General features: G+C 57.2%; 1 protein-coding gene across 1 annotated transcript; it reads left to right on the top strand.

Moving 5' to 3' along the window:
- Positions 1-14,373: 14,373 nt before the first annotated feature.
- On the top strand, positions 14,374-48,018 carry KCNJ12 (potassium inwardly rectifying channel subfamily J member 12; the record flags this gene model as incomplete). Its single annotated transcript, XM_079725647.1, has 2 exons — positions 14,374-14,463; positions 46,673-48,018. The coding sequence occupies exon 2, from the start codon at positions 46,735-46,737 to the stop codon at positions 48,016-48,018; it is 1,284 nt and encodes a 427-aa protein (XP_079581773.1). The 5' UTR covers positions 14,374-14,463; positions 46,673-46,734.
- Between the last annotated feature and the right edge of the window lie 21,957 nt (positions 48,019-69,975).

The following is a 69,975-nucleotide window of genomic DNA, read 5'->3' as shown; positions in this document are numbered from 1 at the left end:
GGTGAGGATTCCAGAGGCTGCCAGACCCTCTGTGCTTGATGGCGCTGGGTGGAAAGGGGGGCCCCCTGGGGAGGACAGACCCCAGTTTATCTCTGTCTGGGTCACTACCAGCTTACCACCTTCCATGGCCCCCCAGCGACCTCCTGATAAGGCCCCAGCCCCACCAGCCTGGGTGGTCCTTGGCAGCCTGCCCCACAGCCTCCCTCAGGCCCTGCCCGCTCCCTGCTCTGAGCCACTCTGATTCTTAACCAGGCCTGGGAGGTTCCCGCTGCCTGGACCTCCACCTTCCTTTTGTTCATAGCTGGAGAACTTTACGTCTTCTTTCCTGGCTTGGTTCAACTTTTCTCCTCAGTAAACCATCTTGTGTATTTCACCTACTGGCAGGAGTCCCTGGTATGTCCTTGGGTAAATGAACCCCTGCCAGGGCCTCACTTACCTCATCTGTTCAACTGGGGCGGGGGTTGGACTGAAGATTCGGAATACTGAAGTGCCTGTGCTGGGAAAGACAGGATCTCCAACCCACAGGCCCCGAACAGGTTTCCACAGCGGTTGGCCAGAGAGCAGGCACCTTCGGGGGCTCTGCCCCCAACAGAGCCTGGCCCGTGGCAGGATGAGTGAGGCAAAGCTCAACATTATGGTTTCCATTTTACAATTAAATTTTAAATTTCACACTAAGTTTTTAAAACATGATTTTGCCTTCGTAAATATGTCAGGGAATAGAATGGTGGCTGGGATATGGGAACCTGATGGAGAGTCATTGCTGGGGGCTCTCAGGAGCCAGCCCCAGGGAGCTCCACTTCTCCATCTGTGAAATGGGAACAGTGATTGTCTCCTTAGTCCTGGGGCCAAGATGAGGCCTCCAGGGGCCGCTGAGCTCTATTAAAAAGGTTCAGTGTTTCCGACAGCAGCTGTGACGGTCTGGGGGCAGAATGTGTGAACAGCCCTGTAGCTCAGAGGCAGGGGTGGGGCTTCTTGGAGTCTTTCCCAATATCCGTCTCTGGTTGACGGTCAGCAGCCTGGATGCAGCTGCTGGGGCCGCAGGAGAGGATTCTGCTGGAGAAACACACATGTCCCCAAAGGCCCATGAAAGCTAAAGGCTGCATCTTGAGGCTGCCTGGGTCCCTGAGACCTGCAGCCCTGGGTAGGGGCATTGTCCCATTTTACAGGTGAGCAGTGGGGACCTCAGCTGTCAGGGAAGACGAGGAGGGCAAGGAGGAAGAGCAGAGACCTTTATGCTGTCCCTGCCTTCCTTCCTTCCCTCCTTCCTTCCTTCCCTCCCTCCTTCCCTCCCTCCCTCCCTCCTTCCTTCCTTCCTTCCTTCCTTCCCTCCCTCCCTCCCTCCTTCCTTCCTTCCCTCCCTCCCTCCTTCCTTCCTTCCCTCCCTCCCTCCCTCCTTCCTTCCCTCCCTCCCTCCTTCCTTCCTTCCCTCCTTCCTTCCTTCCCTCCTGCCTTCCTTCCCTCCCTCCATCCCTCCTTCCCTCCCTCCCTCCCTCCCTCTTTCCTTCCTTCCTTTCTTGTCTTGTTCACATCACCCCTTCTTCCCTCCCTTCTTTATTTCAGTAAACATTCCCCAGCTCCTACTGTGCACCAGACAGCTTGCTGAGCATTGGGGACACCTGGACAGACACAGGCTCTGCCCTTAGGCCCCTGAAGCTGGGTGGGGGAGAATGGGGAGAGACAGATTCTCAAGCACCTTCCAGGAACTGTGGATGATAATCCACAATTACAGCCACCAGCCCCCTTGAGTGTCTTGGGGGGAGGAGCCAAGGGGCCTTGCCTGTCAGGCTCACTTGTTTGCTCCAGAGGCTTCTCCTGCCTCCCTTTTGGAACCTAAGTCAGCTCAGGTCACCCCTCAGCTCAAAACCTTCCCATAGCTCCGTCTCCCTCGGAGACAAAGGCAAAGATTTCTCAAGGCTCCAGAGGAGCCCCTCCTGAGCCCCCAGCCCTGTTGCCCCCTCTGCTCAGCCCCGTGGGCTTCTGGAGCTCACCTGGCAAGTGCCACCTCAGGGCCTTTGAACATGCTGCTCTCTCTGCAGGCTGCTCTTTCTCCAGTTACCCTCATGGCCCCTCCCTCACCTCCTTCTCAGTGAAACTTTTGTGGCCCAACCTAAAATTACACCCCCCTGGCCCCTGCTCTATTTTTCTCCATAACACTTGACATTCTGAGTCCTCACTCAGTTTGTTTATTCCCTGTCTCCTCCATTAGAGCCTCAGCTGCTCAAGGACAGGGACTCTGTTTGTTTTGTTATTGCCGTGTTCCCAGCAGGGGACACAGTGCCCGACACACAGTGGGTACCCAACAACTGTGACTTGAATGAATGGATGGTTGATTGATTGATGGATGGATTGCCTCCAGGGCACCCTGCCTGCTCTAGTTGCCAGTCTGGGCTTAGCTGGAGAAGAGTGTGAAGGGCTGAGGGTGGGCAGTGGCCCTCCCTCCTCCTCTGCCCTCTTCCACCATGTCAGCCCCAAGGCCTCCACTGGGTCCAGAAGGTGGAGACCCAGGTAAGTTTGAAGTGTGGGTCTGACTGTGTCTTCAGCTAGTGGCAGAGAAAGGGTTTGTACGAGGAAGGTTGCGGTCAGATGGGGGTGAGAGATGAATGAAAAAACTGATGCTCTAAATGACGGAGAAAGGAAACAGATGGAAAGGTAGGTGAATGAGGGGGTAGATAGATGGACAGATGGACAAATGAGTTGATGGATGGACGGACAAAGGAATGGATGGATGGGTCAATCGATGAGTGGTTGGGTGGGTGAACAGATGGCTCGGAGAAGGATGAGTGTGATGAGGATGAGAAGAAGCAGCTATTATGTCCTGAGCGATTCCTGTGTGCCCTGCCTGCATTTCACACAATCAATCGCATTTAATTCCCATTACAACCCTGTGAGGGAGGCATTTATGTCCCCATCTTACAGACGAAAATAACCGAGTCTCAGAGATGTGAAATGACTTACTAAGGCCTCACAGCTGAGGAGAAGTTGAGGCCAGATTGGTACCTGGGTTAGCTTAGCCTTAAGGGCTGCCTTGCTCTTGATGGGGTCACCACCACACAAGCAGGCACCCTCTGGGCACAGGCAACCCATCTGGGCATCTCTGAAGCTCCCTCCAGCTGGCCTCTGGGGGAGGAAGTCTCTGTGAAGACCTGTAGGCTCCAGTCTGATGTTTACAGCGTCGTTTGGCCCCATAGGAATGAGGTAGTGAGAGCAGCTCACCCACAGCCAGGTTGCCACCCAGCGCCCTGCCTACAGGAAAGGGGGTGTGGGTGGGAGGGCGACAGGCGTGATTCGCAGCAGAGAAAGGGAGCCTGTTCCATCTGGCCCCGCCGTGCCAGGGCCTGTGCTTCAGCCAGCCCCATAGCCTCAGAGCCCCGAGCCTCAGTGTCCAATGGGTACAACAGGAATCCTGCCGCCCAGCTCGCTCCCTGGGACATTGGGAACGTACTGTGAGATGATGAATGTCAAGTGTGTGGCACGCAGTCGGTGCTCAGCTTCTACTGACCGTGATTCCAACCAGTTGTGCCGTGTCCTTGCCGGGAACTCTGGCCAAGTCATTCTCCCTGAGCCTGTTTCCTTCTCTTTAAAACAGGGATGTGGATGCCTACTTTGCAGCTTTATTAAGAAGATTCTATTCGTTGAACAAAGCTTTATTTTCCCAGGTAAGTCTAGGTGCTGGGAATGCAGCAGAGAATAGAACAGACAAATGTTCTTGCCTTTGGGGTGAGATAACATAACAAATAAGTAAATTACACACCATATCATGTGGGGTTTAGTGGTATAGAGAAAAGTAAAGCTGGAAAAGGGGTGATGGAGCGCGGAGGGGTACAGTTTTAAGTAAACATCCAGAAAGGCATATCCCTGAGAAGAGACATGTGAATAGAGACCTGAGGCTGGTGAAAACGTGAGCCATGCGGAGATGGGGGGGAAGAACATTCTGGTAAAGGAAGCAGCAAGTGCAAAGGCCTGGGGTGGGCAGGACCTGGTGTGTTCTAGGAATAGCAAGGAGGTGTGAGAGGAGGGGATAGGAAATAAGATCCGAGAGGTAGTGGAGTTCTTGAGGCTGTGGCTGAGTTGGGGGATGTGGGAGGGTTTTGAACAGAGGGTTTCACAGGCTGCCAAGTCTGTGATGTGTGAGGAAAGGGCCATTTCTCCCCAGCAGAAAAGTCCCTCTCCTGGGCCTTTCAGAGGCTCAGCCCTGCCCTCCCGGCTCTCACCCCATCCTCTCACCCCTGGTGACCCCTGTGGAGGCTGCAGGAAGCTGGCGGCTGCCCCTGACCAGGGCTCAGGCAAGGGCTGGCATTCAGAGCCCATGAGCCCCAGGAGCCAGGTGGAGACAGCTCCTACATCAGCCCCTCACCTGATACCCCAAACCTGCAAGAAGGAGACTGCAGGTGGGCAGGAGGGCAGGTGCCTGGAAGTGGCTGCCCAGCTCCACGCCTAACCCACATAACCCACTGTCACCTTCAGGAACTTTATCTTTTCCATTTGGAAATGGTTCGTGGTCCAGGTTTTTCCCGAGGCAGAAACCCCTAAGGATGTGCATGACACAGCCAGGCATAAACCGAAACGGTTTCTAAAGCAAAACGACAGAAATCCTTTCTCAGTCTCCCTCTGCCCTCCTCAAATGATGCTGGGGGTAGGGGTGTGCCCAACCTTCAGAGCCCCTGAGACTGGCAAGGCTGAAAGGGCCCCCACCCAGGATGGAGGGCCCGGCTGGGGGGCAGTGCCTGCTTCACCCACTGTGAGCTATGTGCTGACACAAAAGCCTGAATTCCGCATCTTGCTTCCCTCAGTGCACCCATTTTGTGCCTAAGCCCTGGCTCCACTGAAGGCCCAGGAGGGATCCCAGGACAATGGTGCCCCAGCTCTGGGCACTGACCTCGTGGCCATGCATGGACACATTCCACTACACACACACACACACACACACACACAAGACAAATTGACCCGAGTCCCCGCCCAGACATCTGAAGCTTGCTGCTCAAGGACCGAAGGGTCCTGGCTACTTGCACACCTCTTGTAATAATGGTCCTCACTGCCCCTCACGGCAGCTGTGTCTGGCTTTGAGCTGCTAGGGTCGTAGGAAAGCTTGCTCCTTCTTCTGCAGAAAGAACTGAGCAGAAAGAGGCTGAGCTCTGGCCTCCAAAAGACCTTGATTCCACACACACTGCCTGGTCCCACCACCAACCCTTTGTCCTTACTGTTCTCTCTGCCCCCGATGCCCTCCCCGCTCCCATTCATGCAGTAATGCTGGACCTTTAGGTACCCGAGGACTGCGGGGAACTTGGACCCTGAAAGTTCATTCCTCGGGGAAGGGAGCAGTGCAGCTGTTATGAGCATCAAGTCTGGAGTCAGCTACTCCGTGGCTGTGACATTGGACTTCACATCTCTGTGCCTTGGTTTCCCTCAACGTAAGATGGCCAAGATGCTCTAACTGGGAGAATGGAGATGTGGGTGGAGAGGCTGCCTGGAGAATTCAGTGTATGGGACCCAAGGATGAGCTGAGACACCCTGAGGTCTTGGGGCCTCCCCAGGAGGCAGGGGTTTTGGGTCTCGATGTTCAGCTGAGCTGCCTGCTTTGGGAATTCGAGGAGGGGGCTGCTTTCTCCACGCAATCCACCTGCTCCATTCCAGAGCCCCTTATTGGGACAACTCATGGGTCTTCCCGGCCTCCTGATTGGGAGGGGCTCCCCTGCCCAGACCCTCTCGTCACTGTCCCTGCCTCATCTTCTGAGTGCCAGTGTCAGGTGCTGGAGGTGCTGGCTTTCCAGGGGCTTCTGGAGTAGCCAGAGGCTTCTGGAGTAGCCAGAGGCATCAGAAGCCTCGGCCCAGATGCCGGGGAGGGACTGAGACCTGCAGCTGGGGAGGAGGGCTCCCCGGCAGACTCGGAAATGGCGAGGCCAGGAGTGAATGTGCGAGGCCTCTTAGGGCACCCCCAATGACAACACCCCCGCCCGGCCCCCAGCCCCAGGGCTCAGACATCCCCTTCTTGGTCTGACCCCCTGAAGGGGCGTAGGGACACTGGAGCTTGTGCAGATAGATGTGCAAGGCCCAGATCAAGGAAGGGTGAGCTTGGGGCTCTGAGGCACGTGGCCACAGGCCTAGGACTGGAGTTGTGGAGTCTCGGCAGGAGTGTGGCCGGTGGGTCCAGCACCATCGTGGTGCCGTCCCTCTGGGGGCTTCTGGCCCATTCCTGTGCCTTTGACCCCTCCTTAGAATCTTGGTCTTAAATGCATCAAATAACACCCAGGATTCCAAAGGAGCCAGTTATCACAGTGGCTAAAAAGCACATTTGTGATATGGTAAGATGTGTGCTTTTCTGTGAACGCATCGATGACAATGTTGAGTGGCAGATTTAATCCCAACCATAATTTGGGGCCAGAGATGAATGTAAATGACATTCGCAGAGGTCTGTAACACCAAGAGCAGGATATGAATGCATCTGTGACTTTTCTTGGTGATGAAGTCCTAGGCGCTGCTGCTGATACCGGCATCTGCTGCCTCAATTTACAGTTGAAGGAAATGGTAAATTTCAGCTGTGCCTGGTAAAAATAGTGATCCTCTTCCCATTCAAACACACGGGCCCCGAGTTCCATCCCTGACATTTCGCCTGCTCCTGACCTCCCTGCCAGGAAGAGCAGCAGCACCAATAATGCCACATTCGGTGACGGACGGTGACAAGTGATGATCTCTGGTCTTTATGGGGGCTTTGCACTGCGCCAGACACCGGGTGAGTGCTTTTCCTGCATCTTATCCTTACCACAGCCCTGCAGGGCAGGCACTAGTATAATCCCCATTGTGCAGAGGAAGAAACGGAGGCACAGAGAAGTTAAATGGCTCGCCCAAGGTCACACAACTTGTAAGTGATGGTGTCAGGATTTTAACCCAAGCCTGTCTGACCCCAGGATCTGTGGTCGTTACTGAATCCCCTGTGTTCAGGGGGACATTCCCTGGGGCTGGGCTGGGCTCCGTGGATATGCAGCCGATTCTGTGTTTATCATCCCCATCCCTAGGCAGGCTAATGGATTTCAGACGGAGGCGATACGATCGTCCCCATGCTGTGGATGGGCCAGCCTGGTGGGAGGGATTCCTCCAGCTCTGAACAGAGACCTGCACTGAACCTACTGCTACGATGCCAGTAGGGGTGGCACCCCGGGCCAAGGGAACAGGGGGACAAAGGTGTGTCAGGACCCTATAGACCACCGGGGGGCCGTGCACGTCCCTCAGACCAGCGGGTCCTCCTGGCCCCTGGCACTAGGCGGGGCTGTCCCTGAGGAGCTTCTGTGAGATTCAGGTCATCACAGAGTGTTTATTAATCCCACAGACAGGATGGGGTCAGGCAGCTCCTCAGGCAATCTGGAGCGGAAGGAGCCGGTCATGGGGAGGAGTGAGGGGGCGGGTTCAGGGCAGCTTTCTGGACCAGCCTCCTGGGCAGCTGAGAGCCCCAGAGTGGGGAGTCTCCCTCTCCCCTCAGCTCTGGGCTATTTTTTAAATGAATCAATGTGGTGGGCGGGGGCGGCGCACAGAACCCTTGAAGGTGGTGTAAAGGCACAACGAACTCACAGAGAGCGGCTCACCTCCGTCCTGTCCCCTAACCTCCCAATTCTCTTCTTGGAAGCCAGTTTCTGGTGTCTTTCCAGAAGATTCTATCCAACATCCTAGGGTGTATGTGTGTGTGTGTGTGTGTGTGTGTGTACATATCCTGCTTAAATAAAATCCCAGTGATGGCATTCAATCCCCTCTCTTCTGCATTGTGCTTTTTCACTATATCTTAAAGAATTTGCCTCATTAGATCCATTCAACAAATATTTATTGAGCAGCTACTAAGTGCTGTCTTGTGGCTGACAGACCAGACCTCTGTCCTCATGGAGCCCAGTCCTCACTCCACACAGCTGTGTGCCCCCCACACCGGTGCCATGGTGTCCTCACCTCTCCAGGGAGCAGTGCAGAGTGCTGCTCCTACAGAGCGGAAACTTCTGAGGTATGTCTTGGTACGCGTGTGCAAGCACGTCGGTGGGATGAATTCCCAGCATCAAGGGAGGTGTCTTCTTAACTTGGCCAGCTGTGGCCAGATCGTGGTTGAAATGTCAGGGCCTGGGCTGAGGCAGGGAGGTGACCCAGGCTGGAGGTGACGCTGATTCCGGTGGAGAGCGAGATACGGAAGCTGGAAGTGGGACGTGTTGGGGGAGGGGAGAAGCCCCCTCTGGCCTCAAGGAGCCCCCAGTTTGAGGGGTAGGCAGGCTTGGAGAGGAACAGTGATGTGATGTGGGAAGGCTGGGAGGCTGTGGGTGCCCAGAGCAGGTGTGGGACCCGGCCTGGGAGGGCGGGGCACCAGGGAGGTCGCAGGAGCCCCCACTGTGCTGGGCGCGTCCGAGCACTGTCCCCGGGAGAGCTGCGTCCTCTGTCCACTCATCCAGTGAATTCCCTGAGGGCCTCCCAAGCCCCAGGCACTGTACTTGGGCAGCACTGTACCCATTCTACAGCAGAGGAAACGGAGGCTTGGATGGGGAAGGCAGGAGCCGAGGCCCCAGAAACCCAGTCTCCTCCTTCCCCCCACTCCGCCCCCCATCCCTGAGAAGAGCCCAGGCTGTGGGTGCTCCTTAAATAGGAGCTTCCACCCAGACTGATCCCTGGAACTGGACCTCATGACACCAGGGAGCTTCGTCCACCCCGTCATTTTATTACATTTACATGATAACTTGAGTTAAAAAATGCTGAAGTGATCAATGCTTTCTGCACAAAGTTAAAGAACAAAACAAAACCAGCCCAGAAGCCCACCTGTCCTAAGTGTGCAAACTACTCTTGTTACTCGGAGTGGAGGTTGAGCTCTGCTGAGGTGCCCAGCGGGGAGAGCACAGGGGCAGGGACCCACCAGGTGGGCCTGAACCAAGAACACTCAGGAAGCAGGTGTAGACATTTGCTTCCACACAGAAGTGAATGAGGGGAAAAGTCTCCGAACCTCCAGGTTTCTTGCTTCGCTGATGCAAATATATCTGTAGTTTTTCTTAACATAAATAGGATCATGTAATAGGCCCTATGCTGCCTCTTGATTCTTTGCGAGGGGCCGCGAGGAAGGGGAGACAGGGTGTCTTCGCCAATTCACTCTCCGTTGTCAGGCCTTACAGACCTACTTCTATTTCGGAGTCAGGCCCAATTCAGAGAAGAGACCGAGGCAGAGGGCTCCAGCCCTGCCCCCTTGTAGGATGGAGGGGTGAGGGGCTGGTCCTGGGGACAGAGGCCCCATCCGTGGGGACCTCGATGGGCAGGCGCAGGGAAGAGGTGGGCAGTGCCTACCTGGAGTGGAGGGGCTGGTAATTGGCTGGGTTATCCCAGCGGGGAGGCCTCCCTGGGGAAAGCTATTTTTAACTCTGAGAGCTGAAGCCACTTCCTTCTCTCCCTCTGTTGCCCTTTATTCCTGTCATCCTGGGGCCTGCAGGCCATCCCAGCCCCTCTGGAGGAAGGGTGAACGGGAAGGGCAGCAGGTGGCCTCACCTGCACCAAGTCCTTTACCCTCACGGTTCTGCCAAGGAAGAGGAAAGAGAGGTCCGGACAGTTTGCGGGGCTTTGTGGAGGCCTTGCTGGTCTTCTTAACATCCACCAGCAGCCCCTCGAGGGCGTGGAGAGGAGTCTTAGAACCCACCTCAAAAATCTCTCAAGTTACAAAAGGGATTATTGCCGTTGCAAAACTCGAAGTTCAGGGATGAATCTAAAGGGCCCCGTAGGCCATGTCTGGAGTCTGTTTCTTGCACCCTCACCTCTGCTTTCCTCTGGGTTGGGGGTTCTCTCAGGTGGGCTCAGCCCATGTTGGGGCAAAGGTGTCCCCAGCAGCCCCTGGGCATAGAGTTCCTTTCCCAGCTGATCCAGCCAAAGTCTTAGGGCCAGTTCTCCTTGGCTGGCTTTGATCACATGTCCACACCCCCAACCAATCACAGTAAAGCTCACAGCCAAGCCTGGGTCACCTGCATCCTGGGCCGGCTGTGGTCCCAGCCATCCCTCCAGCAAGCAGATGGTAGAGGGCATGGGTAGGTGTGGGTAAGGTTCTCAGGAGAGGGGCTTAAACAGCGGGAGAATGTGGACCACTGATGCTTCCAAAGTGGCCCAGCCAGGACAGCACCCGCCCAACGCACAGAAGGTATTGGATCGAGCGGCCTTCACCCGGGTGCTGCCCCCTGGCCTCCAGAGAGCTGCAGCTCCAGGGGCACGGGGAGGAGGCCACGTGCTGAGCCTGTGCAGGAGGGAAGCGTTAGCCGGCCAGCTCCAGGCTGAGATCGATGCCTGCTTCCTGACGGGGTGGGCGGGACTCAGTGTCCTGTTTCCAGGGCTGCCCTCCATTCCTGAAGTTCTGCTCTTCTCAGATCAATGCCAGTAGGGTCAGCCCGGGGCCTGCAGGTGCCTGGGGACGGGTGAGCGCAGGGCCGGGAGCTCGCAGGCTGTCACTTTCTTGACCTCTCCCTGCCATCATGTCTCCGCAGCACCCCTGACAAAGGGCCTCGGCCTGCACACCTGTCATGTCTTCCCCAGGCAATCCCTTCCCACTGTTTTTGGGTCCCTGGGCTGTGAGCCTGCTGGGCGGACGTTGCCCCTGCCCTCATACAGCTGACAGACCTTGGAGGAGACAGACAGTAAACGAGATGCCGCAGAAAGTGGCCAGCTGGGAAGAAAGTAAAACGGGGGATGGGAGACTGTGTGCAGGCCCCTCCAAGAGGGGCCCTGAGCTGGCCCCGAAGGAAGAACAGTCTGGGGAGAGAGCCCAGCAGCAGAACCAAGCTGGTGGTGTCTGAGGCCTGGCTGGCTGGCCGGTGTGTTGGGAAAGGGGGGCTGAGGAGGGGACGCACTGGAACTGTGGTTCTCAGTCGTGCCCTGGGAGGCCATGAGCCCATTTTATGTTGCGAGGTTCTCCTGCTGAGGAAGGAGAAACCCGGGCAGGCTCCTGGGAGGAGGCAGCCCTCGGGGCTGTGGAGCTCGGAGGGGTCTTGGGGGCATCGAGGCAGCAGCCTGACGGGTGGAGTGCCCAGTTTTCACATCTCAGTCAGTGGTTAACTTATGCTGGTGTCATCATATTAAGATACAAGTATTACAGGAGCTGGCACCTCCGAGCCTGTGGCCACTCAGACCAGTAAACCCCAGTCTGCGGGGGGCCCCCTACCCACCCCACCCTTGCTCCTCATGGCTTTGTGGCCTCGGGAGCAGCCTCCCATCTCTAGGCCTCACAATCCTCAAATGAAGGAGTGGTTCCAGATGGACCGGGGGCTCTTTGCCTCCTGGCCTGTGGCTCTGAGAATGCCCAGCTCAGCAAATGTTTCCTTGAACAGCTACTGTGTGCTCCGCCCAGGGCTGGGAGAGCCTGGGCCCCACCCTGGAGAGGAGGAGAGAATTTCAGGGTTCGGGAAAGCTGGGCACATTCAGAGGGTGCTGGGAAGGGCCGTCTGTAGCCAGAACTCCTGCTGTGTGCAGGATACCTACCTCCTCTGTCTCACTGGCTTCTCATGCCCTCCTGGGAGGGGGGGTATTTTACAGAGAAGGAAGTGGGACCTCACAGGGAACATGTCCAGGGTCCCTCTACCGGCCCTGCTTGGCCTTCCTCCACACCACAGGAAGGTGTGATGCCCCCCACTGCTCTGGGCAGTGCCCTGGGAGGGCCGAGAGCCCTCTGCCCACAGACCGGAAGCCCTGGGCCCCTCTGTGCTCCAGTTCCTGCACTGGGACGAGGGCGAGTCGCCCCCACCCCCACCCCAGGAAGCTGGTTCCCCTTGTTGTCCAGTCAAGGACTGTGTGTCCGGGGAACATAGCGACTGCTGGTGGGGTGCGTTTAGGGTTAGGAATTGAGTTCCCACCCAGCTGGTAGGTCCGGAGGGAGGGGTGCAGAGCCTGAAGGCCAGCAGCCTGAGGAGTTAGGCTCACCTCTGCGGGACATTCTTTGCTGGGTGACCTTGGGGAAGATACTCGCTGTCTCTGAAATGGGTCTGATAATGGCTCTGGGGGAGGCTTGGGGCCCAGGGGGATGACCAGCTTGCCTCACGCTGGCCCTCTTGGTGAGCAGCTGGGTGAGGGCTCTGTGTGGGGGGCTGTTCTGGGGCTGGGGATGCCCTGGGTACACCCCCTTGTCCCAAGAGCTACCAGAATCCTAGACCCACTGTTGCCCCAAGGTACTCCTGTCCATTCCCCAGCTGAGACCATTTGCTGGAAACGTCTCCCAGCTGAGGGGCATCCCGGCTCCTCTGGGGACCCTGGGTGGGGTCTCACAGGATGGGTGTCTTGGGGCCCCTTCCTCCTACGGTGCAACCGTGTCCTCTGTCTTCTGGGAAACTGGGCAGGGGAGGCTGGGGAGCTGAGCCACTCCCTCCTCGGTCACTGTGAGAGGGAGAGGGAGGAAAAGTTTCCTGAGAGCTTTTGGTCCCCTGGGAGCTGGCCTCTGAGGAGGAGAAAACCAGGACACTGCGTACCAGTTGGGCAGGACAGGTTGGGGGCATGGGGCTGGAATCTACTGGGATGCCCCTTCTCTCCGCCGCAGCCCCTCGCAGCCGTCAAGGCAAGGGGCAGGGGCTCTCATACTGGGGACAGATATGCTCCTGAACTTGTGAAACAGGGTCACTGTCGTGGTGACAATGAAGTGTCTTCGAGGGTGAGCACTTGGTCAGCGTTCAGCATCTACCCAGCCGTGAGCCTCCCGAGGGCATCAGGTGTGCTCCGTCCTCAGTTCGCACTGCAGCTGCAGGACGAAGGCGAGGAAAGTGAGGCACGGAGAGGCGAGGGCATCTGCCTCCACAGCTGGACAGAGGACCTGGCGTGGCTCCAATCCTGGACAGCCTGGGGTGAGTTTTCCGGGTGGCCTCGGCCAGGCCAAACCCACCAGCTGCCTGGGGCCGGGAGCCTGGGGCTGGTGGGGACTGCAGACCACTCTGCCTGAGCTGTCAGCGATCTGGGCGGTGGCCAGAAAGCCGTCCTCCTTGGTTAGAATCCTGCAGCCAGTCTCCCTGCTGTGCAGACACATAATTATATTTCACATTAAAGGGGAAGCTGGAGGCCGAGGGGGCCAGAGAGCCCTTTGAGGCTTGCGCGCTGAGCACGAACCTGCCTCCTTGGCCGAAATCTGTGGCCCCAGAGCTGAGCAAGGGGTCAGACTGGTGATAAAATGGGGTCTCCCTAGGCCAAGGCCCAGCTGGGCAGGTCTGTCTGCCAGGATGAAAGGCCTGGGCCCTGCCCAAGGCTGAGAGATCTGAGGCCCAGACAATAGGCCCCAGGAGGCTTGGAGGGCAGGGCTTGTGGGGACAGGCTGGGAAGAGGCAGAGGCAGGGGTGGCGAGAGAAGAGGGTCACATGGGGGTCAGGTCTGCAGAGAAAGAGGGCAGGGGGAGGAGCACAAAGAGAAAGCAGGAGAGGAAAAACCCAAGCAGAGCACAAGATGAGGAGAGAGATGCTATTAAAGAGGGGGAAACGCTTGTGTCCAAGTGTGCATGCCTGGGGTGCAACGGGAAAGGAGTCCATGGGAATGTTCAAGCTGGGACCTGTGTGCACATGTGCCCTCCTGCAGCTATCACCCTTGCACGTGCATGTATGAGTGTGTATTGTACCTGCAACCATCATGCATGTCACGGCATGCATTTTGTATGTGTGGATCCAGACGCCTGAGCTTGTGTACTCGGCTGTGTGCACACGTGTGTGTGCAAGATTTCCTTTCCTGTGTGTGCGCTCGCCATGCACCTGTGTGGGTCTCTGGGAGGACATGCCTCCGTGTGTGTGTGTGCGTGTGTGTGTGTGCACGCGCGCGCGCTCCAGTGCGCAAGTGGCTGGCCGTGTGTCTGTGTGTGGAGGGGGGCCGGGGCCGGGGCCGCCGGGCCAGGCCTGGGCTGGGTGGGCGGGGGCAGCGGCGGCGCGGCGCGGCGCGGGGCGGGCGTTCTCTCCGCGGAGAGTTAGAGTTGTTGCCGAGCTGGGTTCTGGTGACAGCCGGGCGCGGAGCTGGGTGCGCGCCGAGCCTCAGCTTCCCGCCGCCTCCTCGCCCTCCATTCCGCTCTCCCCGCCTTCTCCGGGCCTTGCCGCTGCCACCGCCTTCCCGGGAACGGCAGCCGAGGGCGAGGACGACGGGCCGGAGGGGCCGGAGCGGGCGTGGAGACGCGGGGCGCCTGGGCGTGGGGGAGCGCGCCCGGCCCAGCCCGGGATCAGATAACAGCCGGCGGGGGAGGGGGTGGGTCGGCCGCACGCGCCGCGGGACGGAGGGACGGACGCCAGCCGCGCAGACCGGAGCGTGCGCCCCGCGACCGGGGGCGCCGTCCAGGCGCGCGCCCCCGCCCCGCGACCGGACCGGGGCGATTGGCGCCCCGCACCGACGCTCCCCTCAGCATGGAGCGCCCCCGGGGGCTGCCCTGAGGCGGCGGCGGCGATGCAGGCAGCGCGGCGGCTGCCGGGGCCAGGAACGGCCGCCCGGAGCTCGGAGGAAGCGGAGCGCGCCGCGCCCGGGGCACTGACCGAGGTAAGCGCCGGGGGGCCCGGCTCCAGCTCCTCGCGGGCCCCCTTCCCGGCCGAGCGAGCGCGAGGAGGTGCAGCATTTGGGAAGGTGGGGTGGCGGGGTCTGGTCGACCTCTCGTTTTCTGCTTTTTTTTTTTTTCTTCTTCACCCTCCCTGGTGAGCGTTAGGAGGAAATGCTGACTGCGAGCTTTTCTCCTCTGCCATGTCTCCAGCCACCGCCGCCAGGGAACTTTGCTCCTTGCTAACCTTCGGCTTGGGGGCGCTCCGGGAAACTTTGAGGCGCCCTCGGCCCCCCTCTGGACGCCTCGCACGAGGGGGCTCGGGAGGGAGCGTGAGGAGGCGCTTCCGCAGGCGGCGTCAGTCTTACGAGTGACCTTCCCCGGAGACCCCCCGACCGGGGCGGGGGTGCCGAGCGGGGCGCGGACTACGGGCGGCCCGGAAAATGCCCCCAGGCCCAAAGGCTGCGGGTCCTTGGAGTCGTCCGTCTTTCCCACCTCCTGCGCTCTATTGGAGTAAAGATATTCTGGAAACGGTGTGGTCCTCTGGCGAGTGAGCCAGCCGAGGAGTCCAGCCGCACCTTTTTTCGCTCGTAGAAGTCGGCCTTGATCGCTCAGGGGTGGTCGCTTGGCTGAGAGGCCCCGCGGGTTTCAGGGCCGGGGTCCCCTCACAGTGCTGACGTCTGCTCTGGATGTCCTGGGGCGCGGGGAGGGGCGCGGGGCGGGGGAACCAGCGGCAACTGGGTGGGGAGTTCCTGTGGGGCTTCAGATGGGATTTGAGGCCCCAGTGGGTGTCTGTGCTGCCTGTTCCGATGGAGTGTGCACATGTCATGTGAACATTTTAAAACCTGTGTTCAGAACCGGAGGTCACAGGAAAGTGTCTCTTTGGAGGTGGTCTTTGGTTCTGGGAGGTTCTCCTGCCTCCCCGCGGCCTGGATCTGCTGGGACCGGGGCCACCCTGCTCCCCGTTTCCCCAGCAGCTCTTCATCCGGGAGCCCTACACTGCCTGGGACCTTTGCTCCTTTCTTCTCTGCTCCCCGTGCCCAGGACGGACCCTGGAATAAAGTACTGGGGACCTCCAGCCCCCCATATCCGCGTCGCGGAGCCCGGGTTCGCAGGCTCCGTCTCCGGGGAGCGCAGAGGCGCCCACACGCCGCTGAAATCAGCAGCCGCCTCCTCGAAGGTGCGAACCCAGAAGGCGGTAGCCTCCAGCCTACCCCTCGCCCGCTCCCTAGGTGCAGAGGACGGCCAGGCCCCAGCTGCCGCCCCATTCGGACCTCAGCCTTTGCTTGTGCTCCTCTGCAGCCCCTCATCGCAGGTCTCCGCCCTGGACCGCCACCACGTGGCTGGAGAGCGCCAGGGAGGGGAGAACCCGAGGAGCGGTGGGGGCGTGTGGTCTTTTTGCGGCCAGCTCCTTCCCCCATTGTGAGAAGAGCACCCTCACCGCGCTGGGACCCCCAAAGAAACTCCTCAGCATGATCCACCCCTCAGCCTTCTGGCGGCCCCTCCCCTCCAGCTAGGGGGCCGGGTGTGGGCAGCTCCAGGAGGGGGCCTCGGAAGGGCTCCAGTCATGTGGGCCTCAGACCCCTGAGGGAGAGCAGGGTGCAAGGGGGCAGGGGCTTGCTTGGGCACCCTTGGGGACAAGAAGGGGCCTCCAGCATGCTGGACAACAGGGGAGGTCCCTGCTCTCTACGGGTGTACCGCTGAGCGCATATATTGGGCGGTCTATAGATGTTGGGTGTTGGTACTCACCTGGCAGACCTGAATTCCCAGTCCTGTACTCCCTCCTTGTGCCCCCCTCTCCAGATGAGGGCACGGCAGAGCCCCCTCCCAGCCCTGAAGGGGATGGACCTTCCCTCGGGCAAAGGGGCAGAGCCTAAGTTTGTTGGTCTATCCCTGGACCCCCTCCCACGCCCAATTGCCATGTCAGACCCCCGTCAGGCTTCAGGTTGCTTAGGAGGAGACCCCCTCCTCGAGGTATGTGCCTGGTGGAAGGCTGTTCAGTGAACTGTGCTGTGCTGTGAGGAAAAGGTGCCCAGAGAGGGGCAGGATCTTACCCAAAGCCACACAGCAAGTCAGGTGTTTGAGCAGAAACCTCCACCTAGCTCTCTCCAGGCCAGAGGGCTGCCCTGCCAGGTTTCCTGCCCCAGGGCCATGGTGTCCCTCCTCTCAAGTCTGCCCAGAGCAGGACAAGGTAACACTGGGGGCCCTGAGGCAGTGAAATAATAGTGACAGCAGTGGTAACAGTAACAACACTAACAGTGACAGCAGCGCCCTGCAGTTATGCAGCATTGGGACCAGCTCTGCCTGTGGGCAGTTTCCTCTGGCCTGGCGAGGCCTCCGGTGCCCTGGGCCACGGCTGGCAGCACCAAGCTCGGCACCAGGAGGCCTTGGCACAGCGTCTAGGGTGGAAGCAACTGCATTGTCACTCCCAGCAACCACTGTGGCCCTTGTCTGGCTCCAGGCCGGAGGCTGCTGGAGCCCCCTCGGGGCCCACCTGCTGTCCACTCTCAGGCTCACTGCTCCCAGCTCGGGCTGGGCCGTCCCTCCGACAGGTGCAACTGGCTGTTGCTGGGTCCCGGCTGGGGCTTTTGCTGTGAGTGATGCCTAGGCACACCTGCGCCTGCCCTGGGGCTGCAGCTGGAGCCCTGCCTCGGGCCGGCTGGGAGAGAGGCAGCTCGTGGGCAGCAAGAGGGGTAGAGGCTGGCTGGCCACTTGGAAGGTGTGCGGGGTGTGGGCTCGGTCCACGGGATGGCTGCTCCAGGGGAGTTGGCAGTGTGGCAGGGAGACAGCCAGGGGAAGGCCAGAGATGAAAGAAAGCCAGCCTGAAACTGGGCCGCAGGCAGGGCAGGAGGCCTGGAGGCTTCAGAGGAGCCGTGGGGCTGGGGCTGGGGGTGGGGCTGGCCAGGCAGGAGGGTTTTCCAGAGGATCTGGGGCCGAGGGCAGAACTGGAACCCTCGCTGGGCACTGGCCGAGGGCCCAGCACTCTGCCAGCTGATTTAATTTCCTAATGGTCTGCTAGTGCAGAGGATGGCAGTAGCTCCGTGAGGCCCAGGGAGGCTCTGGGAGAGACTGGAACGCGGCTCGGACCCAGAGCCCGCCTTCCTGCATCCCACAGACAGCCTGCGCAGAATGCATCCGTGTGCCAGGCTGTCTGTGGGGGCTGCCCCCCCTACCACCCCAGGGCTGGTCCCTTACAGGCCCTGGTGCCTGCCTGCCATCCCAGCTCCCAGGTTGCTGTGTCCTCTGGACCTGGTTAAGGCCTGGCATGTAGTAGGTGCTCAGTAAATAATTGGTGGGTCTGTGTCTGGGCTGTTTTCTCTGCTGCTGAGGCCTCACTGGGGGCTGTGGTGGGGCTGTGAGCTCCTGGGGTGGAGGTCCTGGTGCCCTGCTGCTCAGCTGTGGCCCCAGTGCAGTGTCTGGCATACAGAAGGCGCCTAATAAATGGGTGTTGAGTAAATGGAGACCTGGCCCTTGACCTGGCCCCTTCTCTCATTCTTTCGGGGGAGACTTTAGGGCAGACAGCTAGGGTGAGCGAGGCTGGGGGTCTGACTGTGGCCCAGTCACTTCTTCTCTTGGGTCTCAGATTATCATCTGTGAAGTAGGATCAGAGCGCCAGGTGGCGAGGCTTCTGAGAGCACCCAGGATGGGAGAGTGGAAGTGTGCACCTCTGTGCGTGCCTTTGGGGGAGTCTCAAAGAAATGGGGTACGGAAAGGCGGGGCTCCATGAAGGAGGGCACGTGAGCCTCTGCGATGCCAGAGCCTTGATATCTGCCATCCAGTCCAGCCTTCCCTTGGACAGGGGGGAAACTGAGGCCCAGAGAGGGTAGGCGAGGGTTCTATGGGAGAAGAGGGCCTCCCCCTCCTAGTGTGTCAGCTCTACCCCCTCCCCAACCCACTTCCTCCTCTCACCCCACCCATGTTCTGCATCTCTAGGCTTCCTGCCCAGCTGCTGAAGTGGCAGCTGCAAAGGCTGCGTGAGGCTGTGGGCGCCCTGGGGACCCTGGTCCGGCCCCTGATTAGCCTTCAGCCCTGCAGCGCCAGCCATGTTTCCCTTGGCGTGGCCTCGAGGGTCTCGGGGTCTGGACCCTCCTCACCCTGGTCCGCCGGGCCCGCGGTTTGGCCCTGTTGCTGCCTTCACTGCCCACTTCCGCCCAGGCCACCGGCCTCCCTCCCGCGGTGCCTCCGATGCGCCAGGCCTCCTCTGCCTGGGCCTTTGCCCCGTCTGCCCCCAGCTGCCCTCTCCAGAGCTCCACGGGGCCCTCCCTCATGGCTCTCAGCTCTTGCCCAGACGCCGCCCACTCCCCGCGCCTCTCCTGGCTCCCTGGGCAACACAGCAGCCTCCCTTTCCCCACTTCCTTCTCCTGCTTTTCTCTCCGTAGAACTCAACGCCGTCTGCCACGTTATGTTTTATTTTGTTTGTTGTCGATCTCCCTTGGGTGCAGGGCAGGCTCTGTCTCCTGAGCTCCCCTCTGGGGCGGAGCCGGGACCCCTTCAGCTCGCCTGGGGCTGTGGCCCCCACGTTGTGAGGGGCGTCCCCGCTGTGCGCGTGGGCAGCCTGCGGCCCAAGAGGGACAGCCCCAGCCAGAGGCGGCAGCAAGGTGGGGGACAGCGGTTCGGACCCTCTGCCCCCGAAGCCTGCTCACAGCTGCTTGGTGGCTTCCCCAGGAGAGCTGCTGGGCTGGTGCGGGGAGGGGGGTGGCATGTGGAGATAGCGAGGTACCGAGCTCTGTGTGTGTGTGCACGCACGCGTGTGTGTGCGTGTGCGTGTGTGTGAATGGCCGAGGTCACGGAGGGGCTGTGTGCCCCCCACCCTGCCCACCTCCCTCTCCTTCCAGCTGCAGCCCAAGCCCCCCGAGCTGGCGGCTTCAGCCCTGCAATTCTCCAGCACTTAAGGCAAAAATAAATCGCTGCCAGCAGCTGGCGTTCTGGGAGGTAGCAGCCGCGCCACCCCCCTGCCCCCGACCCTGTGCCTGTGGGCTCTTGGTTCCAGGCCAAGCCGGGCCGGGGGTGGGGGGCGAGGAGGACTGGGGGCCCCGCGGGGAGCTGGCTCCATCCGGCCCCTTCGCAGGATGAGAGGTTGGCAAGTCCCAGAGAGCACGGGGCCTGGCTGGGTCGCGCAGCGAGCAGAGGCAGATGGACGCCGGCGACTCCCGAGGGGACGGGGATCCGGGGCAGGTGAGGGGGCTCAAAGGTGGGGCTTCGCAGGGGCCTGGCCCGTGGCCTTGTGGAAGCAGGGTGTGGGCAGGGCCCTGGACCCCCTTGCACAACGCCCTGGGGACCAGCCCCTGGACATGTCTTTCCTTGCTGGCCTCTCCCTTCCCTTCTCGAGAGCCCTAGAGGTCTCTGCCTGGTGAATCTTAGTGACACAGGCCCTGAGGAGGTCAGAATTCAGCATTATTCATGCTTTTGACTCTTGAGTCTGGAGCAGGTACCTGTGCTTTACCCTGTGCCTGGGGCTGGGGGCTGGGAACTGATGGCTGGATTGGGGGAGGGTAAAGAAACCCGTGAACAGACACTTAAGGAAGCATAGCGTTTGTCATATTCCCTTGCTAATTATCACAGTTTTTAATGACAAGAGTGTTACATGCTCACGGTAAAGCATCACAGGATTGTAAGGACAGAAAATGAATTTCTTTTTCTCAAACCTTGTCTCCCCCTCACCCCCACCCCAAAGCTTTATACTCTTGAGGGGACTGTCATTAGAGAACCTTCTAGATTGTCTGAGTGCTTAACAAACATGTGGATGTAGTTTGTGCACACCTGCTAGCAGCTGCAGTGCCCTCTCTCTGTCTCTCTCCCCCTCCCTGTTTCCGTGTTTTCTCATCTTCCCATCCCTGCTGTCCCTGCTGGTGCCCCAGGCCCCATACTCAGGGGCTTCATCCTCTCTCCTTTGATTGACTTGAGGGCTGAGTCAGGGTCTTGGGACCCTAGAATCTTAGCTGTGGAGTCTAGGAAAGCACTCAGCCACCCAAGTTCCTGGGCAATGGGCTCTGAGTCATGGAGTTGTGGCCTCTTTGGGACAGAGAACCTGGAATTGCAGAATTGGCGTGTCTTAGTCCCGGGAGAGGTGCTGGATCTTTGCTGGGGTACCTCCTTCCTCAGACCCCTCAGGAAGCAGTTGGAGAATCCAGATCTCCTGGCTCTGTCTCCAGAAATTCTGGTTCCGAGGGCCTGGGGTGGGGCCTGGGGTGGAGCCTGGGAACGCGCACTTTTCGGTCTCCCCAGCAGTGCAGCCACCACGGGGAGGTCACCCTGCTGCAGCCCAGTCCTTGACCCTGGGCTGGCCCCGTCCCCTCTGGCCTCAGGGACCACCCGGCCCAGCGTGGACAAATACGAGGCTGAGGCCAGTGCTGTGCTCAAGCCCCGCAGGGAAGGCACTGGCCAGGGCGCTCGTCCGAGGTCCTCGGCAGGGGCAGGCCTCTGCTGGGGGCTCGGTCCCCCCACCGACCCACCTCTGAGCTTCCTGTCGGGTGCCAGCACCGTCACTCCTGTCACCTGGTTTGAGAGGAATCGGAAGGACCGTCCCCGCCTGGCTCCACTGAGAGCCCCTGTGGAAAGGGTCTGAGAGGCTAAGTTTGAGAGGGTGTTAGTCACCCCTGTGCTGGTTCCGAGCCTCAGTCTCCCCATGTGTGAAGTGGGCGTGAACATCATGCCCCGTCTGGACATCTGTTTTCTCATCCCTTTTCCACTTCAGCTCTGCGGTCAGGGCAGCCAGGGCAGCCTCCGCTCTCCCTGCCCCCGGCCCCTCTGCCACACAGGCCGGAGGCTCGCCCGTGCCCATCACCTCGGCCTGCTGTGCCTCAAGCTGTCGGGAGCACCTGCCCGGCTGGGGCAGCCAGGTTGCCCCCACCTCCACCCCGGGCCCCAGGAGCCTTCAGGACCACTGGGGGGGGTGCCTCCAAAAGTCCCCGGACAGCTACGGAACGGCCCAGGCCCTCCCTCGGGGCTTCACAGCAGAGGAGACCCGAGCCACCCTCTTCCTTTCCTCTGCCGGCCCTGCCAGCTAGAGCCTTGCTGCACCTGCGGGGTCTGGCTCCAATCCTACAGCAGATGCCCCAGCCCTGAGGCTCCAGAGCCCGGTGACCAGGCTCTGGGTCCTGTCCTGACCCAGCTGCCCTCCTGGTGGGCCTCAGGGGTCCCCCACTCACCCTGCCACAGATCAAGCACTGGTGGATGGGGAGTGGAGGGGGAGAAGCACCCCTGGGAGCTGTGACCCGAGCCTTTGGCCTCAGTCTCCTCCTCTGGGAACTGGGGACACGAGGGGAGGTGGTTGAACAAAACCACACACCTGACACGTCTGCACTGCCCTGCGAGGGGCAGCCGTCCTATGGGGTGGTCCATCAGCTAGGTCTAGAGGAGAACACAGAAGTGGGATGACAGGGGGAGCGGGTGGGGTCTGTACTACTTTCTTTCATACCAAGTCACCACAAACTGAGGGGCTTAAAACAAAACAGATGATTGTCTCTCAGTTCTGGGGGCCAGAGTCCAAAATCAAGATGTTGGCAGGGTTGCTTCCTTCGAGAATCCACCCCGGGCCTCTCTCCCGGCTCCCGTGGCTGCTGTGACCCTTGGGGTTCCTTGGCATCCCTCCAGTCTGCACTTCTGTCTTCACGTGGCCTTCTGCTCCCTGTGTCTTCTCCCCTCTCATGAGGACACTTGTCATTGGATTGAGGGCATCCTTATCCAGGATGGTCTCATCTCCACATCCTTTGTTATACCTGCAAAGACGCTTTATCTAAATAAACTCAGGTTCAGAGGTCCTGGGTGGACATATATATTTTGGGGGAGCCATCACTCATCCCATTACACATGGTCAACCTGGATACGCTGCCCTGTGTCTTGACTTCTTTTTTAAGAAAAAAATATTTTTTAGCAACATATCTTGGAGACACAAGCATATACGGTATGCTTGGTCTGTGCTGCTTACCAGCTGTGTGTCCTTGGGCAGATTGCTTGACTGTTCTGTGTCTCAGTTTGCTCATCTGCAAAATGGAGGCGTTAACGGTTCTTCCCCCCCCATCAGGCTGCTGGGAGCGATCAAAGGAAACGCACAGGAGAGGCGTAGTAGACGACCCCTTTGATTAGTACATCAATCAGCAGAATGGTTTTAAGGTCTGCCCAGTATTCCCTGCATTGGGCTGCATTTCTGTTCAGTGAGCCTGCTTCGTTCCGGGGCACCTCCAGCCCTTGGCTGTTATCTCATGTAACGCTGCTATGATCACCTGGGTACTGAGGTCCTTGTGTCAGCACTGTCCAAGCAAAAAGTCCAGAAGCGGCCCTGCTGGGTCGGAGGGCTTGTGCCTTTGTAGCTTTTAGAGCTACCACCACTGCGCCCTCCAGGGGAGGTCCCCACCCCTTGGAGAGTTGAGCGTGCCTGGGTCCCGCCGTGGCCTCCACTGCCTCTGTTTTAGAGCCAGTGGAGTGTTTTTTCCTGTTGAAACACCTTTCTGTCATTCCCTTCCTGGCAGCTGCCAGCTCCTGCAGAGCGGTTATTTCCCTGACCTTTGCCCTCCCCCAGGTTGAGGTCTTTGGGAGTTGGGTGGGTGCCCCTGCCATATGCGGGGCCCTTTCTCATCCTGTTGGGTCCTCATGGGTAGCCCCAGGGATGGGGAGCAGCTGCCCTATTTCCAGACGCCAACACTGAGCCTCAGAGAGATCGCATAGCAGCCCAGCCCATCTCTAGCAGTCCGTCTGCGCCTGGAGCCCGAGGGGCCTCCTCAGGTGTCTTGGTTTCCCTGCAAGCTTCCCTGGTGGCACAGTGGTTAAGAATCTGCCTGTCAAGGCAGGGGACACTGGTTCGACCCCTGGCCCGGGAAGATCCCACATGCCGTGGAGCAACTAAGCCCGTGCGCCACAACTACTGAGCCTGCGAGCCACAGCTACTGAGCCCACATGCCACAACTGCTGAAGCCCGTGCGCCTAGAGCCGGTGCTCTGCAACAAGAGAAGCCACCGCAGTGAGAAGCCCACGCACCGCAACAAAGAGTAGCCCCTGCTCGCTGCAACTAGAGAAAGCCTGCACGTAGGAACGAAGACCCAGTGTAGCCAAAAATAAATAAATAAATAAATTTATTAAAAAAACAAACAAAAAAACCCCCCAGCCCTCTCCTCACTGGAGGGAGAGGGCTGGGTTTCACCCTTGCTGGCCCCCCTGCCCAGGCCCCATCCCTGGGCCACCAGGCAGAGTCTGTCTGGAGATGGCTGGTGTGCTGACAAACCACCGTGATACCCTGGCCTGAGGCCATGTGCCCCGGGGGCCTGGGTGTCCTCGGCCCCCTCCCTTGGCTTCTGGCAACCATCAGGATATTTTGGGGGCTTCAGCAAAATGCCCGCCTTGGTGGTGAATTCAGCAGCCTGTGGTGTCACTGGGTGCCTTTATTTCTCAGGAAGTGCCACGATGTTTCACTGAGACTTGGCACCCAAAAGAATAATGAAAATGACTGTTTACTTGGTGTCTTCTGGTGCCAGGCACTGCGCTCCGTGCTTTCCCGAACATCATCTCATTTAATTCTCAAAACGTACTGGCCGGGAGCGGAGCAGGGATTGAGAGGTGGGGTCCTGAGGGAGGCAGGCGGCCAGACTGGGGAGCCCCACGGCTGGGCCCCCAGTGCCTCCAAAGGCACAGAGGCCTTTAAGAAGGGCTCTCCCTTGAGGGCAGGCCGAGACCTGGGCTGAGGATCTGGGAGGTGCAGTGTTGGGCATGCGCCAGGTTAGCCTGGATTGAAATGGGGCAGCCCCCCATGCCCCCCTGCTGTGTGACTCCAGGCAAGCAGCTTCACCTCTCTGAGCCTCACTTCCCTACTCTGAGAAATGGGGCCAAGCCTGCCCCGTTCAAACTGTGATTGTGTGTGCCCGGTGTTAGAACTGTTTCAGAAGTCTAGATGATGGAGGGGGGTTCTCAGAGTCCCGTCCACTTTACAGGTGGAGAGACTGAGGCCCCAAGGAGGCAGGGACTGAATGACCTGCCACCCTCCATCCCCTGTGACCTCAGCCACAGGACATGGGGCTGGTCCAGTCTCCCTCGTTTTTACCCTCACAGGACTAGGATAGAAAGACAGACCATTATTTGAGTGCCTCCTCTGTACTGGGAGGCTCATGCAAGTGTAAGATTTAGGCCAAGGCCCTGCTAAAGTTCTCGGTGTGAGGGTCATGCCCCCTCTGTCCATTTCTTAGGCAGTGGTGGGGCTCACATCTGTCCGTGAGCCCCGTGTCCCGGGAGCACCCTCCCCCCCAACTCCCGTGGCTGCGTTGTGGGCTCGCTGGGCTTTCCACAGACCTGCACGCGAACCTTTGCTGCTTGGGGAGACAGCAGGGCCACCGATTCACTCACCGCTCGACTTTGGACCCGGGGGAGATGCATCCGCATGGCCTGAGCGAAGTCTCTGCAGAAGTGGGGATGCTGGGGCTTGTGGAGCAGAGAAGGTGCCCCAGGGGAGGGGCTCTGGCCTGGCCCAGCAGGAGACCTCCTAGGGTGAGTGTCCAGCCAGTGGACCTTAGAGAGCCCTTCAGAACCACCCCTGGTGCCCTGGTCCTCCGCCATCTGCCTCCTGAGCCCACCTTATCCCTCCTGGACATGTAGGAAACCAGACTTAAAGGACGTGAGCCCCTGAGTCCAGTTGCAGCCTGCACTGCCCTGGGGCCTCATGGACCCCTCTCTTGCTTCCAAGCTTAGGTCTCTGGCCCCAGACCTCCCCCCTTTCCACCCAGAACCTGCCCTCTTGGTCCCGGGGCCCTGCCTCCTGAGACTCTCCAGGGTCCTGGAGTCTCTGCTGACAGTGTGGCCTCCTCATTACTGAGAAAGTCAAAGGAGAACCTTGCAGCTCCCACCTCCCGCCACCTGCATCCCCTCACCATGCCTCCATCCCTTTCCTGTGGATGGATTGTTGTCCCTCACGGCCACTTGGCCCGTCTGCCTTCACCTACCCAAGGCCGTTGCTGTGGTGGCTCCCTCTCCCTGCTCGCCCCTTCCCTACACCCTGCACCTGTCCCTTCCAAAGGGGATCACGGAGGGCCTGCCATGGGCTGGCACTTCCTCCAAGCACCAGGACACACCAGGGGACAAAGCAAAGCCCTGCCGGCATCCATCTGCAGTAAAAAATCTCAGTAAACTAGGAATAGAGGCAAACTTTCTCAACTTGATAAAGGCACCTACAAAAATCCTGGAGCTGACATCATACTTAACGATGAGAAACTTGGCTTTCCCACTAGGATCAGGAACAAGGCAAAGAAGTCCTCTCTCACCAGTGCTTTTCAACATCGTACTGGAAATCCTGGCTGATGAGATAAGACAAGAAAAGGAAATAAAAGGTATACACATTGGGGAGGAAAACACAAAACTGTCTCTATTCACGAATGACATGATCATCTATGTAGAAAATATGAAAAAATTGACAAGAAAACTCCAGGAACTAATAAGCAGTTATAGCAAGGTTGCAGGATACAAGGTTAATGTACAAAAGTCAATCACTTTCCTATATACCAGCAGTAAAGAAGTGAAAAGTGAAATCTAAAATTAAAATCACAATACCATTTCTATTAGCACCCCCCCCCCAAATAAACCACTGAGGTATAAATCCAACAAAACCCTGATGAATGAAATCAAAGAAAAACTAAATAAATGGAGAGATATTCCATGTACATGGATAGGAAGACTCAATATTGTCAGACATCAGTTATCCCCAACTTGATCTATAGATTCAATGCATTCCCAATCAAAATCCCAGAAAGTTATTTTATGGATATCGACAAACTAATTCTAAAGTTTATATGGAGAGGCAAAGGACCCAAAACAGCCAACACAGTACTGAAGGAGAAGAACAAAGTTGTAGAACTGACACTAACTGACTTAAGGACTTACTATAGGGACTTCCCTGGTGGTGCAGTGGTTAAGAATCCGCCTGCCAATACAGGGGGCATGGGTTCGAGCCCTGGTCCGGGAGGATCCCACATGCCACGGAGCAAATAAGCCCATGTGCCACAACTACTGAGCCTGTGAGCCACAACTGCTGAGCCTGCATGCCACAGCTACTGAAGCCCATGTGCCTAGGGCCCGTGCTCCACAACAAGAGAGGCCACCGCAATGAGAAGCCTGCGCACTGCAACAAAGACCCAACACAGCCAAAAATAAATAAATTTTTAATAAATAAATTTATTTTTAAAAAAAGACTTACTATAAAACTACAGTAAACAAGACAGTGTGGGGTTGGCAACAGAGCAGACAAGATCAATGGAGCAAAGTAGAGAGCCCAGAAATAGACACAAATATAGTCAACAGATCGCTGACAAAGAAGCAAAGGCAACACAGTGGAGCAAGGATACTCTTTCAACAAATGGTGCTGGAAGAACTGGATGTCCACACACAAAGAAGTTAATCTAAACACAGACCACACACCCTTCACACGAATTAACTCAAAATGGTTCATAAATGTAAATGTAAAGCACAAAGCTATGAAATTCCTAGAAGATAGAGTAGGAGAAAACCTCGATGACCTTGGGTATGGATATGCCTTTTTAGATACAATATCAAAGGCATGATCTATGAGAGAAATAATTGACAAGCTGGACTTCATTAAAATTAAAAACTTCTGCTCTGGGAAAGACAATGTTGAGAGAATTAGAAGACAAGCTACCGACAGGGAGAAAATATTTGCAAAAGACACATCTGATCAAGGGCTGTTATCCAAAATAAAGAACTCTTGAAACTCAACAATAGAGAACAAATGACAAACAGACAATAGGAAAAAATGGGCCAAAGATGTGAACAGACACCTCAACAAAGAAGATATACAGATGGCAAGTAAACATATGAAAAGTTGCTCTAGAGACTTCCCTGGTGGGCCAGTGGTAAAGAATCCACCTTCCAGTGCAGGGAACGTGGGTTTGATTCCTGGTCAGGGAACTAAGATCCCACATGCCACAACTACTGAGCTTGTGCACATCAACGAGAGAGCCCGCGTACCGCAAACTACAGAGCCTACGTGCTCTGGAGCCCGCGTGCCACAACTAGAGAGAGAAAAACCTGCACGTCACAACTAGAGAGAAGCCCATGTGCCACAGAGAGAGATCCTGCATGCTTCAACGAAGATCCCGTGTGCCGCAACTAAGACCCAATGTGGCCAAATAAATAAATATTAAAAAAAAGAAGAGATGCTCCACATCATTTGTCAGCAGGGAAAGGTAAGTTAAAACAACAGTAAGATACCACCACATACCTTTAGAATGGCTGGTGAGGATGTGGAGCAACAGGAACTCACCACTGCTGATGGGAATGCAAAATGGGGCAGTCGCTTTGGAAGACAGTTTGGCAGTTTCTTACAAGACTAAACATACTTTACCGTATGACCCAGCAACCCTAACTCTAACCCTTGGTATTTACCCAAGGAAGCTGAAAACTTATATCCACACCAAACGCTGCAGGCAGATGTTTATAGCAGCTCTATTAGTTATTGCCAAAACTTGGAAGCAACCAAGGTGTCCTTCAGTAGGTGATGGATAAATAAACCGTGGTCCATCCTGACAGTGCGGTATCTTTTAACACTAAAAAGAAATGAGCTGTCAAGCCATGGAAACACATGGAAGAACCCTAAATGCGTATGACTAAGTGAAAGAAGCCAGTCCTAAAGGGCTACATGCTGTGCGATTCCAGCTATATGATATTCTGGAAAAGACAGAACTATGGAAACAGCAGGCAGATCAGTGGTTGCCAGGGGTGGAGAAGGGGAGATGGACAGGCAGAGCACGGGATATTTAGGGCAGTGAGCTGTTCTGTGTGACACTGTCACGGTGGATACAAGTCTTTGTACATTTGTCCAAACCCACAGAAACTACAGCACCAAGAGTGAGCCCCGGGGTAAACTGTGGACTTCGGGCGATGCTGACCTGTCAACACAGGTTCACTGATGGCAGCGAAGGTCCCGCTGTATTGATGGCTGTTGCCAGTGGGAAATCGGGGTATGTGGGAAATCTCTGTGCCCTCCCCTCAGTTGTTTTTTTTTTTTTTTTTTTTTTTTTCCGGTACGCGGGCCTCTCACTGTTGTGGCCTCTCCCATTGCAGAGCACAGGCTCCGGATGCTCAGGCTCAGCGGCCATGGCTCACGGGCCCAGCCGCTCTGCGGCATGTGGGATCTTCCCGGACCGGGGCACGAACCCGTGTCCCCTGCATCGGCAGGCGGACTCCCAACCACTGCGCCACCAGGGAAGCCCTCTCCCCTCAGTTTTGTTGTAAACCTAAAACCGCTCTAAAAACCACTCTTGAGAAAAAAAGAGAATCCCTGCCCTCACATGTCCATGGGCAACTGAGCATAGACTCCTGAATTAGTGAGCAGGGAACATGTGAGAGGGTAGGGCCGTCTGAGCAGAGACCCTCATGGAGCTGGGGAGGAGCTGGCCGGGGTCTGGCAGGCTGCAGCTGGGCTCGTGTCTCTTTCACGTGTCTCCTCATAAAAGTGGATCGCAGTGAACCAAGGTGATCTGTGTCGAGGGGCTGAGCCCCCCGAGCCCCGGGTCCCTGGGCGTGCCGTGGGAGTCACGCCACCCACTCGGGGTCCCAGTGGAGCCGTGGGAACCCCGGGGTCCCGCAGGCCTGGCACACAGTAGTTGCTCAGTGTGTGCTCAGTTGAGGGGCACAGATGTGGACGTGTGTGTGCCCAGCAGGCATGGACTCCCCAGGGAAGGGGGGGGTCTGCCTGCTGCTGGGAGGACAGAAAGGCTGGCAGGGGACAGGAGCCCCTCCCTCTGCACCCCACAAAGGCGGCAGCTGCTCCGGGTGGGAGGCGGGGGCACAGCTGATGCCCCACCCCCTAATCAGCGTGTCAGTTCCGAGGGGCCTGCAGGAGCTCCCATCAGGGCTGTGCCGGTGGCTGGATATGGAGGGAATCCCAGCCACCTGGTTCCCCTTGGTCTGGGGGCTGGTGCTGCAGGAGTGGAGGGTCTCATGGACCCCCACCCTCCTTTCTGTGCCCCTTCTTACAGCACAGCATCCTCAGGGGGTGGAGCCCAAGCACGTGGGTTCAGAGGGTGGGCCTGGGACCAGCCGTGTAGGTGGGGTCAGGCCGTCTGAATGGCAGACCGTGTAGACGGGTGTGGACAGTGCGGGGTGCTTGGCTGTGTGTGCTGCGGCCGTGCAGGACCCTGACTGTGTGGCAGGCGCGTGTCTGAGTGTGTAAGCGGGCATGAGGAGTGTGTGCGCTTTGCGCTGTGACCAGTGAGGTGGGTATGACCGATGGCACAGGTGGGGAAGGGCCGTGCCGCCCCGTGCGCTGCTTTGACCCTCGGTAACTTTTAGGTCCCCGTGTCTTTCGTTGTCTCCTGTCCCATCACTCTGCTCCCAGCGTCTCCCCGGCTCATGGGTTCTATGGCTCCCCTGTCACCCCGCCTCAGGATCCCCCCGACCCCCCTGCTGGAGGAAGAGTGTGGGCTTCAGGGTCTCAGGAAAGGACGTTCCTGGAAGCTCGTGCTGCTTTGGACTTCGGTGGATGTTGACACATTGCTTTCCTGTGGTGACCCCAGAAGGCGCCAGTACTCTCTTTACCCCCGTTTACAGAGGAAAGCATGAGGCTCAGAAAGGTTACGGGATTTTCTGGGGCCCAAGGTGCTCCTCTGAGCCTGTCTGGGAGTGTGGCTGTGGCTGATGGGGCAGCCGTCAGAAGCCCAGCTTCAGGGCCCCACGCGGTCTGCCCCCGCATCGCTGGCTACTCGCAGGGCTGGCCCTGCTCACCCCCGCCCCTCTGCCACCCTTCCTTGTGGGCACAGAGTCTCTGCGACTCCCTGCCTTTGTGCAAGGCCTGGAGTGCCTTTTCTTCCTTGCTTATGGGGCCGTCACTGTCCGATGGCCATCAATCTGGTGCTGGGACCCTGAATGCCCCTCTGGGGGCCTCAGACCCCTGTCTGGGTTGACCTGCCAGTAGGAGGTGGAGGCTTGAGTGGCGGGAGACTGGTGGACCCTGGGCCGTTAGGGCCCCTTCAGCCCTCCCTTCCATAGCTGATGGCTGAGTGCCCACTTGGCCAGGTGCCGGGCTTGTCCCTACCACCCATTATACAGATGAGGCTTCAGAGGCCGGGAGTGCAGCCCCCACGCACCTACTACTCCACCTTCCATCTGCCACGCCGAGCACTGAAGGCCCTGCGTTTGGGCCAGGATGTGGCTTCCCAAAGCTCGGGGCCGGGGGTGCCACCGAGGGTCAAGGGGACCATCCCCACCGAGAGTCAAGGGAGCCGTCCCCACTGCAGGGCATTGCCGGTCACTAGTGCTGGCCTCCCCTGCCACCCCACAGGCAGAACAGAGAAGGGGGTGGGGTCTGGGCTGCAGCCCACACGGTCTCCAATGTTCAGAGGCCATCCTCCTGTGCCTCGGTTGCCTCCGATGTCAAAGCAGGACTCTCATGAGGCTTAAATGAAAGCATCCAGGTAAAGTCCCCGGGTTCCAGGTAGGCGTGTGGTAGGTGCCCAGAGAGCATGCGCACTCCTTACCGCCATCTGCCCTTGCTGCGCCCGGCCCTGTGCTGGGTGACAGTCAGATCTAGAGGCTCAGGACTCCAGGCTGGGGGTGAGGGGTACGTAGTGTGGTCGCTCTTTGGGCCCCCGTGGCCAGGCCCAGGCCGAGGTGTTGCTCAGAGGTGCCAGCTGCCCTGGCCTTGGAGTCGGGTGGGGTGAGGGTCTGTTTGGCTGTCAAGTGCTCGCTGAGGCCGGAGCACACCTGGACAGGCCCATGGGCAAGGCAGGGACACCAGGGCTCAGAGGGGGGCTGCCAGGTGCGTGAGACACACAACCAAGGAGTCAGAGTTGGAATTGGAACTCAGAACTGGCACCCCGCAAAGCCCGTGCAGCTCTGTGGTTCAGCAGGTGGGCTGCTTCGTGCTTTGCAGACGACGTGAAAGCCAACGCCATGACCACTTGCTGAGGGCTTCTCGTGTGAAGGCCTTGTGCTGGGCGCCACATCTTGCGTGCCCACCCCACCCTCAGAGGGCCTGCTGGTGCCTGTCTTACGGATGAGGACACAGGAGCTGGGAGGTGGCCTCACTGCCCTCCGGAGCTTAGCTGGCTCCGTTCCCAGGGTCTCAGGAGAAGCCAGGGCCAGGGGATGCCCAGGGGGTGGAGGTCGGCAGGGGCTTCCCAGAGTTCCCTGCTCTAATGCTGATGTGGCCAGGCGAGGGGCACCTTCTCTGTGAGGGTGATGACCAGAGGTCAGCGCTAGGATTTGAGGGCCCTTCACACTCGTCCCTGTGCTGGTAGCTGGGTCCTTGGAGGTACCAGAACCAGGCAAGCTGCCCTCCCCTGGTGTCTGGAAGGTGGGCTGGGCGTTGAGGCAGGGCCGCCTCACAACGTGAAGGGGCCCCACATGGCTTCTGCTTCAGGTAGCAGTGGGGACTGACTGCCCTGAGCCATCCTCATCCCCCTGGGGCTGTTCCCTGCAAGCGTCAGGGGGGGTCGCGCAGGGCATGGATTGGAGCACATTATCAGTCAGCGTCACGCATCTGGCTTCCGTTCCTGGCTGTGTGACCCTGGGCAAGTCACTTCACCTCTCTGAACCTCAGTTTCCTCTTCTGTAAAACAGGAATCATAATGATGCCCACCTCATAGGGCTGCTCTGGGACTCAGTTAGGGAGGTCAAATGCTGCGCAGTAAAAGCCCAGGCTTTGCGGCTGCTTGGCTGCGTTTAGTCCCCAGTTCTGCATCCTACAGGCTGTGTGGCCTTGGGTAAGTCACTTCAGCTCTCCAAACCTCAGTTTCCTCACCTGTCAGATGGGGGCAACTGCAGACTCTTCCTTACAGGGCTTTCTCAGGGCACAGGGAGGCAGGTAGGGCAAAGCCCCTGTAGATGTGAGTGCAGGCCCGGCCCAGGCTCTTGAGCAAGGGTGTGGGCACCTCGCACTTCTGCCTGACGCAGCCCGTGTCGGGGTCTCAGCTCCTGGCTGCTCGCGGGGCGCGGAGCACTGGCGGTCTCATCCCTGTGCACGCTGTCTGATGAGATATAAATAGCGTGCAATGTTTGCGAGCGAGATAGGGAAGCGTCTGGCCGGGCCCTCCCTCCCCACCCAGCAGAGGCAGCGAGGCTGGCGAGCTGGCCGCGGGGATGGGAAGGGGATAGGAGCTCGTGAATAAATCATCACACGACCTGGGCTAATGCACTGGCCACGAGGCAGCGCGTGCAGTTAGTGTGTTAACTGTCCAGAGAGGGTGACTGTGTGTGGCCCGGCCCAGTGCCCGCTGATCTGCAAAGTGCCCGGTGTCTAGGATGCCCTCTTCCGGGGCTTGGTGAGTCTGCAGAGCGGGGGGCCCACCCAGTCCCTGACTGCTGCCATCCTGGGTGGGCTCCCCGGGACTCTGAAGGGACCCCCCACACCAGGGGCTGTCTGCCCGCTGGGTCCTGGGACCTGGGTCCTGGCTGTGGCAGCCCTCGCTGGGTCGGGACAGGTGGGCCGGGTTGCGGTGGGAGCCGTGAGCGGAGGCTGGGGCTGAGCCTCACCCTCACAACCCGCCAGCTCCTTCCCTTCTTTGTGTTCAGTGGTTTGATTTTTTTTTTTTTTCTTTTGAAGCAAGGCTGCCCCAGCTCAGCCAGTTACCAAGGTGACCAGACCATCTCCACCACCACACGGCCACGGCCAGGGTTGGGTGAGGGGCTTCGGTGCGTGCACACGCACGTAGCCTGAACATGTGTGCATGCCTGTGCCATACCTTGTGCACACGTGTGCGCACACACAGCTCGCACGTACGCATACACATGTGCAGGAGCAGGCGCACGGAGACTCACCCCATGTGTCCATCCTCGGCATGACGTAGGCACAGATGCATTCTCGTGAGGACACAGCCCACGTGCCTTTGCGTGTGTTCCCGTGGGGGAGCAGGGACGCACAGACATGCGCTGCCCGGTGTGAGCAGCAGGCTGCCAGCTTCGTACCTTGTGCCCTGGTCTCTGTGTGAGTGCCGCCTGCGGCTGCACAGCTGTGGGATGAAACACAGCATCCAGACTCCAGGCCACTGCAGCCCCGCCTCCCGTGGCACCCGCTTCCCGCTGATGCCCCTCCCTGGTCACCTCTCCGGGTTCACCTCCCAGGTAAACTACCTGCCCCCAAATCCTTGACTCAGAACCTGTTTCTGGGGAAACAAAGTGAGGCCAGGTGTGTACGTACCACAACGCTCCTGGAATAACACGTACCCACACCCCAGGCCGTGTGTCCATGCAGGATGTGTTCACCCACGAGCACGTTTGTGTGCTGGACCCGGCTCTGCGCCCTGTGCGTAGACTAACAGCTGTACTAGGCAGGCAGTAGAATTGGGCCCCTTTTACAGATGTGGAAACTGAGGCAGGCATTAGTCATGTAAACACGTGCCTTAGAGGTGGAGGAGGGCAAGCTGGAGCTGGCGGAGGTCGGGACCAGGTGTGGGGGTGTCCCACCGGCCCCCAGCCGCTGGTGGTGCTGGCGTGAAGGTGAAGGCGGGAGCAGCCCCACCATTCCCCCGGCTTCTGGCCATGCACCCCGGCCACTGGGTGCACACAGCCTCTCCAGGACTCCCTGCCTGAGGACGGCGCAGCCCCAGGCACTGACTGGCCTGTGGCCTTGGGGCACTGCATTCTCTCTCTGACCCTGTTGCTTCCTCTTCGGGAAGTGTCTCATAGGATTGTTGAGAGGGGCACACAGTTGGTGCTAAATAAAAGCTCCAGGTGTGAGAAGACTTTTCCTGGGGCTCTCAGTGGCCACCCTTCCTGCTCTTGGGGCAGAGACCTGCTGCTCACACCCCCTGCACCAGGAACCATCCCCCCGCAAATATGCCTCCTCTTCCTGGGCGCAGGCTCAGAGAGGGCTGGTGGCTCAAGCCAAGGTCACACAGCACAGCAGGGCCTAATAGGATCCAGACACCAGGCCCCTGCCCCACCAGTCTTGGGCTCTCAGCAGCCCCTGCCTTCCCGCAGCACCAGTTAGCCATGAGGGAGGGGCAGCCAGGCAGAAGGCTTCCTGTAGGAGGTGGTCCTGAGCCCCTTGGAGAGACCGTGGTTTCTCCTGGAGACATCAGGGCCAGACATGTGTGGTCAGTTCCCGGGTCTCTGTTCCCATGGCCCTGAATCTGGGTTCAGATGATTCCCACCCAGCTCTGGGTGGACCAGCTTTGTGGCCCTGGGCATGGCGCTCACCCTCTCTGAGCCCCAGTCTGTTGCGACTGTCCGAAGGAAGCATAGTGTGAGCTGAGGTAGCACGTGTCACAGTGTTCATGTGTATAGTTCAAGTTGTGGGGTTGGAAAAACGTGTGTGGCATTGAGGTCACAAGCGTGGGAGGCTGTGGTGGGTCAAAAGGTCAGGCGCCCTCCAGCTTGGTGCTTTACCACACTGAGCCTCGGTCTCGTGCAAGGCAGGAGGTGGAAGTGTTTCCTCTGAAAGCCATTTCTGGGATGTGGATTGTTATTGCTGCTGGCAGATGAGAAAGAGGAGGCTCGGGTGCCCCCATTGGCCGTCAGGCTGTGTGTCCCAGGCAGGATGGCTCTCCCTCTGAGTGCTCCCTCCCCTGTCACCTTCTCTCCCTTCTGGCACATTCGGCTCCGTCCCCACTGCCCTCCCTTGAGTCCCTTGAACACATGGAGCAACATTCCAGCCTCAGGGCCTTTGTCCTTGCTGTTCCCACATTCTCTCCTTTTGAGGCCCCGAGTCAAATGTCACCTCCTCGGAGAGGTCTTCCTATGCCCACCCTGTCTCTGGAATGACGTGGGTTCTTTTCTCCCCGGCATGTTTTTTGTCTGCCTTGTCCCACTTGGATCTCGGCCCTGAGCACCGTGTCTGCACATAGTGGAGGCCCAGTAGGTGTCCACTGAGTGAGTGAATGCCGAGTGCGGGTGGAGGCCCCAGGCCTTGGCATTGCTGCCGGAGCCGAGCTGGCAAGGGGACCCTGGGTGGAGTGGTGGGTCGTCCGGAAGCCCACCCTGTTTTCCCAGACTCCTGATCTCAGAGCACAGCCTCCAGCCCATGCCAGGGTGAACCCCAGCCCTCAGAGGTCTGTCAGGCCCTCCCAGTGAATCTTCTGTTCCCAGAATAAAGCCAGATTTACACAGTGAGGAGGGGAAGAGGAGGGAGGCTGAGAAAACAACTGTCCCTGTGCTCCCCCAGCAAGCGGCCGGGGGTCAGGCCATGTTCTGCCTGGCCTTTGCCAGGCAGGCCTCATGCTGGGCCCAGCCTGCTGTGAAGCTAGGCAGCCCCTGGCTGGGAGGGCTTCTTAGGAAGGAGGTGGCTGGATGCAGAGGGACAGAGGCAGGACCCCTGGATGCTGGGCTTGGAGCCGTGGCTCATAGCCTGGTGACTGTGGACACAGTGCTCTTTTCCGTGACTTACTTCCTCCTTGGTCAGAGACGCTTGGGCCATCTCACCTGGAACATTCTCGGATGCAATGCCAGGCACTCAGCAGAAGCTAGGCATTTGGTTCCAGGGGTCCAAGAAAGATGTGGGGACCTGGCAAGGGGCAGCAGCAGCTCCAGGGAAATCTTGGAAGGCTTCTTGGAGGAGGCATCCTTTGAGCTTGAAAGATGAAAGGCAGAGAGGGGCTTTCCATGGTGAGGGGCCAGCTCATGCTGAGGCTCGAGGTGTGGACATTCCTGAGACGTCACCCACTGAGGATCGCAGGATCACACGATCATTCCTACCATGTCCTTTTCTCTTGTTGATTTATAAGAACCCTTTATATATTAAGTACATCAATCCTTTTCATAACAAACATGTTATCATTTACCTTTTATTTAGCTTATAGTGGGTTTTGATAAGCAATATCATAAATATTTTTATGTTGGCAAATTTTCCAGCCTTTTTTTTCATGGTCTTTCTTGTCCCAGGATGTTTCTTGTCACTATCTCAGGTCCATGCTCTCTTCTGCACACTTAGAAAATGTCTGAGGCTTGAATTAACTTGAAGCTTGAAAAATTACAGCTGTAAGAAAAATAGACACCATGGTGCCTTTGCTCACTGGGTCCCTCCCATCCTGTCCATCTGGTCTCTCCTTCCTGCTTGGAGGTAAGGTCCAGTCCAGGCCCTCCAGGGACCGGTGGCCCCTCTTCAGAGTGAGTCAGGGGCTCAGAGATGTGATGAGGGGAGGGCGTGGGGGACCAGGAAATTTCCAGCTCCTTGTACTAACTTGATGAAACCCCATCATGACCTCATCGACAGATAACATTTATTTATTTTTTTTTTTGCGGTACGCGGGCCTCTCACTGTTGTGGCCTCTCCCGTTGCGGAGCACAGGCTCCGGACGCGCAGGCTCAGCGGCCATGGCTCATGGGCCCAGCCACTCCGTGGCATGTGGGATCTTCCCAGACCGGGGCACGAACCCGTGTCCCCTGCATCGGCCGGCGGACTCTCAACCACTGCGCCACCAGGGAAGCCCCAGATAACATTTTTAATCCCATCTCACAGGTGAGAAAACTGGGCTCAGAGAGGTTATATGACTTGCCCAGGGTCACCCAGGAAGGGACAGAGACAAGATTTGAACGCAAGCCATATTGCCTCAGAATTTATACTTTCTCTGGCACCCCAGTGCCCTTGGGGTCAAGTCCAAGCTCATTAAAATGACTCACAGGGCCTCTCCGAACCTCCGATTCTGCAGGCATCGGTGCAAGGCCTGTGCACACAGGCACTCAGCACACCTCCGCCCTCACTGTTATTAGGGTGACAAGGGGTGCCCCTGCCTGTCTCTCTATACCCACCTCAGCCCCAAATCCTTAGGATCCTGAATTCTGGGACCGGAAGGGCCAGCCCCCTCATTGGCAGGTAGGAGCAGGGAGGCTCAGAGTTGGGCGGGACTTGCCCGAGGCCCAGTGTGTGAAGAGCAGAGCCGGTATGCACCTGGCCTGGGGGACCCTGAGTGCCCTGCACTGCGCTGTGCTCAGTCTCAGCGGTCTCTCTCCGGGGACTGGGTCAGATGCGTCCCCTGGGCTCCGAGGGCTCTGCCCGCGGCCCTGACCCTGCCTGTTGTGTTTGCTGCCTAACTCGCTGTCTTCCTGCTCGGCGGGGACGCCCCTTGCAGGTGGGCACTCCTGGTCCATCGCCAAGTCCCTGGCACCCTCAGGAAAGTTTGCCTGCCAGAGGGAGGCCCAGAGAGGGACAGGGGCCTACCCTAGGTCACACAGTGAGTTTGAGCAGAGCTGGGAGCCCCAAGAAAACCCCAAGACCCTCCAGGTCCCATTTGCTCCTGGGACCCAAGGAATCCCAGGGATGGGGCAGTGTCTGTAATGGCCACTCTAGCAAAGGGCACCAGGGGTCTGTGTCCTCTGCTGCTTCCAGGGGCCTGGGGCCAAGGACACCTTGTCTCTCTCCTGCCCCTACCCCCCAGGGAAGGATGTTCTCAAGATAAAAATACCCTCGGAAACATTCCCTGGTGCCTGGCATGACCTGTCATCCACCGTGGGGGCCAGCACTTCCTGCCCTGGCTTCACCTCGGGGCTCAGAGAGTGGACACCTGTCCCTCCCGGCTGCTTGGTGCAGCCTATCCTTGTGGTCAGTGCGTGCAGCCTGTCTCCTCCAGGCCATGGAATCTGAGGGGCCTGAGGGGCCGTGGTCACTGTGGTTGCTGTGGCCAGCGTTTACTGGGCACCCCTGCCAGCGATGACACCCCTGGCACAGAGGAGCGGGGCAGCCAGGCCTCTGCACCCTCAGAGCTCAGGCTCTCCTGCTTTGTTGCCTGTTGGGTGCATCCTGAGAGCATCACAGCAGACTGCACGGGAGGGTCCGGGATGCCCCAGCTTCCCATCGTGTCGGGCATCCCGATGGTTGTCAGAGCAGGAAGACCTTTCAGAGAACACTGGGAGGACCAGTGCTTACCATGTGTCTGCTGCGCACCGGACCCTGGGGCAGGGCCTCGGTCTACCTTCTTCACAGCCTCCCCAGGCAGGTGGGATCTACCCATTTTGCAGATGAGAAGCCTGAGGCCCAGGGAAGTTCCCCCTGGGAGCTGGGGAGTGATCAGGCCTCGAATGCAGGGCTGGGAGCTCACTGGACCCTGGGCCCCGCCGCTCCGGGGGAGGCTGTGATGGTGGTGACGGAGCCACGTGGTGCCGGGCCTGTGCTCAGCGCACACCTGCTCCCCAAGTTGAATTTCACAGGCACATCCGTGGGGAGGCCGGGCAGGAAAGGGAAGTGCCTCGCCCCTGGCTGACAGGACGGCCCTGGGGAAGGAGCAGGGGGCTCCCCTCCCTTGCTGGGAGGCTGAGGGACAGTCTCACTGTCACATCCAGTCACCCCTGTCACCTGCAGACCTTGCCCCTGCTCCGGCCTCCCCTGTCCAGGACTGTGACCGCCACCCAGGAAAGTGTTTGGTGAACTTCAGAGGGTTGGGGGTCACGTCTCGTGGGCCATGGCCACTGCAGGGGCAGGGGGAGCGCTGGATGGGGTGTCAGATCCTGGGCTCTTGTGTCCAAGCTGCCACTCACTCCGTGGCTTTGTGACCTTGGGCAAGGCCCTTCTCTGATCTGAGCCTCCATTTCCTTCTGTGTAGAATGGAGCTGGTTTTGCTTCCCTCATAGGAGAAAGCCCCTTCCAGGAAGCAGGGAGTCAGAGGCTGAGAGGGCTTGGGGCAGGCGGGCTGAGTGACCACGGGAAGTGGGGAGGGCAGGTGCTCCCCTGCTTACCGCCCCCTTCCCTCCCCACGGCCCTGTGACACCTCCTCTGCTCTCGGAGACCCGGCACGAGTGACCTCACCTCCCTCAGCCTCAGTTTCCCCGTCTGTCCCTCGGGGTGGGCTGCGAAGGTTGGAATGACTGAAGCCAAGAGCCCAGCACACAGGGCCGGGCACAGTGGGTGTCCACTCCAGGGGAAGGACAAGAGGTCAGTGACCCGGGAACAGGTCCTCGCCGTGGGGAGTCCAGCTGCGTGATGGGGGTCTGGGATGGAGCCTCCGTTGGCTTTAGAAGGAAACGGCTGAGAGGGGCCAACGGCAGGGCCGCTGGCTGCTGCTCTAGGAACAATGAGGGTGGGGAAGCAGGGGCTGAGGACTGGGCGTCTTGAGGTGGGAGCCTGGAGTGAAGAGGGACCAGCCAGGCTACCACTACCAGAGCGAGCAGAAGCCCTGAGCCGGGAAGTGACGCACCCAAGGTCACACAGCTCGTGAGGGACGGAGCTGCGACTTGAACCCAGGTCTGTGTGCTCCTAAACCCACTGGTGGCACTGCCCCAGGAGGCTTGTGATGTGGGCTGACTCACAGCAGTTCCCTTAATGCCAGCCGGAAAATCCAGTGTCACTGTGGACTCCCGCCGGCGTCGGCTGTGAGAGGGTGACCTGCATGGATGCCGTGGCCGGGAGGGCAGAGGTGACGGGGCATCTCGGGCTGGCTCACCTCCAAGGCTCCCGAGCCCCTCCCTGCTGCTCTCTGCCCTGACCTCACAGTGCAGTGCCGTGGAAGGCGGGGGCCGTCCGCCCACAGCTGGGCCTGTTGGGGGTGCGTCGGGAAGGCTCTGCAGGTGGCCAGGCGTGCAGGCTGGGCCCCGAGGTCCTCTGTGGCCTGAGGAGAGGTCCCACAGTGCCCACGCCTCTGGAACGGGAACAGCAGTGGGTCCAACTTCTTGGGGCTGTCATGAGGCTTACCTGAGTTGACGTCCGTGAAGCAACTACCAAGTGTCTGGCATGCAGTGGGCGCTCAGTAGCTACCAGCGGTCATTTTCCCTGGGGGCCCACCTTGTTTTGCCCTTCTCTGGTTCTGAAGGGTTGTTATGGACAGGCTCACGGGCTGTGAAGCTTTGGGGCATTGGGATGGGCTGGAGGCCCCCTCTACCTCCCCTGGGGTCCTGGGCAAAGCAAGCAGAAATGGGGGTTTGTGTGGAGGTTTCTGACTGTTGAGCTCCCCGAAGGAGAATGGTAACTGTGCTCTGTTAACTTTAGGGTCTTCCAGCCGCTGAGTCCCCTCCAGCTGGTGCCTGGGAAATGGCAGCCGCTGTTAGTGCAGCCTTGAAGACAGCCACTTGCCTGGTGAGCACCGTTACTTAGAAGATAGGATTCCAGAGGTAAGATTAAGGTCACGGATATGCACCTGTCCACGCAGTCATCCGTCCAGCCAGACGCTCATCTGTGCCTCCACCCACCCACTCATCTCTGTGTCCACCTACCCACTCACCCATCCACCCACCTGTTTGACGTCTCATTCACCCATTATCCGTCCATTGGTTCCACACATCCCCCCATCCATCTAACTGTCCACCCACCCCCCCAACCCAGCCAGCCATCTTTCCATCCATTCATCCCACCAGCCATGCAGCCACCCACCTACCCATCCATCTGTTACCTGTCCATCCACCCACCCATCCATCCATCCACTCAATCCATCCATCTATCCGCTCATCTGTCCATTCACTCACCCGTCCATCTGTCTGTCCATCCATCCATCTATCCATCCATCCATCCATCCATCCATCCATCCATCCATCCATTCATCCACTCATCCATCCAGTCACTCACCCGTCTGTCCGTCCGTCCATCCACCCATCCACTCATCTGTCCCTTCACTCACCCGTCCGTCCGTCTGTCCATCCATCCATCCACTCATCCGTCCATCTATTCATCCATTCACTAATCCATTCGCCCAACTCATCTAACCAGTTTTCACCCACCTAAACGAACCATCCCTCTAGTCACCCTCTATCCATCCATCCCCGTCCGTCAGCCCTATTTATCCATCCACACGCTTGACCACCCACCTGTACGTGTAACTGTCTCCTCATTCATTGATTCATCCATCTCCTCATCCATCCCTCTGTTCAGCAGCTTATTCCCTCGTCTTTGTCTGAACACTGAGCATTTCCTGGGTGCCCCCACTGTGCCAGGCCTGCACCATCCTCTCTGGACTTCTGAGGTTGGCCTGAGATGGGGCCCGGGCAAGGCCAACTCTCACACAAGGTGGAAAGTAGCTTCTGGTCCTAAGAGGAGAAGCCCAGGGCCAGAGAATGTAAAAGGGCTTCATGAAAGCGGTGGGCTTCTGATGATTCCTGACTGATAGGGGGATTTCCAGCATTCCCATTGGCTGTGATTGGGAGGTTGGGCCACAGAGGGCAAGGCTCACCACGGGAAAACCCTCAGGAGCCTGTTGCTGTGTAGATAGGAGTGGCCTGGACAGGAGGTGTCTGTGGGCTAGGAGCGGGCGGACAGCTTTGATCATTCAGGAGATAAAATACACAGGACCTGGGAAGGGAGTGGATCTGGGGACTAAAGGAGAGAGAGGAGGCCAGGCTTGTGGCTGGGGTAACTGGGGAAGTGGTTGGACTGCCCACTGACCCCATAGTGGGGAGGAGTGGAGGGAAGGGGGGAGGAAGCTTTGGAGGAGACGGGGAGCATGTTGGCCACGTGGCCTGTGAGGGGGGCCCAGGAGCTGAGGGGCCTTGGGAGGCCGAGTAGAGCAGGTGCCCCGAGTATGCCCGTCGTGGTAGGCAGCTGCTCCTGGGGCATAAACTCCCTGGCATGCCGGTGCATGGGCAGAGCAAGCTTTCGGGTGGAAAGACTGGTGTTGGTGGTTGGAAACTGGGCAGGTGGGCCTCGAAGTGGTGAGGGCCTGGGGACAGCCAAGCACCGGCCATTCCCATCTCCAGCACAACGCGACACGTCTCTCCTCAGGCCTCACAGGGGCCTTGCAGAGGCCTGGCCCAGAAGGCCTGCACGGTGTTGACCCCAAACGTTTGCAGGCCATGGGTGACTGAGGCCGGCTGAATGTTTTGGGGAGGGGGAGGGAAGGTGTCTGGGAAAGGTGGGCGGGCACAGGAGATGGCCGTTGTCTCCCCAGAGTGTGAGGACAGAAGTGTCGGCCCCCTAACCCTCCACCTCCTGTCCAGGCTAGCTGTTGGCTCTCCCCAGCCAGCCTCAGCCTCCTCACTGGACCCTGAGGTGCCAGCCTGTTCTCCCCTCCCGACCAGGAGTGCCCCCCCGCCACCTCTGCTCCCCAGTCCTTGGAGCCTGCTGCCCCTGAGCTGCCCTGTCTCACTGCAGTGCACCCTCCAGGCCTGGCCCATGCCTCTCACTTCCTGTGTGACTGAGCAAGGGCGCCCTTCTTGGAGCCTCCGTCTTCCCGCCTGCAGATGAGGGATTGGATTTTGCAAGCTCTTGTGCTAAGTCTGATGGGTAATAACTGGATAAGGATGCTGAGGCCACCACAGGGTGCAGTGAGAAAAGGCTCTGTGACAGATTAGTATGTCTGCCTTGGGCATGGGCTGGGGAGGAGGTGTATGTGGCTGCATGCTGGCTTTCCCTGAAACAAGTGATTTTTAAGGACTCTTCCAAGAGACCATGGACTTGGAAGGACTTGACCGTGAGGTAGTGAGTGCCCTGTCCCTGGATGTTCCAAGCAGGGCCTGAATGGCCATAGATCAGGGGTGCTGGTGAGGGTCTTACCTCTGCTTTCATGTGCTCAGATTGGGGTTATTTGTGTCTTATCACCATGTGGCATTGCAGGGACCCTGAGGACTGAGGCTTGGAATACAGTGTCATGTCCACAGTCTGGCCTTGGGGCCTAGGGGAATGGGGGGGTTGAGTTCTCTCCTACCCTCCCAGACTAGGAGCTCACTCCTGAAAGGCTGTGTGACCCTGGGTAAGTGACTCAAGCTTTCTGAGCTTCAGTTTCCTCATCCAGAAAGTCATGATAAGGGATTATGTGAGCTACTTGAGCTCTTAGCGCCTGGCAGGTAGTAAGCACTTGATAAATGCTGATTACTCGCTCATCCCTATGAAGGGGTCCTGCCGCCTGGGAGGCCTCCCGAGGGAGGGGGACACTGAGCTCCTCCTCGGTGCCCCCTCCACTGATCTGACTAGTCAGTGCTTTCTTGGCCTTGCCCTGGTCTCCTCCGGACGTTGCTGAAACCTGAGGCCCAGAGCCTCGGGGGACCTGGCATGGGGTGTCCCGCTCCATCCGGGGGCACTTCGTGATGACTCTTGGCCCTCAGGTCATGTGTTAGCTGCCTCCCTAAAAGCTCCCAGCCCAGGCCCTGCTGGTGCGCCAAGCCTGCCGGGTGCCGGGAGGCTGTGTGCACAAGCGCTGTGGTCGGCGGGGCAGGGACGCGGGCCCTGGAGACGCCGGGCTCGGGACAGCTCCCCCTCCCCTCGGGGTCTCTGGGTCCAGCCTGCTGGGCCTGCCTCACCCCCAGTCTCCAGTGCTGAAGTCGCCTAGGCTGGCTCAGGTAGGGGACCCTAGTGCCTCTCTCCCCTTTCCCTCCCAGCAACACCTGGGACCCCCACTGGCCAACCTGGGTGTCCGACCAGCGTAGCCTTAATCATTGTCTTTACTGTCTATCTCATCCTGGCCCACAAGGTGTTTTGTGACCTGGGACAAGTCTCAGCCTCAGTTTTCCCATCTATAAAATGGGGAGCCGGCCTCCTTGCTTGCTAAAGCCTCTTCCCGCAAAGCAAATCTAATTTCCTTTCTATCTGATCTAACCGTATGCACCCATTGAGCAGGAGCCACATGGGACCGCACGTCGCTGGTTGAGAATCTTGTCCCTCATTTCTTTTTCTTTCTTTCTTTCTTTCTTTTTTTTTTTTTTTGGTCACGCTACACGGCTTGCGGGATCTTAGTTCCCCGACCAGGGATCACACCCGGGCCCCCCTGCAGTGGAAGCGCAGAGCCCTAACCACTGCGCCACCAGGGAAGTCTCCCACATTTCTTAAACCGAGCCCTTAAAGACCGCAGAGCCCTGTAACCTTCTTGACTTGCGTGTGCAGAGGGTCCCTGGACGTTTGGCAAGTTTGTGGTGCCGGGGCTGCTACTGTGGATCCTCTTCTTGGCCTTTCTCTGTGGTGGTGTGTTTACCAAGCACCCGCGAGGTACTCCCCCCACCCTTGGCATCTCATGCACGCATACGTGTGCACACACGCGTGCACACAGAGCCGCCCGCTGTGTCTCTGTTCCTTGGCTTCAGGGGATTTTGCACAGGTGACTTTGCTCTGAGTACCAGTTTCCAGCTCTGAGAAGTGGGGGAGCGGCTGCGAATGTGACCTGTTGATTTTCGCTGTGGCTTTAGGAGGAAGCTCAGTAGAAGAGGGGTTCCCAGGCCTGTGCAGCACAGTCTGGGTGTGGCCCAGGCGCCCAGCCCAGGCAGAGATGCCAGTGGTCACTGTGACACGCCCACCTGTCTGCGAGCTGGCCCGGTGGGAGGCTGCCCAGCTGCTGGGAGCAGTGTGCCAGGCTGGGCTCCTCTGGCCTTCGAGTCTTGCGATTCTGTCCCCTGCAGACCTCGAGGTGCTCAGAGCCCCACCTGGGGCAGCCATGACCCGCTGGACGTCCCTCAAGGCCTCCCGGCCACACAGACCTGCCCCTGGTGATCTGGTGGCCTGCTGCTGGCATCTGCGTGCCCCAGACCTGGCCACCTCCCCCTGGAAGGCCCAGGAGTCTAGGGCTGAGCTGTCTTCCTGGCACAGTCCACAGGGTTCCCACCACCACCGGCTCCTGGACCAGGCAGGAGCTGTGTCCACCACTATGGCCTGAGGCCTCAGCTCCTCAGACCGAGGGTGAGGCTGTCAGCTGGAGCAGCCGTGGGGGAAGGATGGCAGCCTGAGCAGAGGCCGCCGCAGAGCCTGGGGTCCCCACGGTGGGAGGCCTTGTGTTAGACAGAAGTGGTTCTGCGCCCAGCTCTCCTGCCTAGTGGTTGTGTGGCTTTGCGGAAGTCACTTGACCTCTCTGAGCCGCCATCCAGAGTGTAGAAGTAGCCACGGTAGCTACCTCCTTGGGCTTCTGAGCCGGTGACACAGGAGCATTTGCTGACAGGTCTGGCCTGCTCTCCCTGTGGGTGGATGAGCTGGGCCAGGCAGCAGGGAGCGCCCTGCACCTGCCAGGCCTGGGGATCCAGTGGCTCCAGCGACCGGGCAGGCCCTGGGAGGGGTCTGCAGCCTGGCTGGCCGCGTGTGTTTGGAACAGAGGTCAGAGGTCACCCCGTCCCACAGACCAGGGCTGGGTCCCAGTGCTGCCGCCTCCCCTCTGCTGGCCTGGCCGCCCTGGACCTTCTCTGGGGCCTCAGTGTCTCATCACACGTGAGCACCCCGAGGCTCAGCTAGTTCTGACCTCGTCGGGCGACTGATGGGGGTCGGGGGGCGTGGGGTCCATCCGTAGGGGGCGCAGGCCCACCTCTTTGGCGCCCTGCCAGGCCATTCCCGCGGGGCACCCAGCATGGATGGCGGGACGGCCTCCGTGCCCGCGGGGCCAAGTGGTGTCGGGGTCTCCGGTCTGCGGATGCTTCAACCTGGCACTGACAGACCAACCCAGAGCCGGCAGGGCACTGGGGGAGGGGTTGCCACCGGCCTGCGCCTCTGGGGCCCGGGTGCCTGCCCCCAGCCGTGAGAACGGGGAGTGGTGCCGTGGAGTGTGCCCCGTGTGTGAGGACGTGCGCCGGCCTGGTGCTCTGCCGAGGGGGCTGAGGACAGGGCTCTTCTGAGGGCTCCCCACCTGCTCTTGTTCAGCGCTGCGGAAGGCGGGGTGGCGGAGGCCGCCGGGCTGAGGTCTGGGGTCAGCGAGCTCCCTGGTGATGGGGTGGCCACGGGCACAGCATATGGGCAGCGAGAGTGGGCACCTGTGGGGAGAGCGTGAGCCTCAGGAGGATGGGTGGGGCCCGGCTTGAGGCGTCTGTCATGCCCAGGTCTAGGCCCTGGGGGTGAGATAGCAGTGAGCAAACAGCAAACGCCCCCACGCTCAGGGCCTCGCGGCCTCGTGGTGGGATGGTGGGTGCAGCCCCAGCGAGCCATTGCTGTTGTTATTATGACCGTTAAGAGGTCAGAGGCCGGTGCAGTGGGATTACCATGGGGTCCTGGGTGGGGTGCAAAGTTTGCCCAGGTGCAGGGGGGCCCTGAGACACCCTTGTGGCCTAGAAGCCAGGGCCTGGGAGGAGGGTGTCGGGGTGGCCCTGGGGGTGAGCAAGGGTGAGACTGGAGGTGAGGTCCGAGGGGTCCCAGCGGAGGGCGCACTGACTCCTGGCGGCTGCCGTGGGCACTGGCACCGGTGTGGGAGTGGGGAGGCTGGTGTGGTGGCCGTCATGCTGCTCTCGGCGGGTGATGCCAGGGACTCAGGCCGGGAGGTGGGAGGAGGGGCTGGACCCTGAATATCTTTGCAGGCAGAGCCCTTGGTGGGGGAAAGGGAAACTGAGGAAGAAGCCAGGCTTCCCGTCTGGAGCAGCCGGGAGAGTGGAGGTGGCTGAGGAGCTGGCTGGGGTGAGGCTGGGTCGGGGCGGAGGCGCAGGTCGGGTGGCTGCTCTGCCGGCCTCACTGCCAGCCTGCTGTCCCCTCTGTTGCAGGAGCTGTCCCACCTGGAGCCGGCCCGGGGGCAAGCTGGGGTCCCACCGCCCCCGCCCCCGGGATGACCGCATCTGGCCGTGCCAACCCCTACAGCATCGTGTCGTCCGAGGAGGACGGGCTGCACCTGGTCACCATGTCGGGCGCCAATGGCTTCGGCAACGGCAAGGTGCACACTCGGCGCAGGTGCCGGAACCGCTTTGTCAAGAAGAACGGCCAGTGCAACATTGAGTTCGCCAACATGGACGAGAAGTCGCAGCGCTACCTGGCCGACATGTTCACCACTTGCGTGGACATCCGCTGGCGCTACATGCTGCTCATCTTCTCGCTGGCCTTCCTTGCCTCCTGGCTGCTGTTCGGCGTCATCTTCTGGGTCATCGCCGTGGCCCACGGGGACCTGGAGCCGGCCGAGGGCCGCGGCCGCACGCCCTGCGTGCTGCAGGTGCACGGCTTCATGGCGGCCTTCCTCTTCTCCATTGAGACGCAGACCACCATTGGCTACGGACTGCGCTGCGTGACCGAGGAGTGCCCGGTGGCCGTGTTCATGGTGGTGGCGCAGTCCATCGTGGGCTGCATCATCGACTCCTTCATGATCGGCGCCATCATGGCCAAGATGGCCCGGCCCAAGAAGCGCGCGCAGACGCTGCTGTTCAGCCACAACGCGGTCGTGGCGCTGCGCGACGGCAAGCTCTGCCTCATGTGGCGCGTGGGCAACCTGCGCAAGAGCCACATCGTGGAGGCCCACGTGCGGGCCCAGCTCATCAAGCCCCGGGTCACGGAGGAGGGCGAGTACATCCCGCTGGACCAGATCGACATCGACGTTGGCTTCGACAAGGGCCTGGACCGCATCTTCCTGGTGTCGCCCATCACCATCCTGCACGAGATCGATGAGGCCAGCCCGCTCTTTGGCATCAGCCGGCAGGACCTGGAGACGGACGACTTTGAGATCGTGGTCATCCTGGAGGGCATGGTGGAGGCTACGGCCATGACCACCCAGGCCCGCAGCTCCTACCTGGCCAACGAGATCCTGTGGGGCCACCGGTTCGAGCCTGTCCTCTTCGAGGAGAAGAACCAGTACAAGATCGACTACTCGCACTTCCACAAGACGTATGAGGTGCCGTCCACGCCCCGCTGCAGCGCCAAGGACCTGGTGGAGAACAAGTTCCTGCTGCCCAGCGCCAACTCCTTCTGCTACGAGAACGAGCTGGCCTTCCTGAGCCGCGACGAGGAGGACGAGGCGGACGGAGAGCAGGACGGCCACGGCCCCCAGGCCAGGCGCGACTTTGACAGACCCCAGGCCGGCACCGCCCTCGATCAGCGGCCCTACAGACGGGAGTCCGAGATCTGAGCCGCCAGCGGCCAAGGTGCAGCATCCGCCCCGCCGGGGAAAGGCCCTGAGTCCTGCGAGGGCCCCGGGCCAGAGCGGAATGGGCTTGGGCCCTGGTTGCAGACTCAGTAGCGTTTTAGATGTTTTATGTTTCTTCACAGCAGCCTGGGAATGTTGGTGGGAGAGTGGGTGGCCTGAGTGGCCTCTGAGGCCAGAGCAGGCCTGGGGGCGGGGAGGTGGCCTCCAGGGGGGGCCGGGCCACAGGAGCTGGGGGCTTCTGCCGCAGGTGGGGAGCCACAGCCTGTCCAGAAACGGCTCACCAGCTGCCCGGCCCCTGTGGGCGAAGGCTGGCGGGCTGCAGTGCGCCTCGCTGGTTTTTAACTTGGGGAGAAACACCGGGTTGGGGCTTTCTCGACCTTAGTTTAAGACTGTTTACAAAAAAAAATTAACATGTGATCGAAAAAAAAGTTTTATAATTTGAGGGGGGGTGGGAAAGGACAATTAGAATTCCATTAGTCTGTCAGGATGCAAGTAGCTGGGTGGGGTTTCCAGAAGGTCCCCGAGGCTGGGCTGGCCTCTCTTCCATGAAGGCCGTGCACCTGCCTGACGCCACGGCCTGAGGGCAAGCACGGAGGTCAACCCCACCTCCCCACCCCGTTGTGCTTTATGCTCACGGGGTGAACTGGATTTCCTTTGGGATGGCAAAACCAAGACCTTGTTAATGATCATAACAAGAGCTTTTCAGTGTCACTGGGGTGGGAGTCAGGGCCGGGAAGAATCCAGTCTGAGCTTTTTAAGTTTGACTCTGTACCTCCTTTGAGGTGCATCTCAGGGCCGGGATGGGACCTGCCTGCGGTGGAAGGTCTGCTCCCCACCCCCAGCCCTACCCACCCTCCACGACCCCAGCCCGCCAGATTCTCCCTCCTTTTCTGCCCCGTGGCCTCCACCCCCTTCCCCGGAGAGGGGCAGCTGGGGAACATAGGGGTAAATGGCTCCATGGGAAGGGGGGCCAGCTTCCCCGACTCCAAGGAAGTGTTTCAGCCCTGTCCCCACGGGGCCCCAGCATGAGTTGTGCCTTAGAGACCCTGGGGGGGGGGTCTGGCTCCAGTTGTCACTGTTTTTATGGGACTCACCCATCCTCCCTGCTGCCCCCGACTCCACCCTGGCCCTCTGTCTGCGGAGGCCAGGCCGAGCCGGCACCCCATCCCCCCAAGGGTGGGCAGCAGAGGTGAGCCTGGGTGGGGCTCAGCCAGGCTGTGCCCTGGTGCTGAACGCACAGGAACGTCCTAGGAGAGCCGTGGGCTGGTCAGCACACGCATCTGGGCACCTCGGTCAGGTGGCGGCTCGGGCCCCCTGATTTGTCACTGGCTCTTTCCTCTGCCAGCCCAAGAGCTGCCCAACGCAGGCTCGTTCCTGGCGAAGGAAACAGCTGTCAGGGCGGCGCCTGAGCCCTTTCCAGGACTGCTGAGAGTGTTGTCCTCACAAATGACCAAGCCGGTCAGTCATTAGAGAGCCCCAGCCTGCCTACCCAGGCTGCCGTGGGACAGCTCACCATCAGGAGATGCCAGGGCTCCGGCCCAAGTTAGGAGACAGAGGCCGAGTGCAGATGGGCGAGGGGCAGGGAGAGGCCAGGGGCTGCGGCGGGGGCTTCTGCCTCTCCCCTCCCCCAACCCCTGCAACAGCGAGAGGCCTGGCCCAGAAGTCAGGGGCCGTGCAGGGTCCGGGCACCGGCTTTGTATTCCCACCCAGAAAGCCCTGCCCTGGCCTCAGATGCCACTCTAACTTCCGGTCAGGAAGAGTCAGAAGGGTCAGCCCGAGGCAGGTAGAGGCCTCGTTCCTCTCAGGATCTGCTGGACAGGCCTCTGCTCCTTCCCGGCCTGAGCCCCTGCTTCCTCAGCCTTAGTCCTGGGCGGTGATGTGGAGTCCCTGTGGTTGCCAGGTGGGTGGCAGGTGGCCCTGGTTGCTCGGGACTGGCACATGGTCCCATTGGGCCAGCCCTCCACTCACCCCACCAGGGCAGAGCCCCGGGGGCCCTGGGTCCCCCAAGGCCCTAGCTGTCTCGGGTGGCCTGGGGCGCCTCCTCTCGGGCCTGTCCCCCTCCCAGGCCCACGCTGGACGGCTCAGGCCGCAGACCCTGCAGGAGGGCCTCCCCGAGCTGCCTTTTTCATCTCTCACCAAAGGCAGATGCTGCGTTTTCAAACTCCGCTGCCCTCTTTTTGCCTCCTCTGTGTGTATTTATTTATTTATTTATTTATTTATTTATTGCTTGTGCTAAAGACCAAAATAGCCTCCCTCTCTAGTGCCCTTGAAGCGGGAGGGCGGATGGGAGGAGCCGTGTGTGCAGAGGCATGATCACGTGGCCCCTGGGGTGCGTGTGCCTGTGTGTGGGGTGTGGAACATGTGAACCCAGCAAGTGTGTGGTGTGCTGTGTGTTGTGTGTGCGCCGAGCACGTGTGTGTGTTACGTGTGGCCTGTGTGCTGAGCGGGTGGGTGTACACACCTGCTCCCGACCCCACCGCCCCCGGCAGTGGTATTTCCAGGAAGTTTCTCGACAGCCTGGATCCAGTGGTGCAGAGGCTGGAGCTGGCTGAGGCGCCCTCTGCCCTGAGACACTGAGCTGCTTACGTGGGGAGGGGCCTGGGGACAAAATGCGTGTGTGAGCACCGAGGTGTGAATTCCTGTGTGGAATCATCTCATCCGTGTGCCAGTGAAACGTGTCTACTTATGGCTTTTCCTGTAAGTGCACAAGTGTACACGGGAGTGCTGTGCAGATGTGTGCCCACGACGATCTCCGTACACGTGTGAACCTGGGCTGCTGGTGTCTATACATGGTGTATACATGTGTGTAAATGCACACAGGCTCACATAGTTATGTGTATATCTCTCCATAGGTCTGTTTGTGTGCTCGTTGTATACGCAGGCGTTGGTTTAAATGTTTACCAGGCTGTGGGGCTGGGCACACAGTACTCAGGACGGACACCAGCCGTGGTCCCACCAGCCCTCTGCCCCGATTCTGTCCACGTGGGCAGGTGTGGAGCACGTGTGACAGGGTGAGGCTTCTGTGTACCTGGGCACAAGGTGACAGCTACATGCGTATGTGAGGACATGGCCTCCAAAGGTGAGCGTTTGCACGCAGTTGCATGTAGGAGGCCTGTGTGCATTTGTCCACGAACGCACGTACTTGTGTGTGCCGGGCTCCGTCAGCAGGGCTGTTGCCTGCCTGCTGGGGGTGGTGTGTGTGCGTTCACGGACCCGCCCGGGTCCCGGAGGTCGTGTGTCCAGCTGGGCGAGTGTCTCAGAGCACGGCGCCCCCTGCCTCCCCACCCCCCCTGCCCCGTACCTGCTGGTGCTGTGCCACCCAGTCCCTGCAGCCCTAGGATCCTGGCGGGGGCAGGGGGCCTGTTGGGAAGGAGGCCCCTGCACAGGTCAAATCGATGTCAAATCTATTTTAAATGGTGAAACTGGAGAATTTTCATGTTATTTTCAATACACAGCAGTATCTAAAGACGTAGGCCACAAGACTAGACCGCATTAAACCATTTTGATCTCTCGGAGTGCCACTGCGTGCAGACGTGTGTTTGAAAGGCTCCGCCTGGCACGGCGGGTGCTGGTGCTGGTGCTGCCTCCACCCAACCCCCACCCCCCCGGCCGTGTCCTGGGCTGGGGGGCTCCCCAGAGGCCGGCGGGGGAGGGGAGAGAGGACAGAACTGGCCTCCTCGAGGGCCCCCGCGTGCTTTCCAGGCTGTCGCAGACGCCGTCACCTCCCGCCCCCCGCCACCACCGTCCTCTCCACACGGCCCGAGTGTGCCAGACCGCTCGCCTTGCCTGGACTTGCGCCCCTGCCTTGCCCTTCCCGGACACGTGCCTCCCTTTTCCTTTCTTCTGCAAGGGTTTGATGAGGGCAGGGCAGGCGCGGTCTGGGCCCCCAGCTCGAGGCAGCCCTGCTTCTCACCGATGGACAGGAAGCTGGGTGGCGTGCAGGCGATGGGGCGATGGCGCCGGAGGGCAGGCAGGTGCCGCCGTCGGGGAGAGCAGCGTGCACGTGCACAGCCTGTTCCAGGCAAAGGAGAACGTCATCGCCCCGAGGGCTTTGGTGGCTTCTGGAAGTAGCCCCCAGGGAGAGAGTCCTTCCCTTTGCCCAAACATTCCCTGAGTGGAGACCTCCTCTGTGTCCGTGAAGGACCGGGGCCCTCACGCCGTGGGGTCCAGGTGACATCCCAGACCACAGGGTAAGAAGCCGGGTGACGGGAGGAGCTGGGGTGTTTGCGAAGACTTCTTGGCGGGTGTCCCGTGAGTCGGACCTGGAGATGGTCGGCCTTGTGTGGGCGGGGCTTTCCTTGCCTGGCCCTGAAGCTTCCCCTGCGACCCCAATACCGGAGTCTAAGCCGGTTGTGGCCTCCCCCGCTCCCCGGAGAGCTATTTCCACAGCACTGACAGGTCCGGCCTCTGGGCAGGAGGACCTTGCCCCAGCCAGAGCTCAGGAGTCCCTTGGGGCCCGTCCTGGCTGGGACCCCGGGCCAGACGCCAGGCCGCACGCTGGCTCAGTGATCTTGAGTAGTGGCTGCCCCCACCCCCACCCCCGGCCCCAGTCTCTCCATCGGTGGAAAAGGGTGTGCCTAACAACCGCCAGCTCGCAGACTTGTTGAAAAGAATGGAGGAGAGAAGCCCTTCGTGCAGCGAGTGCTTTGGACCCGTGCCCTCCTGTTTGAACACAGGTCTTCGGGTAGGGGCGACGCAGCCAGGCCCCCTCTGTGTGTGGCCGTCACCACGGGCTCCCTCTGCTCTTTCCTGCCTCCCTGAGGATGAGAGAATCCGCATGAAAACTGGTACACGTGGGGTGGGCGGGGAATCAGGATCAGGGCCCTGAGGAAGTCAGTTCAGGGTCAGTGAGGGCCTTGCCCAAGGGCAATGGGAGGGTAGTTATCTGAGCTGGGGTCAGAGCTAGGCCTCAAGCCCCCAGCCCCCACTGCGGACTTCACGTCTGCTCCTTTGACCCAGATGCCTTCGCCCTCCCGGCCTGGAGGGATGGCCCGGCCAGAGGGTCTGCCCCGGTTTATCCTCCCCAGGTCCACCTCCTGCGACTTGGGAAGAAGTCGGAAGTGGGCTTCTCTTCAGTGTCAAGGGGCCAAGGTCAGAGCGGTGGGGCCTCAAAGGACACCCCCATCCCCCCACGGCCCACCCTCCACCCAGGACCAGAGGGGTCTCAAAGCCAGAATCAGGCCTTTTGACCCCGCTGCCTGAACCCCGCCCTGTCTTCCTTGTACACTGGAACTAAAGTCCCCGCTCTTTCTCCAGCCCTGGAATCCTGCCCATCCTGCCCCCTCCTCTGCTCCAGACACCCTGCCTCGCTTTAGCTCCTTGAGAGCACGTTTTTTTTTTTTTTTTTTTTTTTTTTTTTTTTTTGCGGTACGCGGGCCTCTCACTGTTGTGGTCTCTCCCGTTGCGGAGCACAGGCTCCGGATGCGCAGGCTCAGCGGCCATGGCTCACGGGCCCAGCCGCTCCGCGGCATATGGGATCCTCCCAAACCGGGGCACGAACCCGTATCCCCTGCATCGGCAGGCGGACTCTCAACCACTGCGCCACCAGGGAGGCCCGAGAGCACGTTTTTGCCCCTACCCCAGGACCTTTGCAAGGGCTGGTCCCTCTGCCTGGATCCCTCTTCCCCCAGACCTGCCTCTCACCCTTCCCGGCCCCCATGCAGAGGCTCCCCAAGGGCAGGGATGGCCGTGTCTCTCGTCCACTCCTGGGTGCCCAGTGCCAAGAGCAGGGCTAGGATGTGCTCCCTGGGTATTCGTCTGACAGATGGTGGGTGGATGGAGGGCAGGCCCTGGGGGCTTCACCACCCAGAGAAGAGCGCCCCCCTTCACCTTCCCACTGACCCACCTGGGCCAGAGCCCGGCCACCAGCCACGCTGAGGAGACAGCAGCTTGGCCTGGGGCAGGAAGGGTGGAGAGCTTGGTGCTACAGGGGATTTGAGCCCACTGAGGGCTCCGGGCCCTACTTTCTTCCCTCTCAGTGCTGCCGAGAAAGCACAGAAGCGGGCCATCCTTACCCAAGCCTGGACTGGGGTCTCGAAGGCCTTCTGCCTCCTAAATGCTTACGACCGGCCATCTCTGGGCCTCAGTTTCCCTATGTGAGAGATGGGAGCTCCACCCATTCCTTCAACAAGTGTTTACGAATTGCCACTGTGTGCCAGGCAGGCATTGGCACTCTGGGAAGAAGCAGGACAGGCCCAGCCCCTGATGTCAGTCTAGGGGCTCAGGGGACAGGCGTTCAACAGTGTGAGTCCCCAGAAGTAGAGCCTGCAACGGGGATTCGTGTGCGTGTGATTCACTGGGGGGTTAGGGGCAAGGAAGCAGCAGAAGCAGGAGAGGAGCTGAAGGGCCGAGGTGGGTCCAGCTGACGGCCAGCTGGCCTGACCCTGGGCTCGGGAATGTGAGCTGTCCCACCTGCCGGCGGGGGCTGGGCTTTTGTGCCCTCAGCAGCCAGCCTGTGGCTACTGCCACCCTGCCGAGCGGGGAGGTCCAGCCTCTCAGCCATTTCGGGCCAGGGTGGCTCCTGTTGGCCCAGAATGGTTCTCCAGGGAGGGGGCAGCTGAGAGCCATTAGCAAATGACACAGTGCCTGGGCGCCGGGCTCATCCTGGTAAAGGGGTCCAGGTGGCGCACAAGCCACGCCTGCTGCAGCAGTAGCGATGCAGCGCGGTCCCTGGGTGAGGGACACGAAAGGGTGCCATGGGTAAAGCAAGGGGAGGCCTTGTTGCAGGGACCAAGGCGGGGGGTGGGGGTCCTCCAAGGAAGTGACGTTTCCTCTGAGATCTGAAGGGTGGGTAGAGGTTTGCCAGGTATGTGGGGAGAAGCTTCCCAGAGAGAGAGAGAGAGAGACCAGCACCAGCAAAGGCCCTGGGGTAGGAGAGCACAGGGAGAAGCAAAAGGAGCAGCTTGGCTGGGGCAGGGAAGACCACCCAGGGCCCGTGGACCCCACGCAGGGCCCGGCCTCCTTCCCCAGCACTCAGCTTCCCTCAGGCCTCCCTGGCAGCTTTGCTGCATCGCCCTCCTCCTCCTGCAAGGTCAGCCTCTCCGGAGCGGGAACTTCGGTTCTATCTTGCTCACGACGGAGCCCCAGCACCCAGAACAGCCGGTGCCTGGAACCCTGTACGGGCTCAGCTTTGGCTGCTCCTGCAAGATGTGAAAGAACCACGGGAAGTAAGATGTCAGTAGTTGTTCTTGGCCTGTCCTGCGAGTGGCCTGGGGCCTTGCCGCAGGGCTGGCCGGGCTGGGAGGGTCCAGGAGGCCTCCTCCGTGTCAGCTCAGGCTGTGAGGTGCCGGGGAGCCACTTCCTGCAGACTTTAAAATTTTTCTATGTTGTGGTCTTCTTCTCAGAATAACATTTTGAAATGCACAAAATGAAATACCTACGGTTGCAGAGGAAACCCATCCTCGTGCAAAGCAGTTACCAAAATACAAACGAAAAAATGGGTGGGATATTAATAACCACATTTCCTCACTAACCGCTGATGCCAGCTTCCTGGTGGTGAGCACAGCCTCACTGTCGGGGGTCCCAGAAAGTCACTGACGAAGAAACCCCCCCCCCCCCCCCCACCATTCTGCAGGCAGCAGAATCGCCTCCATCCATAAAGGAAGAGGATGGCCAATTTCTATTTGAGGTGAGCAACACGGAGATGGACATGTTTCTCGTCCCAGTACATATGCCCCTGGGTTTTTCCCTGAGCCCTGGTGGGCGTGCGGGCCCGGGTTCAGGCCCTGCAGGCCCAGTGGTTTGGAGACAGCCTTGCTGCTGTCAGGCAGGACAGGGGAACTTTGCCGGCAGAGGCCCGAGAATAAATACCGTAGGCTTTGTGGCCGTGAGGTCTCTGGAAGCAGTGTGGCTCTGTGGTGGCATGAAAGCAAACCCGTTAGTTATTAGTTACTGTGTTCAAATAAAACCTCATTTATGGACGCTGACATCCGAATTTCATATATTTTTCACATGGCGCAAATTATGACTCTTCCTTTGATTCTGCCCCCACCCCACAATCATTAAAAAAATGCAAAAACCATTCTTAGCTAAAGGGCCATACAGAAACAGGCTGTGGGCTACATCAGAACCTCCCAGAGGGCTTCTTTAAACTCACAGCGCTGTGAGTTCTGATTCATCTGGCCAGTGGCAGTCCCCAAATGTGCATTTCTAACAAGTTCCCTCACCTTGAGAACTGCTGTTATTCTGCCTGGGGGATGGAGCCCTGGAGGTTTGTGTGTTGACCCCCTGCCCTGGCTGTCTCATATGGTTATAACCCATCCCGGGTGTGAGTTTAGGTGGCCGGTGTTCCCTACAGAGGTGTCGAGCCGAGGTAGCCCCTCTCTGATGTAGGAGAGGAAAAAGATTGTTTTCCCGTCTATCCTCCTAGGTCCTGCAGCTGGTACCCTGCAAAGTGGGCTGACAAAAGACAGATGAAGGGAGAAACAAGCAGAAGTTTATCAACATATCCATGGCACATACACATGGGGGAACTCAGCGATGAGTGGCGGACAAGGATGGTTAGAGCTTAGAATCTCAACAATGCTTTGCAGATGAGGAAACTGAGGTTCAAGGAAAAGAAGGAGTGGGCCGGCCTCTCAGTGCTCAAGCCAGATCTCTGCACCTCATTTTTGATGCACCCTTTCTCTCCCTCACCTCCCACTCTAGAGCAATACCCTGACCTTTTAACTTTTTAAAATTTGTTTTCAGCCCCAATACGTTTCTCCATCCCGCTGCCACCACCTGGTCCAGGCCACTGTCATCGCTGACTTGGAGGACTGCAGTTATCTCCTCTCTGGTCCCCTGGGCTCCCTCACCCTTCTCCACCTGCACAAAACTTTTAGAGTCCCCTGGGCTTTGGTTCTGGGTGACCTGGGCTCCCTGACCCTGATGGGTCCACTGGGGTACTGCACGAAGGCTCCTCCAGCAGGCAGAGAGCTTGGCTGGACCAAAAGGAGCACACCAGTTGCCTGGATCCTGGCACCATCCTCTCTGAGTGACCTGCCAGCCCCAGACCCTCCTTGAAACCTCAGTTTCTGACACATGAGGAATGATGCTCTCTGAGGCCCTGAGTCAGGCCCGCATGCTGAAGGGCTCTTCCTTTCCCTTCCTGGATCAATGCTCCTTCAGTGCTGAGGCCTGGGACTGTTCTTATTCCCTAGTGAGGCGCAGTGCAGAAAGTGAGCTGGAGCTTGGAGACCACAGCTCTGGGCCAGGGCAGGGCCCGAGGTTGTGTACTGTACAACCCCAGGGTGCCATTCACAACCTACTCAACCATGCGCAGCAATGGCAACCGCTGAGGCCTCTTGCCTCTCCTTGCTGCCTGCGGGCTCCGTGGGGAGGGATCCACAGCATGTGTGGAAAGTGGTTTGGGATGCCCGGGGCCCAGATGGGAGCTGCTACTGCAGACACCGACATTTTTTTGTGAACCTACTGGCTAGCTGGAAAGTGTTTGAAAGGGTGGTGTGGCCTCATTCCAACACACACACATAACCACATACAGACCCACACATACACATGCACACACACCTAAAATGTACACAAACGCATGCACTAAACACACACAACAGTGTACGTCGTATTACACAGTAGTGCAAAAGAGCAGCCCCTGATGTGTGCACCAACGTGAAGGGGCCTCACAGTCACAGATGGAGACTTGCTCGAGTTCTAGGATAGACAGGAGTCTGTGGGGATAGAAGTCAGGCTGGGGGTTGCCTGTGGGAGCAGCTGGGCCAGTAACTGAGTGTTGGGGGTAGAACTTGGCGGATTTGGGCTCAGAGAACAGGCAGCACCTGGATCTGGAGGGACGGCCCGACAAGGAGAGGTGTTGGGTCCATGTATCCTGCCCAGCAAAGAGCAGGTTTTTATCAATATATGCGTCACACACACACACACGGGACAACTCAGTGAGGAGAAAAGATATATATATATATATATATATAGATAGATAGACAGAAAAAGCAGAGACAGATAAAGTGACAGAACAAAAAACATGCAGCCTGATAGATGGACAAAGAGATAAAATCAGAAGGACGGACACATAAACAGATATATTAACCAAAAGACAGACAGAAAGGCAGATGGACAACACATAGAGAAAGACAGGCAGGAATATGGATCGAGAGACACAGGTGGACTAACAGACAAGTGAGGCAGACAGTAAAACAGTTGGACAGGTAGACATGTACACACACATCTGTACATAGAGTCATACACACAGATGTAGATACAGAGAGAGATGCACAGCCAGTGGAACAGAGGGCCAGACAGCATTTTTTTCTCTTTTGTTTTTCTGCCTTTGAATAGAGTTCCTCTACTGGGGCCTCTGGGGACGAGGCGCTGTGTGGGGCACGGAGCCTGAGAAAGCCACTCCCACAAGGGGCGGCGCCATTCTGAGCTTACTGTTAGCTGGAAGCCTTGGATTCTGGGTGAAACGTTTTGATGACTCCGAATGCTGTGAAGGGCAAAATGATGTAGATCTGACATCTCGTATGGGATCAGAATGCTTTCTGCTCTTTGAATATTTGACTAAGGATATACATCAAGAATTGTCATATTTTTATTTTATTTGTGCTTGTTTTGTGTTTAAGAGGAAACATCCAGAAAAATTCTACCCTGCAGCCTTTTTCCTGGAATGCATCTACTGGAACCAGCAGAGGGCAGGAAATCATTAGTCACTAGATGGTGTTGCTTGGTCTGTGGACAGTAAACTCAAGGTTTTCTCGTGTCTTTGCTTCTTGAGCACTTGGTTAATGAACTCCAGGACCTGCGCACACCCATCCACCCTTAATGAACGTGCCGAGTCGTCAGTATTTATAGCACTCAGAGTTTGTGCTCTTTCTCAGCAATGAGATATCAGAGGACACAGCTGTTCTTCAAAGCAGGGTGGAAAATCAACAAATATCCACTCAGTATTAACTTTATGGGTGGTCCAATGGGGTTATATTGGATAGAATAAATAACAACCCAGAATGAATATACTACTGAGAACACCAACTTTAAGCTTATTCTTTGTCCTTTATATTGCATTATTTACTAAATTCTGCATTCACAGAAATAAGTTGGCTGTTCAGAAAGAACGACTTTCGGAAGATAAGGAATCAAAGTGTATCTGAGCCCGTTACAATCGACGACCCCCCAGCAATGTGGTCTCTTCATCCAATTGCTGGCAACAATTAGACATGTACTCATCAGTATTTACAGGTGACCCCTCACGCCTCCACCACCCCCACCCCGTCATCTCTAATGTAATTTGCAATTATAAATGCATCCTTAAGTTTTTACGGCTTTGGAATAAGTAGGGATAGGCTGATCTTATCATACGAATAAGATCAAGCATGTTTCTCTTTGAACACGGAAATTATGAAACAGAAGTATTCCCATTAAAATTAGCTTAGAGTCAATAAAGTCTGCTGGAATACTGATGAATGTGAAGAGTTAAGAAACAAAGAGAAGGACTCAAGCTAGAACACCGAGCAGACAATACGGTGCTTCAGGTAAAGGAAGGCCCTCTGAGCCCTCTTAATGAACGTCACCCTGTCCCAAAACTAGCCACACTTGTATTCTCTACTGGGCTTTGCCAGTTTCTGGACCTCCAAGCAATGCAAACACACATTAGGTACTTTTTTATATCGAGCTTTTCCACTCAAGGTTACGTCTGTGAAAGTCATCCATATTATTTCATGCAGCAATCATTCATTTCATCATTGCTATGCACTATTGTTTGAATATATCAAAATATATGTATCTGTTTGATTACTGGCATAAAATGTTTAATTGTCTAATTTTTCTAGCTTTTGCGTACTTGCACGTCTTTTCGTGGGCATAAGCCATAATCTCTGCCGGGCTGTGTCAGAGGGGGTATGTATGAATGCTCAGCTGTATAGATACTGCCAAGCAGTTTTCCAAAGTTGTTGTACTAATTTACACTCCCATCAGCAATGCTTATCTTGCCAGTTTTAAAATATTTTATTTAGTCTGTTTAATTTTAGTCATTCTGATGTGTGTGCTGTATATGACATATTCGTTTGAATTTCCTGAACAGTAATGCTGTAGAATTGGCTGTCCGAGGCTTCTTAGCCATTTAGATATCATCTTTTCTGAAGGGCTTGTTCAAACTTTTGATTATTTTTAATTGGGCTCTCTTTAAAAAGAAAATTGATCTGTAGCAGTTCTTTAGACGTTCTGGGTATGAATCCCTTATGGGATACATGCATTGCAAATACATCGTTCCCATTTGTGTCTATTGTTTTTACCTAAAGTTCTTAATTTTAACAAAGTCCAATTTAGCAATCTTTTACTTTATGGTTATTTCATTTTTTGGGTCCCATTTGAGAACGCTTTTCTGACACCAAATTCAGAGATGCTGTAACAGAAAGAAGACGCACTCCTGTGTTTTCTTCGAGACCCTCTGTAATCCCACCTTTCGCCTGGGCAGGACCTTCTCCAAGGTCTGCGTCCCGGCTCTGAGTAGCCCTCTGCCTGCCCAGCCACAGAGGTCTCAGCGCAGCCAGGTGACGGCCCTTCCCCAAGGGCATGGGCTCTGCGAGCCCGGAGCCCTGTCCTTTGTTCCTGCGGCCTCGCGGGCGGTGCCAGCTCCCCGAGTGGGGTCTTTCTTGTCTCGGGTCCCCCCTGCGTGATTCTCCAGCTCCCCACGTGCACTGGTCTCTGTTAGACTAACTGGTATGGTTTCTGTTTTCCCAACTGGACAATGACGAAATGATTACCAACCTGGAAAATGTAAACTAAAGCTACTTGCAGTGCTTGTTACCTGTCTGATGGGTAACAACTGAGAAGATCAGCAATATCCCGGGGTGGTCAAACCATGGGTAAATATATATACTTCTACGCTATTTTGAGTACATATGAGTGCTATTTTTTGAGGAGCCGTTCGGCGGTACATAGTCATATTACAATGTGTATGGATTTGACCAGTAAATTTTCCTTCATGCCACCCCTGCCTCTAGAGAAAGACGCTCACCTGAGTAGGAAGACTCTTCCTGGCATGATCACCTACACGTGGTTTGGATGTAAATCGTCATAACAGGACAGTTGTCAAACTGGCACCTCCGCTGTACAACATGAGGTGAATCTGTACGGACCGAACAGGACAGATAGGGTATGAAAGTGTTGATCTGTACAGAGAAGCATCTGGTATAATTGTATAAAATTATGGCCCACAAATTATCTTGTCCTGCTGAGAGTTCCAGGCACTAACCGCTCAGTTCAGTAGATGAGCGCTGCCCTAGGTCATCTGATGTTTGTAGGGGACCGGGGCTCTCGTGGGGATGCTGCTGGACCAGGGGACCACCCAGCTGTGTGGCCCCTGCAGCACGGCCACTGGCCAAGCCCATAAATTCAATACTGCTCAAAATCTTTCCTTGGTTGTTCTGGTCATCCTGATCATGCCGTGAGCAAGTATGTCCCCGGGTAGTCTGAGGGCTGGGACACAGGATATAAGGAGCCTGCTGAAGGCCCAGCAGGCAGTGCACAGCGGCCTCCGTGGACAGCTGGCAACACGGAGAAGTTTGCCTCCCAGGGTGGCTGCCCCTGCTGCTGCTCCTGTGATTATGTCATTTTACAGAGCAAAGGGATTTTGCGGGTGTAACTAAAGTTCCTAATCAATGACCTTTGGAGAGATAAGACCCCAGTGGGCCTAATCTAATCACACGAGCCCTTGCGAACTGACTGCTGTCTCTGGCTACAGGCACAAGGGCAAGTCCGGAGCGCCAGGAGCTCAGCTGAGAGGGAACTGAGCTGTTAGGTGTAAGCGATTAAAGCCACAAGCCACAAATGGAAGTGCTAAAGCTTTAATCACTTACTGTGATGAACGATGCAAGCATCTACAGCTGTTCCATTTTCCCCCAGGAAATGGTGCGCCTGTTGAGGACTATGCAGAGCAGAGCCTCGTAGGGGTCGTCTTACCGCAGGGGGAGGCCCAGCAAAAGGCTCTGTCGGTTCTACGGACCCAAGGATGAGGGTGGGTGTGAGGGGGTGGGCTCAGAGTGGAAACGTTCTGGGTACCAAGTCAGAGTGGGGAAAGTGCCTTCAAGGTTTCCCCTCCTCCCCGAAGGAGGCCTCATAGAGGCGCCTGGAGAGGACCCCTGTCCAAGGCTTCAGATAAAGGGACCTGGAAATGGAGGTGCTGGGGCTAGAAATGTACATCTGTGAAGAGCACTGCCGGCCAGGGGGCCTGAGTCCTTGACTGTGTAGGGGAGCAAAATCTGTCATCCCAAAATGTATCTCTCTGGCATGAGGATTCATTTAGGCTGATTATTTTAAGAAGCAGAAGACTCAGGAAGTGTTTTTTTTTTTTTTTTTTACCTCCCTCTTAGCTGCCTGTAGAATTTAGATAAAGGGTCTGTTCCTGGAACAGAGCTGTCACCACAGAAATCTGCAAAGAACGTGGGTTATGTGTGGTGGGGAAACTCAGCAGAGCCTGGAGACCAGAGTCCAGTCTGCGTCCCACTGTGTCTGCAGGGCCTAGGAAGCGGTGATTTACCAAACATCTGCTTTTCTGTCACCAGGTGCACTGTCTGCATTCCCTTTGAAGCCCCACATCCCTACCCGACATCCTCTATGGTCTTTAGCTGAAGATGGTATTTAGGGTGAAGGTTTGGCCATTGGCGAGTTACTCAGTTTCCCTGGGTCTCTCCCATGTACACATGTCATTAAACTTCGTTTGATTTTCTCTTGTTAATCTGCCTCATGTCAATTTAATTCTTATACCAACCAGAAGAATCTAGAAGCGTAAAGGAAAATCTTCCTCCTGGACAGCTATTTCATTATATTTATATATATATATATATATGTATAGATACATATCTCACATTTTCTTTATCCACTCATCCATCGACGGACACGGGTTGTTTCCATATCTTGGCTTTTGCGAGTAACGCAGCCATGAACATGGGGCACAGATATCTCTTTGAGATACTGATTTCATTTCCTTTGGATATATACCCAGAAGTGGCATTGCTGGGTCATATGGTAGGTCTATTTCTAATTTTTTTTTTTTTTTTTTTTTTTGCGGTACGCGGGCCTCTCACTGTTGTGGCCTCTCCCGTTGCGGAGCACAGGCTCCGGACGCACAGGCTCAGCGGCCATGGTTCACGGGCCCAGCCGCTCCACCGGCATGTGGGATCTTCCCGGACCAGGGCTCGAACCCGTGTCCCCTGCATCGGCAGGCGGACTCTCAACCACTGCGCCACCAGGGAAGCCCCTATTTCTAATTTTTTAAGGTAACTTCCTACTGTTTTCCACAGTGGCTTCACCAATTTACACTTCCACCAGCAGTGCATAGGAGTTCCCTTTTCTTCCAAGTGAGCGTTTTCAATCTGGGGAGATCATCAGATGCCTCCACAAAACCTCCCTGCTGGTTCCTTCTGGGTCTGAGCACCAGACTTCCCAGCATCGCTGCCTTGGAAGGGACCTGTGGGCAAGAGGGAGCTTGTTCTGCAGAGAGAAGCAAAGGCTGTGGGGATGAGGTGCAGGACCTGTGTGGGGAGTGGCAGAGAGACATCATCACCTCCTTCAGCTGCAGCTCCTCAAAGGGCCCTGGAGGGTGCAGACACGGCCTGGTGCTGTCTTGAGGGCCACATCTGAAGAGTCTGCCTCGAGGGGTTTACTCCATGTGGGTGGCTGGGGTCTCAGTGAAGTCTTGGGGGCACCGGCATCCATTGCAGGCCACTGGGAGAGCAGCCCCATGTCCCCCCTGCCCTGGGCCTATCTCCTCCATGCTGGTGGACACCCACCCTGGTCCCAGATGCACACCTACTCTGAAAACACCTGCTTCACATGCTTTCAAACTGGAAAACATCTGATTTGGACTTTCCTGGGTAAGTCAAAGTTCCTCTTTCATTTTTACCTACGTTAGCCATTATTTCAACGAAGCATGTCCCTTGTGGCTGGGGGACTGAGGTCTCTAAGAATAAAGGACCATAGTTTAAAGTTTTCTCCTCTTCTTCCCGTGCCCCCACCATGTGAGCAGGAACTTCTAGAAATAAGTTGGCAACTCATGTTGTGTGTCTTTTGCTGCATCCAGAGAGATGGTGGTATCCACGCTCTAGCATGTGAGTAGATACGCATGTGTAGAACATTGCTTCCAGCTGTCACCTGCTAATAATTGACATCTAGTAAATGCTAGCTTTTTATTAAGTGGCTACAATGCACGTAAGTCGATCTTTAGGATAATGACCGTGACAGGTGTTGTATGTTCTTTGTCAAGACACTCTTTGCAATGCCTTTTAAAATAAATGTGTTAAATTCTATAATTAATTTACCTAGACCTCGTTAGCAGGCTGACATTTTCAGTCAATAAAGAGTGGTGAGATGTGTCAGATCCCTTACTCGGACCCCACTTAGGAGCAGCTCCATGAATTCAATGGTTCTTTATTGAGCACCTACTGTGTGGCAGCTTCTGTGTTTGGCTCTGGCCCTGCTTAGCTCCTGTTTAATAGATGCTTAGATCTGCGGCTGGAGGACAAAGGCCAAATGGTCTTGGGGATATTGAGCCCATGAATGAGTTCTTTTGTCTCCTACGCTACCTTCCTGTGCTCACTGATTTCAGGAAGCACATCTAGGTTTGGGGGGAGATGGGCGTTCCCCATGGAAACCTGGCCCCTACTGGAGGTCACTGTTGCCTGCCATCAGAACCCCTGGCCTGTCCCCAGACTTGGTCCACAGTTGTCACGTGACTTGTCTTGCACATGCAGAACCAGGCACCTGTTCACATCTATTCTACAGTCTTTGTGTTCTTCTCATCTCAGTAGCACCGTTACGTGAGCGTCTTCTCTTGGAGTGCAAAGCTTCCAGAGTGTTCCTTTATTAGTGCCATGCTGCTGGATATTCCATTTTTTAAGCTATAATAAATAACTTTAACCTTCTAAAAAATACATTCGAGTACTATTCGGGATGAAGATATCATCTTAATAGGTATCAAATTGCTTCACCTGATTTTGCTTATCTTTTCCAAATAAAGGGTCCGTCGTGTGGGCTCCTCTCCTTGTGGAAGACACACACCCAGTCCAGGCAGGGAGGTGGGATGCCCTGCCCTCAGGGAGTGGGCAGTGTTGGAGGCGTCGGCTCCCTCTCTCTTTTTTTTTTTTTTGCGGTACGCGGGCCTCGCACTGTTGTGGCCTCTCCCATTGTGGAGCACAGGCTCCGGATGCGCAGGCTCAGCAGCCATGGCTTACGGGCCCAGCCGCTCCACGGCATGTGGGATCTTCTTGGACCGGGGCACGAACCCGTGTCCCCTGCATCGGCAGGCGGACTCTCAACCACTGAGCCACGAGGGAAGCCCTCGGCTCCCTGTCTGACTCAGACACAAGGCCCCAGTGGCATCTGTCCCTCACGGTTGTGGACCTCAGGAGATGGTCACCTGGCGTACAGGTGTGCGGCCTCCCTGAGATCAGACGTTTTGTCTAATGAGACAAACAATGGCAAGGAACAGCAGGCACTCAGGTACGTGCACGTGACCAGGTGACACCCGTGTGCAGCTGACCCAGACACCCAGGAAGCCCTAAGGAGCCACACCACATCCCGACGGTCACAGTAAGGCCACCACTTTGCTCACAGTGCACTCACAGGGCACTTGTTCTCTGCGCTCTGTTATAAAAAGTTCAGCTGCAGCACGGCTGGAGCACAGAGAATGGAAGGCAGGAGGCATTTGCTGTTGTAGGAGAGGCATGCTGGCAGCGGTGACCAGAGGAAGAGACTGGGAAATTGAGTAGCGGATCTGAGAAATCAAAAAGCCCAACAGACAGGGCAAGTGGTGTCAGGGCTGCTTCCTTGGGTGCAAGAGCCGTTCTTGCACTATTGTTCAGTGAGCTGTGGCCTGATCTTGCAGACATGTGTGCCATGGCCCCCGGTGGGCAAGGGATTTCCCAGGCTCTGTGCCAGGTGCTTGGCAGCCATGACTCAAGCTGGTGTCCTTCTCACTGTCCGAGGAACAAGGGCATCAGTGGTCTCCGGGGGCTGCAGCAGAGACGAGGCCTCCAATGCAGTGCTTTCCCTGGGTCCCCTCCTCGGCAACATTTGTGCGTTTTGGAAGTGGGCCTGACGTTAGCTAATTCAGCCTTATCAACGTTAATAAGATCAAATTGGGTTCTATCATATTACATTAGTTGGCAGCAAATCAAAGTAGATATTTTTGAAAATCTGAGTTGACAGAGAAGGCTGCCCCCAGAAGTAAGTTTTCCAGAAAATAAAGCCACGACTTATGGAGCAGCAACTCACAGCCCAGTGACTTGGCTTGTAGCTGAGAACCTCCTATAAACTCCCCTCCATGGCTCGAGTCACACTTCCTGCTGCTGCCAGGTGGCGATCAACTCCCAGGGCTGGCCTCTGTCCATGGCACGTACACGGCCTGAGCACAACCAGATGGGTCGCTGGCATGGAAGCTGGAATGGAGAACTAACAATCTGTGAGCCCAGATGTAATTTCTAAGGGGATCCAGCCTGCAGAGCGGAGCTACCTGGGTGTGTGGCTCTGACACAAAGAGACATCCGTGGTGCTGAAATGACCCCCTTGGCCTCCCGCTACCCCACCTCCTCCTGTCATAAATGGATGACTAGAAATTCCAGTTCTAGGTGAACTGAGGGGGTATTAACCCCGGGAGGTGGAGGGCAGCAAACTGCCCCAGGTCCGACTTCTCCCCACTCTGGCCCATCCCTGGTAACATCAAGTCATCTTTGGCCCCAACCTTCTGCTTCAGGACCAGAGGGAAGGAAACCACTTGAAAAAGCCAATCTCACAGAATCAGCATTTCTTTCCAAGACTCCAAGTCATGTCTGAGAAAGGAAAGATCAGCTACAAGGCAAAAGCACTCAGCTAGTGCTTCTCTGGTGCTCCAGGGGTCCAGGTCCAGGCGGGAGGACTCATGGGGTCGGGGAGTGTCACCAAGCCGGATCCTATGGGGCCTTCCTGGGACAGACCCCTCTCCATGTCCTCTGCTGTACCTCTTCCCTGAAGTACCTAGACGAAGTACCCTCATTTTGGAAGGTTCTGAAGCACATTCTCTTATTTCCTTGTAAAGCTGTTGTGTCAGAGTTTGAGACACCACCAGGAGACGTCTGGGCCCAGTGCTGCTGTGGCTTCATCAGAAGGTCCCGGGTGGAAAATAGAACCACTGCAGGCCCCGCCCATGTCCCCACTGGGAATGAACCCCATCGGGGCTCCTGGGCTCACAGACTTCAGGGAACCCCTGCCCTCAGGACTGGTCTCCTTCCTTCCAACCAGCTGGTGGTCAGAGGCCCAGGCACCCCCATCCTGGCTCCACCCCCCAGGGCCTGGATTCTGGGACAGCCTAGGGGTAATTCAAGACCCTCACGCTCCTTTATCTGGGGGCGAGAATGTCTTAAAAGCTGCATTTGGCTGATTTTGGAGGTCTGAATTTTTCTAGCCCACATGGGTGGAAAGTTGCGGTGTGATGTTCCTACCTCTGCAGGACCTTCCCAGGGTAAAGATCTGTGTGTTTCCCCCGGCCAGTCAGCATCCTCCAGGAAGCCCAGATCCAGGATTATGAGGGCAGAGACTCTCCCCTTGCTTATCTGTAACTTCCCACGCCCACAGCAAGGAGCCTGGCTCCCACCATCTGCCATTTATGTGTGCATTGCTCCTTTCCAGGTTACATGTGCAGAGGTTTCAGAATTGTTAGCTACTACACCCTGGAAAGAACTTCGTAAAATAGAGCCCACTCTTTATATATGGACCATTTTGCCTTTAGTCTACAGATTCCATTCATTTCCACAGGTAACTTAGGTCAGCACCTTTTACCCCATCCCCTACAGTGGGTTGTTTCCATATATTTCTAATACAGTTAGACTCTGTCACATTATGTATTCCATCCTGCAACACTCCTATACCCTAAATAACTAAATTTGAATAGATTATGATTGACCCCTTGAGCTATACAAATCTATGGGTTTGGACAAATGCATAGCGACAAGTATCCGTCCTAAAGTGTCACATGGAATACTTAAAACTCCCCAACACATGGTCTGCTTATCATCTATGTAGCTTTGCCTTTCCTAGAGGGTTGTAAATGGGGTCATACTCCATGCAGCTTCTTCAGACTGGATTCTTTCACTTAGCAATATGCACTTAAGATTCATCCATGTCTTTCCGTGGGTTGATGGTTCATTTCTTTCTATTGCTGAGTAGTGTTCCGTTGTATGTGCATGGGAGGAAAATCAATTTTCCCTCTACCCTTCTAGGTTCTTGGTTGAGATCCTCCATGTAATAAAAGATTAATAGGAGAAAAACAAACAGAATTTTAGTAACACTCATACCTCTTGCATATATGGGAGATACCCAGGAAAACTGAGTAACTCCTTGAAATGGACCAAGCCATCACCTTAAATACCATCTTCAGCTAAAAACAAACAAATAAAACAAGACTTTGGGGAAGGGGAGAAGCCAGTTATGACAGGTTATCATGCAATGCACAGTAAACAAGGGTATGGTTATTATGCAGATTTAACTCAGGACTTCTCCACTGATGGGGGTTTCTTGAGATTTAATCATCCTTCTATTCTATTCTATTTAATCATCCTTCTATCTAATCATCTTTCTACACAGAGGGACACACCCTTGAAATGGAGATTTCCCTTATAAATGTAAATGTCCCTCAAAAAGGGCAAACTCTACTCAGTTTTCTGAAATTCTTCAGTGTCATTTTATTATAAAAAACCAATCAGATCAAAATAATCCCTACACCTAAGAGCATTTTGGGGTGGCATATTCTGTTCCCCATGACATGGATGTACCCCAGTTTGCTTATGCATTTATCTATTGAAGGACATCCTGATTTCTTCCAGTTTTTAGCCATTATGAGTAGAGCTGTTATGCATAATTCCATCCTTGTTTGTGTTTGGATATAGTTTTTCAAAGCAGTTACCTAAATACTGGAAGCACGATTGTTGGATCCCAAGGTAAGACTTGTTTAGTTTTGGAAAAAAACTGCCAAACTGTCTTACAAATTAGCTGAACATGCATTCCACCAGTAAGCAGGGAGAGTTCCTGCTGTTCCTCACCTTGCATTAACTGGTATTGTCATTTTCTTGGGGTTCAGCAGTTCTAATAGATGTACAGTGATATCTCATTGTTGTATTAATTCCTAATTCCCTCATGGTGTATGATACTGAGCATATTTTTTTATACTGTCTGTATATCTTCTTTGTCCAGGTGTCTGTTCATATCTTTACCTATTTTTAGTGGGGTTGTTTGTGTTAGAGGTCTTTGTATATTTGAGACAAATCCTTTATTAGATATGTGTTTTCAGATATTTTTCTCCCAGCTTCTGGCTTGTCTTTTGATTTTCTGAATAAGGTCTTTCACAGAGTGGAAATCTTTAAGTTTATAAAGTCCATGCTATTACTTGCTCTTTTTTTGTGGATTTCCTTTTCGTGTTGTGTGTTAAAACTCAAAGCTCATGATCTACCTAACCGAACACAAGTTCATGTAGATTTTCTCCTATAATTTTTTTTTTTTTTTTTTTTTCGGTACGCAGGCCTCTCACTGTTGTGGCCTCTCCCGCTGCGGAGCACAGGCTCCGGACGCGCAGGCTCAGCGGCCATGGCCCACGGGCCTAGCCGCTCCGCAGCATGTGGGATCCTCCCGGACCAGGGCACGAACCCGTGTCCCTTGCATCGGCAGGAGACCTCCCAACCACTGCGCCACCAGGGAAGCCCTTCTTCTATAATTTTGAAGTTGTGCCTTTTAAATGTGTCTAAGAATAATTTTGAATGAGTTGGCGTAAGTTGTAAAGTTCGTGTCTACCTCCATTTCATGTCCTACGGTTTCCAGTTAACGGTTCCTTAACTATTTTTGGAGAAGTTGTGGGACACAGTCTCCATTTCAGTGAACGCCCAAAGTTGAATGGGTTCCGCAGTTCTGCCTGCAGGGAGCGCTGTGACCCGTGAACTGTGAGGGACGCGCGGCCTGCAGTTCCTGCACTGACCA

This window comes from Hyperoodon ampullatus (genome assembly GCF_949752795.1).
Source record: "Hyperoodon ampullatus genome assembly, chromosome: 19".
Lineage (NCBI taxonomy): Eukaryota > Metazoa > Chordata > Mammalia > Artiodactyla > Ziphiidae > Hyperoodon > Hyperoodon ampullatus.
The sequence above is the reverse complement of the archived record's forward strand: the minus strand, read 5'-3'. Positions and strand labels throughout refer to the sequence as shown.